The following is a 72,089-nucleotide window of genomic DNA, read 5'->3' as shown; positions in this document are numbered from 1 at the left end:
TGGTGGGATTTGACCACTCTACGGAATTATATCTCAAAAAAAATGATCCCTAGAGGTCTACGATTGAGGAAAATACCTACATATAATTACTCAGAAGAGTTCACAACAGATTGGAACAATCTATTATCCGTATGTTCTCTCAATCTCATGACACTTATTACGAAACAAGAAGAATTGAAACTCACGGAGCTCCAAGTGGACATTGACAAATTAAAGGGGGAAAACCATCTATCCTCCAGCTCACCCGATTTTTCCATGCTACAAGAGAGAACATCTCACCATATTGAACAACTGGAGAAAGGCATAGCGGAAACTAAAAAATCCAAATTTCTACGAGATACCCAGGACTATGCAAGGGGTGAAGTGTACAATTGGAACAAGAGATACAATAACCAATATAGGGCGAAATCAATCTTGAGAAACAAATCAAGACCGCACAGACGGAATTCGAGCCCATATAGAGTTAGCTTCAGTTCCACTGAACAGGAGACCACGGACGGAGCGGAGGAGGAGTCTGATATAGATTCTATAAGGAATACACACAAATCACGACATAATGACACAGAACTACGAGTTTTTCCAAAAAACGGGGGAAGAGGGGGGGCAGGAAACATCAAACCCATGGAGGTCATACAGCCCCGACGATTGAGAAATCAGAGACCATAAGCAACATGGATGTTATTAATTTATCATCGGTGTCCATGACACAGCAACAAATTAAGGTCTTCTCCCTGGGAATGAACTTTGTACCAAATCGCGATTTTGATGTTTTCTGTATCCTCTTGGACATCAATAAATTTGTTCGCAATTTAACTGTCAAGAGACATTTTCTGACAATGGATGATAATGAACCGACGACATCTTCGTATACTGATGGGACACCAACGACAAGTAACTTGTATAGACCACTAATGTTCCAAGAACAAATGGCCCTCTTATGTCTTGAGGATCTGGCCGGATTGGATGAGAATTGTACAACTAACAAGAGTACGAAATTTACAACTAAGAACTCGGAGTATTACCCATTACAATCAAGGACTGAATCTATGGACAAGTTCCAACAGGTTATAGAAAGAGAACTGCACAAAATTAAAGATCAGAGTTTAAAAAATTAAACAACACACAACCTTACTTAGGCAGAAAATGAAGCTGTGAGAGCCTTACGCGACAATAGAGATATTGTCATACGCATGGCAGATAAAGGGGGTAGTGTTACCGTTATGGATAAAGACATGTATGTAGATCAAATCATGAAGTTATTATCAGATGTTGACACATACATTAAACTAGATCACAATCCAACAACGATTTACCATCAAACTATCAAAAATCTTCTGGATAGGGGTCTCAATAACGGTACACTTACACAAAAACAACATGCCTACTTATTATTGGAACATCCGGTAGTCCCCATTTTACACGCTCTGCCAAAAACATATAAAGGGGTTATCCCACCACCTATGAGGCCGATAGTATCAGGAATTGGCTCTCTCACGGAGCGACCATCTGAATGGCTGGACTCATTGCTCCAACCTTTGGTTTTTAGAGTGCCAGGTCACCTTAGGGACACAAAAGATGTTCTCAGTATCTTTCACGATAAAGTCTGGGGTCACAACCATGTTTGGCTCAGTTGTGACGTAGTATCTCTGTACACCAGCATCCCACATCCAGTGGCGAAAAAAGCCCTAATTCACCATCTGTCCAAATACAGTAATTATGATGATACACTTCAAGAGTTTGCAGTAGATATTGCATTTTTTAATGAAGCACAATTATTTCTACTTTGAGGGAAAATATTATTTACAGAAAAGAGGAGTGTCCATGGGGGCCAAATTCTCACCATCCATGGCAAACCTGGTCATGGCTTGGTGGGAGGAAATTTTTGTATTTGCAACCGATAACCCCTTTATGGAATCCATACATTGGTATGGCAGATACATCGATGACCTTCTGTTCATCTGGGAGGGCGATGTGTCTGCCATATCAGATTTTCTCATATATCTCAACAGCAATCAGTTCAATCTTCAATTTACTTATCATCATGATTCCAATACTATCAATTTTCTGGACCTTAAATTGTCATCTACAGTGGGTGAGCACATACAGTGAAGGAAATAAGTATTTGATCCCTTGCTGATTTTGTAAGTTTGCCCATTGTCAAAGACATGAACACTCTAGAATTTTTAGACTAGGTTAATTTTACCAGTAAGAGATAGATTATATAAAAAAAATAAAAAAAAATCACATTGTCAAAATTATATATATTTATTTGCATAGTGCACAGAGAAATAAGTATTTGATCCCTTTGGCAAACCAGACTTAATACTTGGTGGCAAAACCCTTGTTGGCAAGCACAGCAGTCAGACATTTTCAGTAGTTGATGATGAGGTTTACACACATGTTAGATGGAATTTTGGCCCACTCCTCTTTGCAGATCATCTGTAAATCATTAAGATTTCGAGGCTGTCGCTTGGCAACTCGGATCTTCAGCTCCCTCCATAAGTTTTCGATGGGATTAAAGGCATGGTGTTGCCAGAAAAACATGTTTGTTTTTTTTAATTAAACATTTAGTGTGTGGGTGATTAAACATTGTTCAAATTTTTTTTATTTTTTTCACGAGTCAGGAAATATTATAAATTATTTCTAATTTATAATACTACCCATTTTTGGTCACTAGATGGAGCTATTTCCCAAAATTGCAGCATTGCAACATTGGGTTAAAAGCCCTCGCTCTAGTGAGCTCTCAGCATCCCCCCCTCCTTTATCCTGGCTAGTGCCGGGATAAACGAGGGGTTTGAACGGTGTAACCTCCTACACTGTGTGTCGCCATTTTTTGAGCTAACACACAGCGTAGTAGGTTTACATACAGTAGTAAACACACACAAACACGAACATACATTGAAATCTCTTACCTGCTCCTGCCGCCACGGCTCCCTCCAGCCCGTCCACTCCGTTTGCTGCCGCTGGTCCAAGTGCACAAATCCGGAAGCCGCGACCGGAAGTAGTAATATTACTGTCCGGCCGCGACTTCCGGTCCACAGGAAAATGGCGCCGGACGGCGCCAATTTCGAATTGGACTGTGTGGGAGCGGCGCATGCGCAGTTCCCACACAGACGCCGTACACTGAAGTCAATGGGACGGGAGCCGTTCGCAGTCCCTATGGGACTGTGGCTGCCGTATTCCATGTCTGTATGTGTCGTTAATCGACACAGACAGAAATGGAACAAAAAATGGCAGCCCCCATAGGGAAGAAAAAGTGTAAAAATAAGAAAAAGTAAAACACAAACACACAAATGAATATAAACGTTTTTAATAAAGCACTAACATCTTTAACATATAAAAAAATAATTTGTGATGACACTGTTCCTTTAAGGTCTGGAGACTGGCTAGGCCACTCCATGACCTTAATGTGCTTCTTTTTGAGCCACTCCTTTGTTGCCTTGGCTGTATGTTTCGGGTAAATGTCGTGCTGGAAGACCCAGCCACGAGCCATTTTTAATGTCCTGGTGGAGGGAGGAGGTTGTCACTCAGGATTTGATGGTACATGGCTCCATCCATTCTCCCATTGATGCGGTGAAGTAGTCCTGTGCCCTTAGCAGAGAAACACCCCCAAAACATAATGTTTCCACCTCCATGCTTGACAGTGGGGACGGTGTTCTTTGGGTCATAGGCAGCATTTCTCTTCCTCCAAAAACAGCGAGTTGAGTTAATGCCAAAGAGCTCAATTTTAGTCTGATCTGACCACAGCACCTTCTCCCAATCACTCTCAGAATCATCCAGATGTTCATTTGCAAACTTCAGACGGGCCTGTACATGTGCCTTCTTGAGCAGGGGGACCTTGCGGGCACTGCAGGATTTTAATCCATTACGGCGTAATGTGTTACCAATGGTTTTCTTGGTGACTGTGGTCCCAGCTGCCTTGAGATCATTAACAAGTTCCCCCCGTGCAGTTTTCGGCTGAGCTCTCACCTTCCTCAGGATCAAGGATACCCCACGAGGTGAGATTTTGCATGGAGCCCCAGATCGATGTCGATTGACAGTTATTTTGTATGTCTTCCATTTTCTTACTATTGCACCAACAGTTGTCTCCTTCTCACCCAGCGCCTTACTTATGGTTTTGTAGCCCATTCCAGCCTTGTGCAGGTCTATGATCTTGTCCCTGACATCCTTAGAAAGCTCTTTGGTCTTGCCCATGTTGTAGAGGTTAGAGTCAGACTGATTAATTGAGTCTGTGGACAGGAGTCTTTTATAAGGGTGACCATGTAAGACAGCTGTCTTTAATGCAGGCACCAAGTTGATTTGGAGCGTGTAACTGGTCTGGAGGAGGCTGAACTCTTAATGGTTGGTAGGGGATCAAATACTTATTTCTCTGTGCACAATGCAAATAAATATATATAATTTTGACAATGTGATTTTCTTTTTTTTTTTTTATATATAATCTATCTCTCACTGGTGAAATTAACCTAGCCTTAAAATTCTAGACTGTTCATGACTTTGACAGTGGGCAAACTTACAAAATCAGCAAGGGATCAAATACTTATTTCCTCCACTGTATGTACAGAGATTTATCAAAAGCCAATCTCGGGCAATACTATTCTTCACGCCACAAGTTGCCACCCCAAGCACACCATTTCTTCGATACCCGTGGGAGAATTCACACGGTCCAAAAGAAATTGTAGCCTGACAACAGGGTTTGACAAGGAAGAGTTAAAAATTCGCCATAGATTGACTGATCGGGGTTACAAGCAGTGGACACTGAATAGAGCCAGCACTATAGTGAAGTCCAAAAGCAGGGACTCTCTATTATCCACTGTCGAGAGAGATAAAAATATATGGACACATCAATCACCTCAAATTCACACATACCCACTCTTGTCTTACAATATAGTAACCAATTTAGGGCCATCAAAGATATGATTCAAAGGTATATCCCTTTATTGTATGAGGATGCCAAGTTGGAAAATGTCCTAAAGAATGGTTGTCGGGTGGTTTCAAGGAGGGCACCGACTCTAGGCAATATCCTCTCCCCCTCAATGATAACATCTAATAGTACCAGGCCCACCTGGTTGTCAAATAAGGGTTTTTTCAAATGTGATACCCATCCGTGCAAGACATGCACTTTTTCTAAGGTTCATAAATCATTCCAAGATGCTACTGGAGAAATTAATTTTCCTATCAAATCGTATATAAATTGCAACAGTGATTTTGTCATCTATATCATTGAGTGCACCTCCTGCAACTTAAAATACGTTGGATGCACCACCCGTATTTAAAACCCGTAAATTGGAACACTTGGGGTATATAAGAAACCCAAATATCACCAATATATCAAATGTGGCAAGACATTTTGTGTCTTGTCACAACAGGTGTATTAATTCCTTTAGCACATATGCCATATAGAAGATCAGGGGGTCCATTAGAGGGGGCAATCTAAAACACCTTTTGCTAACGCGAGAAGCATTTTGGATCTATAATTTAAGAACACGTTTCCCGTTGGGCTTAAACCTAAAAAAAGAACTCATGTTCCACTATTGATCCAGTACCGGTTCACATTAATGTAGAATATGATCCAAAAATTTACTATCTATTAAACTTTTTTCATAGTAACTTCACCATTTATAAGTAAATAATGTTATCTATATGATAACTGAGACTTTATGTCTTTTCAAACAAACTGACATTATTAGATCGCATGCACATTCCTAATGATTTAACTAACTTGGCATTATCCCACTAAAATGCAATATCACATATCTGTATGGATCAAATAAAGGGATATCATACTTACATATATTCGTAGAGTCGCTCATGTAGATATGGGATGTCGAGATATTTCGTTTGCTTCTCCTTTTCTTTTGTCCGTCGGGAGGATTCGTGACAGGTCGACCATGGAAATTACACTCCACTCATAACCACTCAATCAGAAAGTTTCCATCTATATATAAACATTAATATGTAATATGTAAAAAATAAAAACACAAATATTAATAATGACATGAATATATATTTAAATACATACAAGGAAAATCGTGATTAAATAATATATATTCATAGTAATTAATATATACATTTCTTCTTTTGATATCTTGTTTTACCACATTTATTTTACAAACCTGTAGTTTGTTTCGGAATTTTTGTCAGGATATTTCTATAGTTTCATACAGCTCCACAGTACTACCAGTACTTATTCTACATATTGATAACATTCATGTTGGGGATAACTGTTTGAATCATCATTGTTTTGTAACCTGACATTTCCGTATGTTTTCATGTATTAATTTTTATCCTGTTTTTTGTAACAAGAAATTCGTTTTGAGCCATGCATGTTTTTGCTTCGCTCATGTTCAGACAGTGCAGATATTAAATCGCATCAGATTTTGATGTTGGTTTTAAAATATTTACTTATCTTCCACTACTCACTCAAATATTTACAAATTGCTTTTTGCCATCGATATATATCAAGTAAGTTTCTGGGATGGTGGGTTTTGGGTATATTTTCCAATTAAATCAACTATATATACATCTATACCCTATCTATCCAGATTCCTTCCAGAACTGGGAGGGTTAAATCTTATCCACTGACTCCCATTTCAGCAAACAGCTGGAGTCACTTTCTGCCCTGATTGCCAGTTGTATATTTGGATGAAGCAAACATGCATGGCCACTTCATTTCTTGCCATGACTAAGAGCACAGTCGGTGCTTGAAACGCGTGATGTAGTTATGTGATGTATTGCTCTGCTGGTTATGTAGTTATGTGATGTATTGCTCTGCTGGTTATGTAGTTATGGAATGTATTGCGCTGCTGGTTATGTAGCTTTGTGATGTATTGCGCTGCTTGTTATGTGATGTATTGCGCTGCTGGTTATGTGATGCATTGCGCTGCTGGTTATGTGATGTATTGTGCTGCTGGTTATGTAGTTATGTGACTTATTGCGCTGCTGGTTATGTAGTTATGTGATGTATTGCGCTGCTGGTTATGTAGTTATGTGATGTATTGCGCTGCTGGTTATGTGATGTATTGCGCTGCTGGTTATGTGATGTATTACGCTGCTGGTTATGTGATGTATTGCGCTGCTGGTTATGTCGTTTTGTGACTTATTGCGCTGCTGGTTATGTAGTTATGTGATGTATTGCGCTGCTGGTTATGTAGTTTTGTGATGTATTGCGCTGCTGTTTATGTAGTTATGTGATGTATTGCGCTGCTGGTTATGTGATGTATTGCGCTGCTGGTTATGTCGTTTTGTGACTTATTGCGCTGCTGGTTATGTAGTTATGTGATGTATTGCGCTGCTGGTTATGTAGTTTTGTGATGTATTGCGCTGCTGTTTATGTAGTTATGTGATGTATTGCGCTGCTGGTTATGTGATGTATTGCGCTGCTGGTTATGTCGTTTTGTGACTTATTGCGCTGCTGGTTATGTAGTTATGTGATGTATTGCGCTGCTGGTTATGTAGTTTTGTGATGTATTGCGCTGCTGGTTATGTAGTTATGTGATGTGTTGCGCTGCTGGTTATGTAGTTTTGTGATGTATTGCGCTGCTGTTTATGTAGTTATGTGATCTATTGCGCTGCTGGTTTTTAAGGATCACAGGCTGTCCTAAGCGTGGGAGCAACTGACTGTGTGTCGGGTCCCCTTTAAAATCTCGTAAGGCTCCCTGAGGTGCGGTTTAATTTGAGTGGTCAGAAAGATCACATGGGAGGAGGGTTTAAGTTTATAAAAGGGAGATACTTCCTGGATATAGCCTCTTTCCCGCTTCATTGGCTGAGTGCAGGAATGTTATCTCTACAGTCTTACAGAGAGGAGTCGGCACGTTTATCATGGCGGAGCAAGCGCTGCTGGCGCTTCTGAAAGAGAAGTTAGAGAAGGAGGGTTCAGCGTGGCTTACCCCGCTCCTACGAGGTGGGTCGGAGCAGTTGGATGGCACGGTGTCAGAGCCGTTAGCCAGCGGAGGGCGGCCTGCAAGAAGGTGCCGTCCGCCTACGAGGCTGAGTCCCTCCCCCACTGGGCCCAAAAAACGGGGGAGGGCGCCTTCTTGTCACACGGCGCAGCAGCAGGTCGTGGTGAACGAGCAGAGTAGGGATGGAGTCATACCGCTGCCTTATGACAGGCGAGCCTTAGCTGGCCACCAGGCCCCCCTCCCCACGGGACAACAGGGTGGACAGCCAGTAATGGCAAGGCCACGCACGCCCCCGCGTGTAGCCGACGCGGCGGGAATCAGCTGTGGAAGTGGACAGGAGGTTGTGCAGAAGCAGGCCGATCCGAGACCACCTGGCAGGCTTGCTAGGTGCTTTGGCAGGAAACCTGCCAACGTTATTGTAAAAGATACAATAGAAGTTAGAGAGAACGAGGGGGAGGGTGGATTTACTCCGAGTGTAGCATGGGCTAGTCAGATGGTAGATGAGAGTGAGGATGACTTTTTTGAGTGTATACCCGGTACGCAGCAGGTTAGGGCCAGTGAGCAAGTGGATAGATGTGTTATTTCCGGCAGATCCCGCAGGTGCAGGACAAGGGGCCGTGGAACGGACACATGCTCAGAGTCGGATTCTGATAGCGCAGGGAGGAGAAAGCAGAGTAGGCATAGTTCTCACAGGCGCACCACCGATAGGGAGAGAAGGAGTAGGCATAGGCAGCGCTCTGGTAGTAGACGAGTTAGACATCGTTCCCGAGGCTCACGGAGGAGCCGGTGGGTGTATCGCACGTCTTCAGTGTTCACGGAGGATTCCATGGACAGGCGCAGTAGGAGGTCGCGCGTAAGCAGACAATGTGGGCGGAGAAGCAGATCCGTTGACCGAAGACGACACACGGCCAGTGCAACGGCGGAGTCAACAACGATTGTTTCTCCGCCGCCCACGACGCAGACTCCAGAAGTTCAACCGGGGGTTCAGCAGAGTGATGAGTTGTCATGTGTACAGGCATGGAACCAGAATGCTAACAATGGTAATGAAATTTTTGGTATGCTAAAAAATGTATTGGAGAAAATGGGTCGGACTGAGATCCCGGTTAAGGTCCCAGGAGAGGCGGAACCGCAGCCTGTGCAGGAATTGGATAATACGGGCATGTTGCTCAGAGATTCTTATTTCTGTGGGGTTGCTCCTCTAGGAACACACTTAACAAATGAAGAGAGAGAAAAAATATTAAAATGTGAATATGTTGATATATGGGCGTTAGTGTCACCAGAGCAGCTAACCGTGGATAAAGAGAGGAGATTTGAAAAAACCGATGATAAAAAGCCCAAAGTGGCAAAAACGTTTGGTAATTGGTTGCAGGCGTTCGCTGTGTTGGCTAGTATAACGAGTCAAGGTAAACAAGAAAAAACCTTTGAGCTATTCACGTATTTGGATACCATTTATTCAGCGCACAAGTTGCACGGGGGAACAGCTTGGTGGAGATATGATGAGGAATTCAGGCAGCGTTTGGCGATTCGGCCGGACATAGGTTGGTCGTCTAAAGCCACAGATGTATGAATACAGTTGATGATGACACAAAGACCGCAGAATTCCTTTCTTACCTCCTCCCCTGCGCCCACACAGTGGGCAGCTGCGGGTCGCAGATCAGGGGCATGTTGGCTCTTCAATGAAGGGCATTGTCGATTTTTCGCTTCATGTAAGTTCAAGCATGAATGCTCCATTTGTGGGGGTTCCCATTTGGCCTTGCGATGCTACAAGAGAGGTAAGATCCCCACGAGACCGGTTGCCGCAGGTAAGCCAGAGGACACCAGTGAACGTCCAAAAGATGCGTCCTTGGTTAGACAGGTACCCCAGGAGGCAGGAAGCAGAAATGCTCATTAGCGGTTTTACACATGGTTTCCATATACCGCATGTGTACCAAACAGCAGCTACGTTTGCGTCTAATTTAAAATCCGTGTTATTCCAACCAGAAATTGCTAAGGAAAAAATTGATAAAGAGGTGAGCTTGGGTCGCATGGCGGGCCCTTTTACTGAGCCGCCATTAGATAACCTCAGAATATCCCCTTTGGGGATCGTGCCCAAAAAAGAACCGGGAAAGTTTCGCCTCATACATCACTTGTCTTTCCCTCCAGGTGAATCAGTCAATGATGGAATATCGAAGGAAGAGTCTGCGGTATCGTACATCTCTTTTGACAGGGCCATACATTTAGTTTCAAAAGCAGGACCTTTGGCTTTGCTGGCCAAGTCGGACATTGAATCAGCCTTCCGCCTCCTTTCTGTTCACCCTGACTGTTTTCATCTGTTGGGATGTCAATTGAATGGTTTATATTACGTGGACATGTGTTTGCCGATGGGTTGCTCTATTTCCTGCCGCTACTTTGACATTTTCAGCTCGTTTTTAGAATGGGTGTTGCGTTTGGAGACGGGCAATACATCGATAATACATTATTTGGATGTTTTTTTGTTTATAGGTCCGCAAGGCGGGGCTTAATGTTTATACACTTTAAACTCATTCCGGTATCTAATGTCCATGTTTGGGGTGCCCCTGGCAGAGGGCAAAACGGAAGGCCCTATTTGTTGCCTTTCTTTTCTAGGGATAAAAATTGACACGAACAAGATGGTTCTTAGTCTCCCAGAAGATAAACTTTCAAAATTGTGCCAGGCCATCAACATATGTATTCGCGCAAAAAAGATCACGTTGCACGACTTACAGTCTTTGTTAGGTCAATTGGCTTTCGCATGTAGAATATTCCCTATGGGCAGAGTTTTCTCCAGGAGGTTGGCTATGGCAACGGCGGGTACAAAGCTGCCACATCATTTTATAAGACTACCAAAAGTATTGAAGGATGACATTAGGATGTGGCAATCTTTCCTGGAGTCATGTTCAGGTATATCGTGTCTCAGTGAAGAAGAGTTGGGCAATGCGGATTTACAGTTGTATACAGACGCGGCAGGGGCTCATGGGTATGGGGCAGTTTTCAAACATAAGTGGTCGGCTGGCGCATGGCCGGTTGATTGGTACCAAAAAGGTTTCACTAAAAATCTGACATTATTGGAATTGTTCCCCATAGTTGTGACGGTGGAGTTGTGGGGAGAAGAGATGGCGAACAAACGTATCCTTTTTTGGTCTGATAATGAAGGCACCGTATTGGTCATTAATAAACTAACCTCAAGTTCTCTCCCAGTTTTAGCTTTGATTAGGCGTTTGGTTTTAAAATGTTTATCGCTTAATGTAGTTTTCAGAGCGTGTCATGTGCCTGGGGTGGTTAACGATGTTGCTGATTCGTTGTCTCGTTTTCAGTGGCTTAGTTTCATTGCATCCTCGGGCGGAGCAGGAAGGATACACCTGCCCCCCGTTTCTTTGGGACCTGCCAGAGAACATTTGACACCGCTTCTCCAGAATTCGTTAGCAGTTACGACATGGAACTGCCATGGTAAGGCTTGGGCTGAATGGTTGACATATACCTGTGTAGATGATAAGATTTCTCCTCAGTCATGTTATGATATTACACTGAGATATTTAAGCGGTTTACGCCAAAAAAGCATGTCAGCGGCAGCGGTTCAAAAGCGTTTATCTGGGGTTGCGTTTGCTTTAAAAATCCTAGGGGTCGAGGACGTGACAAAACGTTTTGTTGTGTCGCAAATAGTAAAAGGTTGGAAAAAGGAAAAGCGGTCAACAGACGGCCGTCGCCCGGTGTCCTTTATTTTGCTTCGACGTCTGGTCGACGCCACGGCGGCGGTATGTTCGTCAGATTTTGAGTCGTGTTTGTTTTCTTGCGCTTTTGCGCTGGCTTTTTTTGCGGCTCTGCGAGTTAGTGAATTGGTATCTATTTCCCGTTCGTGTCCGTCGGTTCTTTTAGCAGACGACGTGGTAGCGCTTCCGGAGTCGATGAAAGTGCGGGTGCATCGGTCAAAAACGGATGTGTATGGGGAAGGGGTGTGGCTGTCTATTTTTTGATTGTCTCCCAGTTTTTGCCTGGTAAAAATAATAAAGAGATACATGTCTTTGCGTCCTCAAAGTCTCATCTTACTGTCACTCATAGACGGTTCCCTTCTATCCAAATTCCAATTTTCGTCTGTTCTCAAAAAATGCTTGATAGCTGTTGGTTTGCCCCGGTCGGAGTTTGGTACGCATTCTTTTCGCATAGGGGCTGCTACGATGGCAGACGCAGCGGGCATGACAGAAGCGGAAGTTAAAAATCTAGGCAGATGGAAGTCGGGTTGTTTTAAAAGATATATCCGTCCTCATTTGTTAACATGTTAATATCGCGTGTTCTTTCCCGCAGATGTTCGTAGGCCGGTGGTTTGGTTGATCGGGCATTCATATATCTATTGGGCGGCCCAGAGGGCGTCGTATCGCCCTGGAGGGCTGGATCTCGGATTCAAGCAAGCCGACGTGTACTGGAGGGGCATCAGGGGCTTAAAATGGTTACAAGTCCTTCCTGAGGTGGTGGCTGTGAGCAGAATGTCTCAATCTCCTACAGTTTTGGTGATACATGCCGGTGGTAACGACCTTTGTTCTACAAGGGTGGCTGAGCTAATCTCTATTATCCGGTCTGACTTTGATCGTTTTGCAGCATTCTTCTTGGATTTGTTGATTGTGTGGTCTGAAATAGTGCCACGGGTTTTGTGGAAAGGAGCAAGGAACAACGCTTCCCTGGAAAGGACTCGGCGCCTTTTGAATGTGAGGATGTCCAGACATGTCAGGGGAAAAGGGGGTGTAGTCATCCGGCATCGCCAGCTAGAGGGTGATAACAGAAATTTGATGCTGCAAGATGGGGTTCATTTGAACGACATTGGTCTGGACATTTTTCTTTCCGGCTTACAGGATGCCATAGAGGGGGCTTTGTTTTTGCTGAGGGGGGTGGGGAGGAGCGCGGTGTAGGAGGTACACCCGTCTCCTTTTGGCGTGTTCGGAGGCTCTTGTTCCGTTCTTTGAGGTTTAATTGTAACACGGGTCACCTGGCAAAACAACAAAGATATGCCCACCGCGGGGGCGGTGGCACGGCATGCGAGGTGATAGTCATCTAAAACATCAAGGTTGATTAACGAGCAATGAACGGACAAGGTTTCCCTTTTGAAGAAATTGTTAATAAAGCTGTGGCCACCCCCACTTGTTATCCACAAAAAAGATGGCTCATTGTTTTTATTATACAATAGTACGTTTAGTTTCACTCAGGAGCATGTTATAAGTACATACAGTCTGTAGTTATGTAATGTATTGCGCTGCTGGTTATATAGTTATGTGATGCATTGCGCTGCTGGTTATGTAGTTATGTGATGTATTGCGCTGCTGGTTATGTAGTTATGTGATGTATTGCGCTGCTGGTTTTGTAGTTATGTGATGTATTGCGCTGCTGGTTATGTAGTTATGTGACTTATTGTGCTGCTGGTTATGTAGTTATGTGATGTATTGCGCTGCTGGTTATGTAGTTATGTGATGTATTGCGCTGACGGTTATGTAGGTATGTGATGTATTGCGCTGCTGGTTATGTGATGTATTGCACTGCTGGTTATGTAGTTATGTGTTGTAATTACATTTTGAAATCTTGTCCCTTTTTACAGCTTGGATTCTGCTTACTTGAAGGACAGCAAATCACATATTTTATCTTCTTTTGAAGTTTACAAAAGAAAAAAAAAGGTCAGTACTCGTTTAAAAAAAACTTTGAGGCTACATTCCCAAATTGCAGAACGACTCAAACATTTTTTAATTGTCATTATATTACTTTTGTACACTAGGCAATCAATCTACATTATTAGGACGTATATTCGTTCATGTGCTGTGGACTTGGTAAGTATATTCAAACATTTTTTTAAGCCAATACTGAAACAGATAACATCGTACATGTCAACCACTCTACTTACAAAAAGGTAAAAACGTTTAACTTTTTTTTTTAACGTTGGTAAGTGTCTTTCTTACAACTAACCATTTTACTTACAGTATATACATATATAATACAGTGAAGGAAATAAGTATTTGATCCCTTGCTGATTTTGCAAGTTTGCCCACTGTCAAAGACATGAACAGTCTAGAATTTTTAGGCTAGGTTAATTTTACCAGTGAGAGATAGATTATATAAAAAAAAAAAAGAGAAAATCACATAGTCAAAATTATATAAATTTATTTACATTGTGCACAGAGAAATAAGTATTTGATCCCTTTGGCAAACAAGACTTAATACTTGGTGGCAAAACCCTTGTTGGCAAGCTCAGCAGTCAGACGTTTTTTGTAGTTGATTATGAGGTTTGCACACATGTTAGATGGAATTTTAGCCCACTCCTCTTTGCAGATCATCTGTAAATCATTAAGATTTCGAGGCTGTCGCTTGGCAACTCGGATATTCAGCTCCCTCCATAAGTTTTCGATGGGATTAAGGTCTGGAGACTGGCTAGGCAACTCCATGACCTTAATGTGCTTCTTTTTAAGCCACTCCTTTGTTGGCTTGGCTGTATGTTTCGGGTCATTGTCGTGCTGGAAGACCCAGCCACAAGCCATTTTTAATGTCCTGGTGGAGGGAAGGAGGTTGTCACTCAGGATTTGACTGTACATGGCTCCATCCATTCTCACATTGATGCGGTGAAGTAGTCCTGTGCCCTTAGCAGAGAAACACCCCCAAAACAAAATGTTTCCACCTCCATGCTTGACAGTGGGGACGGTGTTCTTTGGGTCATAGGCAGCATTTCTCTTCCTCCAAACACGGTGAGTTGAGTTAATGCCAAAGAGCTAAATTTTAGTCTCATCTGAACACAGCACCTTCTCCCAATCACTCTCAGAATCATCCAGATGTTCATTTGCAAACTTCAGACGGGCCTGTACATGTGCCTTCTTGAGCAGGGGGACCTTGCGGGCACTGCAGGATTTTAATCCATTACGGCGTAATGTGTTACCAATGGTTTTCGGACTCTAACCTCTGGTTTTCTTTGTGACTGTGGTCCCAGCTGCCTTGAGATCATTAACAAGTTCCCCCCGTGTAGTTTTCGGCCCAGCTCTCACCTTCCTCAGGATTAAGGATACCCCACGAGGTGAAATTTTGCATGGAGCCCCAGATCGATGTTGATTGACAGTCATTTTGTATGTCTTCCATTTTCTTACTATTGCACCAACAGTTGTCTCCTTCTCACCCAGCGTCTTACTTATGGTTTTGTAGCCCATTCCAGCCTTGTGCAGGTCTATGATCTTATCCCTGACATCTTTAGAAAGCTCTTTGGTCTTGCCCATGTTGTAGAGGTTAGAGTCAGACTGATTAATTGAGTCTGTGGACAGGAGTCTTTTATACGGGTGACCATGTAAGACAGCTGTCTTTAATGCAGGCACCAAGTTGATTTGGAGCGTGTAACTGGTCTGGAGGAGGCTGAGCTCTTAATGGTTGGTAGGGGATCAAATACTTATTTCTCTGTGCACAATGCAAATAAATATATATAATTTTGACTATGTGATTTTCAGTTTTTTTTTTATATAATCTATCTCTCACTGGTAAAATTAACCTAGCCTAAAAATTCTAGACTGTTCATGTCTTTGACAGTGGGCAAACTTACAAAATCAGCAAGGGATCAAATACTTATTTCCTTCACTGTATATATATATATATATTTTCTATATATTTAACAGTCAATTTTATTTGTTGACTACCAGTGAATACAATAACGGGGACCTGAGAGACCAATGTGAATGGCATGGCCTATGCTTGATTCACTTATATGGGACTGATGAGATGTGGATCCATTGCTCCCTTCACATAGACTAATCAGATGAAATATATGTTCCACCATACTAAATGGTACACGAAAACCGACGTATAAACACGGCGTAGGTCTCGTGGTTGAGTATGGAGTCAGCTCTATATAATGAGTGTGCCAATTGTATCTTACAGCAGGTAATACAGTGTAATGTGGGTGATTCAACTACTTTAACCCTTAAGATACTACCATCAAAACCAAACACTGCATCCGAATTTTTAGAAAAAGTGTATAGGCACACTGTAACATTGCATCGGACCACCCTTTATAATAGGGGGTGACTATGCTTGGCATGGCAGCCTGGGTGCCTGAAGAAGCCCATCAGGTCTGCCATGTGTGTACTACTATGAAGCCCTACTTCTGTCCCTTAACAATATTCTCTCAATATGACTGAAATTTTTTTTTTAAACAGTTTTTCCAATGTCAAAATATAAACACCTAATAAAACTATATGAATTGGTTATATACATAATCAAATTTATCCACACAATTAAAGTAACATGCAGTTTTTGAAATGCGGTGTATAAAGTAATCCCCCAAAAAATTTTTTAAAAATGGCTGCATTTCATCATATTACAACACAAAAATTTAATTTTTAACATTTAAAAGTACATTATATAACTGTAAACTTCCAGCATAAATGAAGCTCTCATTTGGCGATTTTCATGGAAAATAAAATAAAATATGGCTCTTGGAAACTGGTGAGGAAAAAAATAATACCTAAAATTGTTTCATTGCTAAGGTGTTAATTATTATTATTACTTTTTTTTTTTCGATCACAGATAACTACAATGCCTTCATGCGTTATTAGCAATTGCCTGAGTAAGACAGGCTGAAAGGATCAAAGCATAGCTATCCACTTGCATTCCTTTCCAAAGGATTCACAACAGATTAAATAATGGCTAAATCAAACGGGTCAGAGTTTCACAGACATCAACAAAATGATCCAAACAATAATTGAAGATAAGTGCCAAAAATTCTGCATGTGCTCACTACATTTTAGCCAAGAGTGTTACAAGGAAACCAAATATGGCCAAACACTCCGTCAAGATGCACTGCCTACCATTTTCCAACAAATTCCAGAGGGTCAGCGTTACATAGAAGAGACCCTGAAGAAGGACAGAAAAAATAAAAAAAATAAGACCATTTGATTCAACCGTTGCTGGTACCTCGACCTGTGAAGATCTTGCCTTGGAGGATCCAGGCAACGATAGTCCCTCTGAGTGTCATTCAAACCAGTGTTCAGTGTCAACTCAAACAGATTACACCCTATTAAATTCTATGATTATTTACATCTCAGGAACAGATACATCGAGAGAGATTTCAAGTAACCGTGATGTTCTTTCTCCCTCTCCAATAGATTTAATATCCAACTCAAATGTTCAAAAAAACAAGCACCCCTAAATCGTTAAGTAAGTCTTAGTCTGAATTTTCTTCTTACCAAAAAAAACTAAAAAAAGGCACTTCTACAGATTGATACAAAAGAGAATTGCGACTTTCAAGAAGACTGCATCAACTTTCAAGGCCTCATACCACTTTCTCCTATTGAAGAACCTTTTGGTATACTAGAAGAAAATATTGACACAGAAAATGATGAATATCTGGATAAAAATTATGGCCATAAAGATGAACACTATCTCCCCCAAGATACCAGTATGACAGATTCAGATTTATTAGATTCTGTTTCACTAATTTACCCGCACCATCCTCCTTCACCACCTAAAATGACACCTCTAACTCAGAGACAACAAGTTATTGACAGAAAGCTTCTTGTATTTCAATCATGTTTAGAAAATCTAATCATGAAAGTTAAATGCCAGTATATACCCGAATGTAACTACCTTGTAAAGAGCTTTAAAAAAAAAAAAAATGTGATGCGTCTGCATGTAAAATTTATGGCAAATGTTACCTAGGCCATCCATTTACAATTTTTGAGTCCCAACCAAAAATCTGAAGAATGTCCTCTGGAAACCTACTACTGTCTGCATCTATTTTGTTTAGTGGGTTGAACTTTCAGAAGGTCAATGAACTATTCAACATACTTGGCATGGTAAGTAGTTAAAAAAAGACTTCCTACCATCACCAGAGTAAGTTTCTTTTTCGATGGGCAGTGTGACAGCCCAGGTCACAATGCAAAATACTGCACATATACCATATTAGATAGCTTTTCAGACAAGATACTGTTCAGAAATCCGTGCTATTCATCCGTCGCAATGGAGGAGTTTGGATTTAAAATTTATCTTGACGGAATAATTACCTCTGGATTAAAAGTTTGAATATTTGCTTACGATCGACATGTCAGCATAAGAAAAACAATGAGGCTAGACTATCCATATATCCAACATCAGTTCGATGTTCGGCATTATGCCAAATCCAATCAAAATAAATTAACCCAAGCCAGTCACCAGAGATTTTGTAAAGAAATTACTCCCTGGATTGATAAAATCTGCCTGCATTTCTAGTGGTCTATACAAATTTGTGAAAACGAGGAAAATCTTAGAAGAAAGATGGCTGTCTCTGCTTCACCACTTGCAGGCGAACACGAATAGGATGGCAACCATTATACCCAATGTAGTTATGGATCCCTGGATGCTGTAGAACAAGAAGGTAAAGTATTGTGGCTCAATAAGGAGACTGCCCCATATCTCACAATTGAAAAAATTGTGAACAACCCACAACTAATCGCCAAACTGCCCCATTTAGTGAATAATTGTCATACCGGAAGTCTTGAGAATTTTCATAGTCCGGTCCTGAAATATAGAACCAAAAGGATACACTTCGGTATTGATGCAATGGAGGCAAGGACCAAATTAGCTGCCCTTACTCATAATAAAAATGTGGGAAGAGAGCAGGCCACCATGACACCACAAAAAAAAAACACTCAGGAAAAGGGCACAAAGAGAACCAGATTAATTGTCCCAAAAGGAAAATCAAGATGCATAGTAAAAAATGTATATGACAAAATAAGCGTTGAATATTTGGAAGACCAGGCCTTTAATGTACTAAAGATTGCCAATGGAGAAGTTACGTCAGCATGGAGTTCCACAGCACCAAGCCTACGACCTAATTTAGCGAATTTAGAAAGGCCAAATAAAGAAGAAATAAAAGAACAAAAAATAGCACACTTCCGTACCTCCTGCCACATTGATGCTAAATAGTTTCTTCTATTTCTTTCTTTTAATTATTTTTTTATAAATTGAAAACAAATTCATCTATCACTACATTAGTAATTCACAATCTCAGAGTTAATGTTATACCTGATGTCACACTGATAATACTATTGAAAATAGTGTCTCTAAAAATTTATTATTAAAAGTTAAGATGTTTTTTTCAAAATAGAGCAATGTGTGACGACAACAGCTATTCTCTTGAGGCGGAGATACTACACAGCGTCTGACGCTGTCCTATCATAATGAAGCAGCTTCACATACAAGGCTACTGATCCCACTGGGAGAGACTGAGATCGGAGTGAAGGGTGCCAATTAAAAAAAACAAAACAACATATCTTGTGCTGTGTCACTACCTAAGATATAACCATTTGAAGAAACAATTTGCAATTTAAGAACTACCATATTTTTCGGACTATAAGACGCACCTGACCATAAGACGCACCAAGGTTTTAGACAACCGAAAATAGGGAAAAAAATATTTGTTAAAAAATAATTAATTCTGTTTCACCACATTCTGACAACCAACAATTTTTTTAAATATTTTTTCATCGATTGAGCGGTGTGAGGGCTTATTTTTTTGCGGGACGAGCTGTAGTTTTATTGGCACCATTTTTTGGTACATACGATTTTTTTTTATAACTTTTTTTTCTATTTCATATTTTAACCCCTTAACGCTCAGTGACGTACTATTCCGTCATGGAAACCGCCCCGTTCGCGCTCCATGACGGAATAGTACGTCACGGGAGTAACAGCCATTTTAGCTGTTCTCCCGACACATACAGGAGCTGTGACAGCTGCTGTCTCGTACAGCAGTTGCCGCAGCTCCTACAGCTGGGACCGATCGCTGTGTCCCCGCTGATTAACCCCTTATAAGCCGCGTTCAGTAGTGATCGCGGCTTTTTAGGGGTTAAGCTACCATCGCCGGCCTGCTACACGATAGCGGCCGGCGATAGTGACTATGGCAACCGGACACCTAACAATGGAGGCCGCCTATGCCTTCGACGGAAGCCTAGTAGGTCTTGACAAAGTCCGGACCCACTATGCTTGCTGTCAGTGAGTAGCTGACAGTTCTAATACACTGCACTACGCATGTAGTGCAGTGTATTAGAATAGCGATCAGGGACTCCTGCCCTCAAGTTCCCTAGTGGGACAAAGTAATAAAGTTAAAAAAAAGTTACAAAAAGATGTGTAAAAATAAGAAAATAAAAGTTTTAAAAGCGATCAAAGTAAAAATCCCCCTTTTTCCCTTATCAGTGCTTTATTATTAATAAAATATATATACAAACAAATAAACTATACATAATTGGTATCGCCACGTCCGTAATGGCCTGAACTACAAAATGATTTCGTTATTTTTCCCGCGTGGTGAACGCCGTAAAAGAAAATAATAATAAACCGTACCAGAATCACAATTGTTTGGTCACTTCACTTACCAAAAAATAGAATAAAAAGAGATAAAAAAGTCGCATGTACCTAAAAATGGTACTAATCAAAACTACAGTTCGTTACGCAAAAAATAAGTCCTCGCACAGCTTTATTGATAGAAAAATAAAAAAAGTTCTGCTCTTAGAATATGGTAAGACAAAAAGTAAATGATTTTTTACAAAATGTATTTTATTGTGCAAACGCCATAAGACGTAAAAAAAAACTATAAACATATGGTATCGCCGTAATCTTATTGCCCCGCAGAATAAAGTGAATATGTCATTTATAGCACACGGTGAACGCTGTAAAAAAAATGTAATAATAAAACAATAGTAGAATTGCTGTTTTTTAGTCACCACGCCACTTAAAAATAGAATGAAAACTGATCAAAAGGTCGCATGCACCCCATGAAAACTGCAATGAATTCCTCAAGGGGTCTAGTTTCCAAAATGGGATCACTTTTTGGGGGTTTCCACTGTTTTGGCACCACAAGGCCTCTTGAAACCAGACAGGGTGCCTAAAAAAAAGGAGGCCTCAAAATCCACTAGGTGCTACTTTGCCGGTGTTTCAGTCCATTACAGCACTAGGGCCACATGTGGGATAATTCTCAAAACTGCAGAATCTGGGCAATAAATATTGAGTTGCATTTCTCTGGTAAAACTTTTTGTGTTATAGAAAAAAATGGCATAAAAAGGATTTTCTGACAAAAAAAAATAAATGTAAATTTCACCTCTATTCTGCTCTAAATTCCTGTGAAACACCTAAAGGGTTCATAAACTTTCTAAATGCTGTTGTGAATACTTGGAGGGGTCTAGTTTCCAAAATGGGGTGTTTCATAGGGGTGTCTAATATATAGGCCCCTCAAAGCAACTTCAGAACTCAACTGGAACCTAAAAAATAATAATTAGGCAATACTTCGCTTCTTACATTATACTGATAATGAGCAGTGCCCACCCCAAGATGACCCCAGTTTTGACCGTTTGTATAAACGGAGACCCCTATTAGACCGTTTCAGTGCCCAGTCTTCCCAAGCATACACCCCCGAGAAGTGTATTTCTATTGATGAGTCCTTGTTAGATTTTAAAGGGAGGCTTCAATTCCGCCAGTACCTGCCGAGTAAGAGGGCAAGGTATGGCGTGAAGATGTATAAGCTGTGCGAGAGTGCATCAGGGTATACCTACAAATTTAGGATATATGAAGGGAAGGACAGCAGTATTCAGCCCCCAGAATGCCCCCCCTTACTGGGAGTTAATGCAAAAATTGTGTGGGATTTGGTGCACCCACTGCTGGACCAGGGTTACCACCTCTACCTGGATAATTTTTATACCAGCGTCCCACTCTTCAAATGCCTCGCTTCCAGAAGTATTGCGGCATGCGGCACTGCTAGAAGAAATCTGAGAGGCCTCCCTAAGACTCTGCTTGGGCAAACACTCAGAAGGGGTGAGAGCAGGGCACATTCTAGAAGCAACATATTGTGTGTCAAGTACAAGACAAGAGAGATGTCCTTGTATTGACAACAATACATGGCCACACCAGTACACATGTACCTGTACGACGTACCAGTACAGAGACCCCCAAACCAGACTGCATCCTTTACTACAATAGGTACATGGGAGGGGTGGACTTGTCATATCAAGTCCTGAAGCCCTACAGCACCATGCGGTGTCGTATAAGAAGCTGGCCATGCACTTCATTATCAAGAAACTAATCTTTAGGGACCAAGAAGGGGGCACCCAGTACTTCTGGAAGCGAGGCCACAGGAATCGTACCAGGGCAACACTTTCCAGAAGAAGTTCCCCAAACTGGCAAGAAGGGAAAAAGTCAAAAGAGGTGCAAAGTCTGCTATAAGAGGGGGATAAAGGAGGACACAATTAGAGATGAGCGAACTTATGAAAAGTTCGGTTCGGCTGGTTCGCCGAATTTCACGAAAAAGTTCGATTCGGACCGAACTAGTTTTGACCGAACCTGTCATTTCCGTGCGCCGGAAAGGGTGTCACAGGCTGTAGTGGCGGTCACGCACGTCAGGATGACGTCAGAAGGACGGCCTCCAGGGATGACGCTTCATCCCACGTGACCGCCTCTGCAGCCAATAACAGGCTGCAGCGGCCTCTGCAGCCAATCACAGGCTGTAGTGGCGGTCACGCATGTCAGGATGACGTCAGAAGGCCGGCCTCCAGGGATGACGCTTCATCCCACGTGACCGCCTCTGCAGCCACTCACAGGCTGCCGCGTCAGGAAAGAAGGTCGGACTGGAGGAAGAAGAGGGACTCGTCACAGAAACAACGACCAGGTACGTATGCTTTTTATTTTATTTTTAATCAGCAGCCTCTTTTCTCTATCAGTGATTGATAGAGACAAGTGGCTGCCGATTAGTATAATATTTTTGTAATGTTTTTTCTGCCCGCCCGGGTTCGGTCAAAACGTGTTCGTCCGAACCCGGTGAAGTTCGGATTCGCGGCGAACCAAACTTTTCACGATGTTCGGACCGAAACCGGGTTCGGATGTCCCGGTTCGCTCATCTCTAGACACAATATATCAATGTGACACGTGTCCCGAAAAACCAGGGCTCTGTATGAAAGTGTTTTACAATTTATCATAGATCCCTTAGATTTTTCATCTACCCTGACACACTCCGCACAGCTTAACCCCTCATCTTTCCTTTCTGAGCCCTGCTGTGTGCCCAGGCAGCAAATAACAGCCACATGTAGGGTAATGCCGTACCCAGGAGATCCCACATTATAGTTTATGGGGTGTATATCTCCGGTGGCACAGGCTGGGCATAATATATTGGACACTGAAATGGCATAGATATATAGAAAATCGCAAATCTCACTCTGCACCATCTGCTGCGCATTATCTTTTACACAATACCTGTGGGATCAAAATGCTCACTACACCACTAGATGAATGTCTTAAGGGGTGTAGTTTTTAAAATGGAGTCACTTCTCGGGGGTTTCAACTGTTCTGGTACGTCAGGGGCTTCTGCATACATGACTTAGCACCAGAAAAGCTCCAGTAGGCCAAATGGTGGTCCTTTCCTTCTGAGCCCTCCAATGGGCCCAAACTGCAGTTTATCACCACAAATGCGGTATTACTGCACTCAGGAGAAATTGGGCAACAAAATGGGGTATTTTGTTCCCTGTGAAAATAAGAAATTTTGATAAAAAATTACATCTTATTGGAAAAAATGAATTTTTTTAAATTTCACAGCCCAATTCAAATATGTGCTGTGAAAAAACTGTACGGTGAAAATGGTAACCACAACCATAAATGACTTCCTTGATGGGTGTAGTTTCCAAAATGGGGTCACTTCTTGTGGGTTTCCATTGCTTTGATACCTCTGGGGGTCTGCAAACACGACATGGCACTCGGAAACCAATCCAGCAAAATATGGACTCCAACAAACACATAGCACTCCTTTGCCGTTTGGGCCCATGGGAGGGCTCAGAAGGAGTTTATCACCACAAATGGGATATTGCTGTACTCAGGACAAATTTGGGAACAAAATGGGGTATTGTATTTCTTGTGAAAATAAGAAATTTTATCAAAAATGACATCTTATTGGAAAACATTTAATTTTTTAAATTTCACAGCCCAATTCAAATACGTGCTGTGAAAAAACTGTGTGGTCAAAATGGTAACAACCATACATGAATTACTTGAGGGGTGTAGTTTCCAAAATGGGGTCACTTTTGGGGGATTCCTACTGTTTTGGCACCTCAAAACCTCTTCAAACCCGGCATGCTGCCTATAATATATTCTAATAAAAAAGAGGCCCCAAAATGCACTAGGTGCTTCTTTGCTTCTGAAGCTTGCGTTTTAGTCCACGAGTACACTAGAGCCACATCTAGGACATTTCTAAAAACTGCATAATCTGTACAATACATATTTAGTAGTGTTTCTCTGGAAAAACCTTCTGTGTTACAAAAAAAAATGCAATAAAATTGAAATTCAGCAAGAAAAATGACATTTGCAAATTTCACTTTCACTTTGCTTTAATTCCTGTGAAATTCCTAAAGGGTTAAAAAAAAACTTTCTAAATGCTGTTTTGAATACTTTGAGGGGGCTAGTTATTAAAATGGGGTGTTTTATGGGGGTTTCTAATACATAGGCCCCTCAAAGACACTTCAGAACTGAACAGGTACCTTAAAAAAAAGGCTTTTGAAATTTCCTTAAAAATATGAGATATTGCTGGTTATGTTCTAAGTCTTGTAACGTCCAAGAAAAATAAAAAAATGTTCAAAAAAACGATGCCAATCTAAAGTAGACATATGTGAAATGTGAACTAGTAACTATTTTGGGGGGTATAAACATCTGTTTTACAAGCAGATGCATTTAAATACAGAAAAATTAAATTTTTTCCAAATTTTCTCTAAATTTTGCAATTTTTCACAAATAAAAACTGATATCGACCAAATTTTACCACTAACATGAAGCCCAATGTCTCACGAGAAAACAGTCTCATAATCGCTTGGATAGGTTTAAGCATTCCGACGTTATTACCACATAAAATGAAATATGTCAGATTTGAAAAATGGGCTCTGAGCCTTAAGGCCAAAACAAGGCTGCGTCCTTAAAGGCATGGTGTTGCCCTAAAAACATGTTTTTTTTTTAAAAATTAAACATTTAGTGTGTGGGTGATTAAACATTGTTCAAATTTTTTTTTTTTTTTTGGCACGAGCCATGTAATATTATAAATTATTTCTAATTTATAATACTACCCATTTTTGGCCACTAGATGGGGCTGTTCCCAAAATTGCAGCATTGCAACATTGGGTTAAAAGCCCTCGCTCTAGTGAGCTCTCAGCATCCCCCCCTCCTTTATCCTGGCTAGTGCCGGGATAAACGAGGGGTTTGAAAGGTTTAACCTGCTACACTGCGTGTCGCCATTTTTTGAGGTAACCCACAGTGTAGTAGGTTTACATACAGTAGTAAACACACACAAACACTAACATACATTGAAATCTCTTACCTGCTCCTGCCGCCGCGGCTCCCTCTGGCCCGTCCGCTCCGTTTGCTGCCGCTGTTCCATGTGCACAAGTCCGGAAGCCGCGACCGGAAGTAGTAATATTACTGTCCGGCCGCGACTTCCGGTCCACAGGAAAATGGCGCCGGACGGCGCCAATTTCGAATAGGACTGTGTGGGAGCGGCGCATGCGCAGTTCCCACACAGACGCCGTACACGGACGTGAATGGGACGGGAGCCGTTCACAGTCCCTATGGGACTGTGGCTGCCGTGTTCCATGTCTGTGTGTGTCGTTAATCGGCACACACAGAAATGGAACAAAAAATGGCAGCCCCCATAGGGAAGAAAAAGTGTAAAAATAAGAAACAGTAAAACACAGTGTAGTAGGTTTACATACAGTAGTAAACACACACAAACACTAACATACATTGAAATCTCTTACCTGCTCCTGCCGCCGCGGCTCCCTCTGGCCCGTCCGCTCCGTTTGCTGCCGCTGTTCCATGTGCACAAGTCCGGAAGCCGCGACCGGAAGTAGTAATATTACTGTCCGGCCGCGACTTCCGGTCCACAGGAAAATGGCGCCGGACGGCGCCAATTTCGAATAGGACTGTGTGGGAGCGGCGCATGCGCAGTTCCCACACAGACGCCGTACACGGACGTGAATGGGACGGGAGCCGTTCACAGTCCCTATGGGACTGTGGCTGCCGTGTTCCATGTCTGTGTGTGTCGTTAATCGGCACACACAGAAATGGAACAAAAAATGGCAGCCCCCATAGGGAAGAAAAAGTGTAAAAATAAGAAACAGTAAAACACAAACACACAAATGAATATAAACGTTTTTATTACAGCACTAACATCTTTAACATATAAAAAAATTATTTGCCATGACACTGTTCCTTTAAGGGGTTAAGCACTAAGGTGACCAAAAAAACTTTTGATGTTTTACATTTTTAAACTCACCGTGTGAGTTAAATAATGGTATATTGTAATAGATCGGACTTTTACGGACACAGCGATACCAAATTATTTTATTTTTGACATTGTGCTTGGGGAAAAATGGGAAAAGGGTTTGTTTTTTTGAACTTTTTATATATATATTTTTTTACACTCCTAAAAATGTATCTAACATTTTTTTTACACATTTTATTAGTTCCCCTAGGGGACTTGAACCAACGGCCACTTGGTTACATGTGAAAGTAGTGAATGGCAGTTACTGAAGCAGCATAGCATGCGAGCTACGTTGTTTCCGTAACTAGTGTTCAGTTCTATGGGAGTTACGGAAACAGCGTAGCTCAGCGAGTTACGCTGTTTCAGTAACTCCACATATAATCAAGTGGCCAGGAGAGCACAGATAGCCTAGAGATAGGTACGGGTCCCAGAGGTGGGACCTGCATCTATCTGACATTAATGACATAACCTGTGGATATGTCATAAATGTCCTTCATAGAAAAACTTGGTAACTTTCGGCCCCCGTTCTCCTTATCGATCACACATGTATCCCCTATCCTGTGGATAGGAGATACATGTGTTTTATGGCACAAGCACCTTAAACTGCCAGGAACAGCGAAATTGCTGTTCCTGGCCGTTAGAGCAGTGTGTCAGAAGCTGACACCTGCAGTGTATGGAGCGGGCTCAATGCGTGAGCCCGCTCCATACATCACCCCCCCCCTTTTCCATGATGTGCCGGCACGTCATGGGTTGAGAAGGGGTTAAGTAATGACGCGAAGAACTGGGAGACGAAAGAGCCGACGGATCAAATCCAGAAAGTTATCTGCGTCATCTCAGCTAGTATTAGGGTTAGTTAGTGTCAGGGAACCGTCAAAAAGCGTAGTTAGGTATAGCGTTAGGGCATTTAGTGTCAGGCACCTGTCACCGTAGTAAGGTTTAGTGTTAGGGATCCATCACAGTAGTTAGGTTTAGATTCAGGGAAGCTCGCAATAATCTAGTTAGGTTTAGTGTCAGGCACCCGTCACCATAGTTAGGTTTAGCGTCAGGGAAACTTAGAATATAGTTAGGGTTAGCGTCAGGGAATCGTCGCCGTAGTTAGGTTTAGTGTCAGTGAATGTCAAATAAAATCTAGTTAGGTTTAGTGTTAGGAACCCTCATCCTAGTTAGGTTTAGTGTCAGGGAAGTCCACTCGTTCTATAAAAAAAAAAAATTTAAAAATTGCCTAGTTTATGTCCCAACGGAAATTAACTGTCGAAGAGGCATATTCATTTCTTGCCTACGACACAGACTCGACGGATGGTGAGACTGTTTTATTGATCAACTTCTTCATCAAGTGATGAAGAGGAGGGACCCCCTAGGACCACCACCACAGTTGAAAGCCAGAGAAGTGACCCCGCCACAGTTTAAATCCCAGAGCGAAGGGACCCCATTTGGACCCCCACACCAGACAATTATGAGCCTTAAATTCCCAAGTACACGAGCAGCCAAGGGATCAAATTTTACACAGCAGACCTCAGTGAGTTGAAAGTTTTCAAGTTCTTTTTCACAGATGAATTTATAGAGCTTATGGTGTCCCAGACAAATTTATATGCCCAACAGTATATTACCAAGAACCCCACATCATTTAATGCCCAATCCCACAGGTGGAATCCTGTAGAGGCAGCAGAGTTGGGCAAGTTCCAGGGACTGCTCTTGAACATGGGGCTTCTGAAGAAGCCATCCATTAGGGCCTACTGGACCACAGACATCTTATACCACACACCGATGTACTATATGGCCATGTCCAGGATGCGTTATGAGGCAATACTTCACTTCTTACATTATGCTGATAATGAGCAGTGCCCACTGAAGTGATGAATGAGTAAAACGTATACATTTTATTTCATAACTCTCTAAAAACAGGGGTATAGTCACCACTGTGAAAAGCCCCACCGTGTGCATTAAAAACATATTAAACACATACTCCAATTCCTGGTTCGTTTGTGAACCCTCTCTGACTGGGTATACTTGAAAGATACAAAAATGGGATCAGCGATTCAACATTGGTGTAACAGTGGATTAGACCCTAAAACACACCAGAGCCTGCAGTTACTGCTCCTAAAGCTCCATAATGAGCAGTGCCCACCCTAGTTTTGACTGTTTGTTTAAACTGAGACCCCTATTAGATCATTTCAGTGCTCGGTTTGCACAAGCATACACCCCCGAGAAATGTATTTCCATTGAGGAGTCCCTGGTACATTTTAAAGAGAGGCTTCAATTCTGCCAGTACCTGCAGAATAAGAGGGCAAGGTATGGTGTGAAGATGTATAAGCTGTGCGAGAGTGCATCAGGGTATACTTGCAAAATTAGGGTATATGAAGGGTAGGACACCAGTATTCAGCCCCTGGAATGCCAGCCCCCCCCTACTGAGAGTTAACACAAAAGATGTGGAATTTGGTGCACCCACCTCGCCCAGGGTTACCACCTCTACATGGATTAATTTTTATACCAGCATCCCACTCAAGAGCCTTGCTTTCTGAAATACTGTGGCATGTGGCACTGCTAGAAAAAAAATTTGAGAGGCCTCCCCAAGATACTGCTTGGGCAAACACTCAGAAGGGGTGAGAGCAGGGAACAGTCCAGCAGCAACATATTGTGTGTAAAGTACAATAGATATGTCCTTGCATTGACAATACATGGCCCCACCAGTACAAGACCTCCAAACCAAACAGCATCCTGGACTAAAATAGGTACATGGGAGGGGTGGACTTGTCAGATCAAGTCCTGAAGACCTACAGTGCCATACAGAAATCAAGGGTGTGGTATAAGAAGCTCATCATACAGATGGCAATGTACAATGCGTACTTGATACACTGATGTGCAGGTCAGTGAGGAACTTTCCTAGAATTTCAAGAGGCGGTTATCAAGAACCTAATCTTTAGGGACCAGGAAGGGGGGCACCCAGTACTTCTGGCAGCGAGGCCATACGCATAGTACCAGGGCAACACTTTCCAGGAGAAGTTCCCCAAACTGGTGAGGAAAAGAGGTGCAAATCCTGCTATAACATGGGGATAAGGAAGGCCACAATATATCACTGTGACACGTGTCCCAAAAAAAACAGGGCTCTGTATGAAAGTGTTTTAAAATTTATCATACATCACTTGATTTTTAATTTACCCCAGTTTTACTTACCCTGATGCACTCCGCACAGCTTATCCCGTTCATCTTTCCCTTCTGAGCCCTGCCATTACAATTTATGGGGTGTCTGTCTCTGGTGGCACATGCTGGGCACAATATATCGGACACTGAAATGGCATATATGTATAGAAAATTGCAAACCTCACTCTGCACCATCTGCTGCGCATTACCTTTTACACAATACTTGCGGGGTCAAAACGCTCACTATACCTCTAGATGAATGCCTTGTGTGTTTTTAAAATGGGGTCAATTCTCGGGGGTTTCAACACTACTGGTACCTGTGCAAATGCAACATAGCACCCGCAAAGCAATCCAGCAGAATCTGGACCCCAAAGAACACATAGCGCTCCTTCGCTTCTGAGCCCTCCCATGGCCCCAAACGGTAGTTTATCAACACGATTGGGGTATTTCCGCATTCAGGAGAAATTGCGCAGCAAAATAGGGTATTCTATTCCTTGTGAAAATAAGAAATTTTCAGCAAAAACGACATATTATTGAAAAATAAAATCTTTTTTTTTTTAAACTTCACAGCCCAGTTCAAATAAGTTCTGTAAAAAAAACTGTGGGGTCAATGAATTCCTTGAGGGGTGTAGTTTCCAAAATGTTTTTTTTTGGGGTTGTTTTCTTCAAACCTGGCATGGTGCCTAAAATATAGCCTAATAAAAGAAGAGGCCCCAAAATCCACTAGGTGCTCATTCGCTTCTGAGGCCTGTGTCTCAGTCCAGTAGTGCACTAGTGCCACATGTGGGACATTTCTACAAACTACAGCATTTGGGAAATTAATATTTAGTTGTATTTCGAAGGTGAAACCTTTTGTCTTGCAGAAAAAAAAAAAATGAATTTCTCCAAGAAAAATTAAATTTGCAAATTTTACCTCCACTTTGCTTTAATTCCTGTGAAACGCCTAAAGGATTAAGAAACTTTCCAAATGCGGTTTTGAATACTTTGAGGGGTCTAGTTTTTTTTAAAATGTGGTGTTTTATGGGGGTTTCTAATATATAGGCCCCTCAAAGCCACTTCGGAACTGAACTGGTACTTTAAAAAAAACGCTTTTCAAATTTTCTTATAGGAGAAATTGCTGTTTATGGTCTAAGCCTTGTAACTTCTTAGAGAAATAAAAGAATGTTCAAAAAACGATGCCAACATATAGTAGACATATGGGAAATGTTAATTAGTAACTACTTTGTGTGGTATAACCATCTGCCTTACAAGCAGATACATTTAAATTCAGAAAAATTCTAATTTTTCTAAATTTTCTCTACATTTTGCTATTTTTCACAAATAAACACAATGTATTAACAACATTTTACCACTAACATAATGTACAATGTGTCAAGAGAAAATAATTTCAGATTAATATAGGCATTCCAAAGATATTACCACATAAAGTGTCATGTCAGATTTGAAAAATCGGTTGAGCCTTAAGACACAAACTAAGCTGTGTCATTAAGGGGTTAAAGAGGTTCCATTGTATTGTGAGTGAAATGAAATGTAAAACTATATATCTATAAGGTCAGTTGAGAAGATTGATATTCAGTTCGCAGTAAGGGAAGGGTGTGGAGACTTATTTTATCTTGCTTTTTTTTTATCTTCCTACTCTCTTTTGGACGGGGATATATGAAAAAAATAATTGAATTGCTTCAACATCAAATGACTAACACTCATGAGTGGAGCCATTAAGCAGAATGCCTACACCCACTGTCCTATGAATTACATAGCAATACAAAATAATCGATAACTGATTGAAATCCACTGTTCAATTCTGTCTAGTGAGGGAAAAGAATACCGTCAAAAGAGGCTGCATTTCATGATTAATGCTATAGTAGAGTGCAACCATGGTATACAGTGCATTCGAAAAGTCTTCAGGCCCTTTCACGTTTTGTAACGTTAGACCTCATGCTAAAATAAAAAGTTTTTCCCCAGCATTCTGCCCTCAATACTACATAATGACAAAGTGGAACAGAATTTTAGCATTTTTTGCTTATTTATTAAAAATTAAAAGCTCTTAACTGTATTTTCCTTTTTAAAATTAGTTCCCCTAGGGAACTTGAATCAGCAGTTCGATCGCTTGCAGGATATACAGCAATACTAGTATATAAGTGTTAGCTGCAACAAACAGCCGACAAGCTCCACTTATGAAGCGGGCTCAGTCTGAGTCAGCTTCAAACTCTCCCTACCGGCCTATATATACTGCGGATGTCGGGAAAGGGTTAAAGCGAATTGGTCAGCATTTTTTTCCCCATTAGATTCAACGTTAAAGAGGTTATCTGTGCATGTTCCAGACCTCCCACACTAAAAATCAAAATCCTGCCCAAGTAGCAGACCACATGCGAAGTGATATCGGGTTTGGTAAATAACCTGAAAAAGTGTAATGCCTGTAAATGATATACAACAATGAGCAAAGGTTTTAAAATGTATTTTTAGGATTTTTTCTTTTTTTGGGGGGAGGGCAATGGACGTCCCCTTTAAATTATTTTTTTTACTTTGTTTTAGTGATCTGTTTTGTAGTTTTTCAGAAAATTTTAAATCGGTATGAATGAGCAAGAGCTTAGTAAATTACTTTTTCGTAAGAAGACATTTTGATTTAAAAAGGGGTCGTCCAGTTTAAGCAAATTCATGATATTTTTTGGAACAGTAGGAACATTCATTGCTTACTTCACGTGGACAAAATTCCGTCCATGGTCACGTGATCAGTGTGGACTTAAATAAATAGGAAAAAAGAAAAATTGATCCAGCGCTGTTTGAAGATTAAAAGGGATACAATGTTCCCACTTTTATTGACACGGAAAATGTTTAAAAATGGAAGGAGATGCAGTATCAAGGTGGTTTCATGCGGACGGGTGCCCGAGCCTACGCGTTTCGAACACTGACAGTGTTCTTATTCATGGCAGAAATACCTTAAGACTTAAGTAAGCCTGCAAAATATACTATAATGCTCTTAATTAACCCCTTCCCGCACCTTGACGTAACTGCACGTCAAGCTGTAAAGTAAGTTCATGCACATTGACGTGCAGTTACGTCGGCACTTTAAAAGTTAACCGCCGCGTGGCGCTACACCGCAGCGGCGGTTAACTGTGTAGTCCTTCTGCCCTGGTGTCCATTCAGAGTACAAGGGACCAATCAAAGCGGTCCCTTGTTAGAGAGGCTCCGATTGGTTAGTCTGTACAGACTAATCAATTGGAGCTTAGCACGTTAGAGCTCAACGTCACAGGCTCTGATCTCCTCTGTTGGAGTCAGGAAGTGGAGGAGATCAGAGCCTGCAGCCGTCGTGTGCAACGAGTGTTGAACAAAAAAACACTTAAAACCCCCATTAACCCCTTGAACGCAGTCCCAAACTGTGATCACCCCCTCCGCTCCTAGTCTATAAGGGAGCTTTTCTTTTGTAATTTTATTTTTTTTAAATTTAAAAAAAAACAAAAAAAAAAACCCTTTAGTTAGTTTAGTCAGATCTAGTCAGCGTTAGTTTAGTCAGATCTAGTCAGCGTTAGTTTAGTCAGATCTAGTCAGCGTCAATTTAGCCAGTGTTCATTTAGTCAGATCTAGTCAGCGTCAGACCGCCTATCAGCGTCAGATTGCCCGTTAGCGTCAGATCGCCCGTTCGCGTCACAGTTAGTTTAGTCAGATCTAGTCAGCGTCAATTTAGTCAGTGTGAGTCAGCATCACTAGTCAGTGTTAGCGCCAATTTAGTCAGTGTGAGTCAGCGTCACTAGTCCGTGTTAGTGTCAATTTAGTCAGTGTTAGTCAGCGTCAATTTAGTCAGTGTTAGTCAGCGTCAATTTAGTCAGTGTTAGTCAGCGTCAATTTAGTCAGCGTCAGACCGCCTATCAGCGTTAGATCGCCTGTTCGCGTCAGATCGTCCGTTAGTCATCGTTAGACCGCCTGTTCGTCAGCGTCAGTTAATCTCAGTCAGTTAGCGTCCTTCAGTTAGCGTCAGTCAGTGTGTGATTGTCAGTTAGTCATCGTCTTTTTGCAAGTGTAGTTTAGTGTTAGTCAGTTATAGTGTCATAAAATAAAAAATATATATTAGTGTACGTTAGTGTTAGTATTTAGAGTTTTATGTAAAAAAAGTTATATTCTACATTTTTCTGTATACACTTTCTACAGTATACAAGTGTACATAAACCTTTACTGTACACAAAAATAAAAAATGGCCCGCAAAACATTTTCTGCAGAGGAGGCGTATGAGATGCTGTCATCGGACACAGATACTGCGAGTGATGCTGGGTCCGCTTTTGTGCTGTCCTCTTCCTCAAGTGACACCGAGGAACCTCCTCGCAGCCGCAGGAGGGTTAGTGTTCAGGTTACACCTGAACCTAATTGGTTGCCCCCAACCTCCTACACCCCCCCAAGTACCGGACTTTACTGCTGCTGCAGGTGTCCAAGTCCAGACAGCAGGGCTGTCTGAAATGGAGTTTTTTCAGCTCTTTTTTTCATACAGCATTGTGGACAAAATTGTTGAGCAAACGAATCTTTGTGCTCAACAATTTATTGCTGTCAACCCCGGTAGTTTTTATGCCAGGCCATACAGGTGGCATCCCACCGACAAAGCAGAAATGCTGCAGTACTGGGGATTGGTCCTAAATATGGGCCTAACAAAGAAGCCATCGGTGAGGGCCTATTGGTCCACTGATATTCTTTACCACTGCCCCTTATACCGCACTACAATGCTCGTTTTGAGGCAATATGGAAGTTTTTGCATTTCAATGATAATTCCCAGTGCCCCCCCCCCCAGGATGACCCCAATTTCTATCGACTCTATAAAATTAGACCCCTTATTTCCCATTTGGCCCAAAAGTTTTCCATGTCATATACCCCTAGAAGAGAAATTGCCATTGACGAGTACCTGGTGCATTTCAAGGGAAGGGTGAAGTTCAGGCAGTATTTGCCCAACAAACGTGCCAGGTATGGCATCAAGATCTACAAGTTGTGTGAGTCGGAGTCGGTCTACACACATACTTTTAAAATATACGAGGCAAAAGACAGTCAGATTGAACCCCCAAACTGTCCACCCGTCCTGACCACAACTGGGAGGATTGTCTGGGACCTCCTGCACCCACTGTTGAATCAGGGGCACCACTTGTATATTGACAACTGGTACACAAGTGTACCCCTGTTCAAATGCCTGGCGGAACAAAAAACGGTGGCGTGTGGGACGGTCCGCAAAAACCAGAGACAGCACCCAAATCCCTTCTCGGCCAACCCCTGCAGCGTGGGGAGAGCAGGGCGCTCCAAAGCGAAGGGGTCCTATTTTTGAAATTCAGGGACAAGAAGGATGTGTTGATGCCAACATCCATTCATGATGCCACCTGCTCTCTTGTCCCTGTGCGTGGTGCAACACCCACCACCACGTCACAGCCTGTCTGCATCCAGGCATATAACAAATTTATGAGGGGAGTGGACCTTTCTGACCAGATGCTCAAGCCGTAAAATGCCATGCGGAAATCAAAAATTTGGTATAAAAAACTTGCGGTGTACTTTATCCAAATGGCATTGTACAACTCCTTTGTAATATACAGGAGCACTGGTCATGAGGGGACATACCTGGAGTACCAGGAGAAGGTGATCAAATCCCTTCTCTTTGGGAATGTGGCAGAGGTAGGAGAAAGTTCTGCCTCTGCAAGTGCGGATGTCCCCAGGATAGTTCCAGGGCAGCACTTTCCTGGTGAAGTGCCGCCCACCGCAAAAAAAATCCACCCCCAGAAGAGGTGTCGGGTCTGTGCCAAAAGAGGCATAAGAAAAGACACGACATGCCAGTGTAACACTTGTCCCACCCACCGTGGACTGTGTATGAAGGAGTGCTTCCGGATATACCACACCTCTCTGGATTTCTAAATTTTATTTTCATCTGTCCCTTTCATTTATAATTTTCGGCCCTTTCATTTACAATTACCGTCCCTCCCATTTACCATAACCATTTCACCATTTAAAATGTGAACATCCCCATAACAAAACAAAAAATTCCCATTATACCCCTAGATGAATATCTAGGATTTGTAATATGGTGTAATATCTGCACAATTTTTTAGGCCTATGCAAACATAACATGTGCCCAAAAATCATCCAAGTAAAATAAGGCCTCAAAATCCTTGTGATGTTCCAATACTTTCTGGCCCTGCCATATGTCCAGCAACAGAGAATTAGGGCCAATTTATTTCTAAACTCAGAAGAAATATCCTGCTAAATGTTGAGGTGCTTTTCTTCACTTGCATGCTCTGTGTCTGAAAAATCTGTCCTATAAATGAAGCATTTGTCATATGTTCTTTTTCACGCTAGATATCCACAAGATTCTGCAAAAAAACTATGGGGTTAAAAAAGTGATCACACCCCTAGAAAAGATTTTCATCTTCACACACGAATTCAAATAAATTTTGCAAAACAACTGTGGGGTCATAATGCTAACTATACCTAGAAAAAATTCCTTGAGGGGCGTAGTTTTCAAAATGGGGTCACTTTTGGGGGTTTCCACTGTTTTGGTCCCCCCAGTGCATTGCAAACCCGACATGGCACTAAAAACTATTCTAGCAAAATCCGCGCTCCAAAATCCAAATGACGCTCCTTCTATTCTGAGCCCTGCTGTGGGTCCAAACAGCAGTGTATTACCACATATGTGGTATTGCCGTAATCGGGAGAAATTGCTTTACAAATGTAGTGGTGCTTTTTCTCCTTTATTCCTTGTAAAAATCTAACATTTCTATGTTTTTTCAGAAAAAAAGTAGATTTTCATCTTCACACATGAATTCAAATATATTTCGCAAAACAACTGTGGGGTCAAAATGCTAACTATACCCCTAGAAAGATTCATTGAGGGGTGCAGTTTCCAAAATGGGGTCACTTTTGTGGTGTTTCCACTGTTTTGGTCCCTCCAGGGCATTGAAAACTATTCCAGCAAAATCCGTGCTCCAAAATCCAAATGACGCTCCTTCTCTTCTCAGCCCTCCTGTGGGTCCAAACAGCAGTGTATTACCACATATGTGGTATTGCCATAATCGGGAGAAATTGCTTTACAAATGTTGTGCTTTTTCTCCTTTATTCATTGTAAAAATTTCTATGTTTTTTCAGAAAAAAAGTAGATTTTCATCTTCACACACGAATTCAAATAAATTTCGCAAAACAACTGTGGGGTCAAAATGCTAACTATACCACTAGAAAGATTCCTTGAGGGGTGCAGTTTCCAAAATGGGGTCACTTTTTCTCTGTATCGGCAGCACAAGAACTCTTCAAACCTGACATGGTGCCTAAAATATATTCTAAAAAAAGGAGGCCCCAAAATCCCCTAGGTGCCTCTTTGCTTCTGAGGCCTGCGCTACAGTCCGTTAGCACACTAGGGCCACATGTGGGATATTTCTAAAAACTGCAGTATCTGGGCAATAACTATTCAGTTGCATTTCTTGGGAAAAACCTTCTGTGTTACAGAAAAAAAATGGATTACATATGAATTTTGGAAAAAAATATGAAATTTGTAAATTTCACCTGTAGTTTGCTTTAATTCCTCTGAAATGCATAAAGGGTTAAAACACTTTCTGAATGCTGTTTTGAATACTCTGAGGGGTGCAGTTTTCAAAATGGGTTAATTTATGGGGACTTTCTAATATATAAGGCCCCTAAACTAACTTCAGAACTGAACTGGTCCCTGAAAAAATAGCCTTTTGAAATTGCTGCTAAAGTTCTAAGCCTTGTAACGTCCTAGAAAAATAAAAGAATGTTCCAAAAACTATGCAAATATAAAGTAGACATATAGGAAATATAAACTAGTAAGTATTTTGTGTGGTAATACTATCTGTCTTCCAAGCAGATAAGATAACAATTTCGGAAAAATTTAAATTTTTGCAAATTTTCTCTAAATTTTGATGTTTTTCACAATTAAATATTACATTTATTGAAGAAATTTTTTTCACTAACATAAAGTACAATATGTCACGAGAAAACAATCTCAGAATCGCTCTGATAGGTAAAAGCATTCCAGAGTTATTACCACATAAAGTGACATGTCAGATTTAAAAAATCGGCTTCGTCCTGAAGGCCAAAACAGGCTCAGTCCTAAAGGGGTTAATGTGCACAAACAAATAAATAAATCATTTTTATAAGGGTGCGTTCACATATTAGTTGCATCAGCAACAGTTTTTTTTGGTCTCTCAAGTGATTACAAATTATACAAAAACTGATGCAAAAATGTATCAGTTGCCATCAGGCTTCTTTCAATTTTTACTAAAAAACCATCAGTTGTCATTAGTTCTCGTTAGCTGTTACCAGTTTTTACCACAATGGTCCACCAAAAAGGTAGTCTAGGGTCTGAAAATGTGCCAATTTTATCAGTGGTGCACAGTTTGGAAACATGATAGATTAGATACATGTTGTGTACCATGTCAGGGCTCTCCTCTGCGCTACACTGTAGTCTGGCACACACATTGTAATCTCACGTGTGTCATAAAGTGCAGCGCCAAGAGAGATCCCAGAAGGCAGTTGAGGTCCACTAACCTTACCTCAGAACTTCGAAGCAGCTCTGTGAGCCTGCAAAGACGCCAAACACTAGCCCTAACTTCAGGCTGTAGCTAGTTTTTGGCGTCTTTATAGCTACGGGATCTGTTAGAAAGCTATGGGATCCATTCTAGCATCAGTTTCCCTCTGGCTTTTCTGCAACACGCCTGAGGGAAACTGAAAGGGACAACGGATATATATGAACGGCCCTTAAGTAGCGCAATTTAATATGGACGACACATGTAATAAGTCAATATAAATAATACTAATAACATAAAATTTTTATTAGTCTCATGATTTAAAGTGGATCTGGCAACATAGTTCGAAGACAGGTCCACTGCACTATTAGCTAAAAAAATAATAGTATTGTGCAGTTTGGCAACTGGCAGCTAGCCAAGAATAGTTATATAGTTAGGAGTCCGATGTTTTCATGAGGGGAGCATTCCCTGCCCCTCTGAGCAATGATTGGCCATATATAAAGCTAGATACATTGTGTATACAGTCTGTCATTAGTGAGGTGTGTGTGGAGGGGGGGGGGGGGGGATCGCATCCTCATGAACTAGGAGTCCGTTGTAATCTTTGCCAGCTGTTATTAGCAAAACGGCACAATATTTTTTTGAGCCCATTTGGCTATTAGTGCAGTGGAACTTTCCCCACACTATGCTGCCAGTATACAGGGTGCATAGTATGAAGACAGGTCCTCTTAAAGCACTATTTTTATTTTTTAAACACAGTACAAATATTTTTCAGTTCTGAGTTAGGTTTAAAGACTAAGCTGAGAAGCATTCTCTGAAGCCCATCATGGTAAACTTTAAGAGTATAGATGTTAAACAGTTTACTCTCTTTAATGAATGTCTCAAAAAGATGAACACCCCCTCCGACTCCAAAGTAATGGGACTTACTAGCTAGGTAAACAATTCCATCTTTGGCCAATAAATGCTGGAAGACATCATGCAACGCACTGTAGTAAGTAGTATTATATATGGTCTCTGATGTTAAAATAATATCATATTTTATACTAGGCACTTGATTTTGCATTAGTTGAGTAAATTGAGACCATTCCCCAGAAAAGAAGCGACACTTGGATAACAGTCCCGTCTTCACATCTGATTTTTGTATTTTTTTCCCACAAGGTTCCTCATTAATACTTTTGGTCAAATCGATGCCATCAAAGTTCACCAATGCATTGGGTATGGTTATTTCTTCAATTACAGTGCTGTTGTAGTCTTGAAAATGAACTACTTTGGCTTTTTGTTTCAAAGAGAATATTCCTAACAAGCCAGCTCCACAGCCAAGATCCAAGACACTTTTATTTTCGAAGTTAACAGCCTTATCTTCAAAATATCGAACTAGATCAAAAGTACACTCCCAAATTTTCATTCCTCCTTCATATACACCAGAAATAAGATCAGAGTTAGATGTAATACATTTGTTCACTACGTCTTCCCTATGCACATCTGAATTGGACAATGTCATTTCTACGACAGAAACATTTACAAATTGTAGGCCCAAGCTGCTCTCAACAATTTTATTTTCTAAAACGCTGCAAACATCTTTAGGAATTTGGTGCTCTGTAGCTGGTTTGAAGAATAATGTTTCATCACTAGATACACAATCGGCTCTGTGGTCTCCACATTCACTGCTTTTGACGGATGGCGTTTTATGTCTTGATCCCTGGATGTCATTGAAATCCTCTGGTTGCAAGTCTTCATCTTCTATTAGTGTGCGCTTCGACAGGCTTATTTTGCATTCATCGGGACTGCTTTCTGTCCCTTCAATATTGAAATTAAATTGAAATGACATTGTACTGTGTAGGATGAGGTCTCCAATTGGAATGAACAATTTATTCTACTAAAGCCCAGCGTCTACTGTCCTGCAACAATGGAAAAGTATACATTAAACACGAAATAAAGAATATCAATAGCAAGACATTTACAAAACAGTCTTAACGCCTTAAAGAGGCTCTGTCACCAGATTATCAAATCCCTATCTCCTATTGCATGTGATCGGCGCTGCAATGTAGATAACAGTAACGTTTTGTTTTTTTAAAAACTTTCATTTTTGGCCAAGTTATGAGCTATTTTATATATATGCAAATGAGCTTTGAAATGGACAACTGGGCGTGTATTGTGTTTTTAACTGAGCGTGTTTACTTGTTTTACTAACTGGGCGTTGTGGATAGAAGTGTATGATGCTGACGAGTCAGTGACCAATCAGCATCATGCACTCCTCTGGGCGTTGGACATACGAATAAAAACACGCCCAGTTGTCCATTTCAAAGCTCATTTGCATATATATATATAAAATAGCTCAAAACTTGGCCAAAAATGAACGTTTTTCAAAAAAAACAAAACGTTACTGTTATCTACATTGCAGCGCCGATCACATGCAATAGGAGATAGGGATTTGAGAATCTGGTGACAGAGCCTCTTTAACCAGTTGCGGACCGCCTATAGACTATCAAATTCCAGGAGTTCAGCTATTAAAAGGGGTTTTCCTACAACTAAAAACTGATGGGCCTATCCTCAATAGTTGATGGTTCAGGGTCAGACTCCCCAGACCCCCGCCGATCAGCAGGGGCCGCATCGCTCGTATGAGTGCTGCTTCCCCTTCATTTCTTTTTGCTCACTGAATCGTCGACACGAATTTAGGATAGGCCGTCACTTTTTAGTGGCTGGAAAACCCCTTTAACTCTGCAAGGATGTTTCAGCAGGTCCTGCAGATTTATCCTGTTTGCATCAGCTGTCTCTAAACAGCTGATATCACGGAGATTTACCCGGAAACCACTCAGTGTCATCTCCGGGCATGTGATCGTTGCGACAGCATGTCACAACATGCACAGAAAAGTTTGTTAGTAAATAAACTTTTATATTGGTTGTGTCTATTCCCTGTCAGAGAGGGGGAAAACTAAGTAACATACTTTTTTTTTTTTTTTTAACAATTAATATATTTATATCTATGTTAACAATAATAAAGATATCATAATAATCTATATGCAGATTTTTGGGTCATATAAAAAAATAAATCTATATCTATCTCATTTGTATTAAAATAAAGTATAGTTTTAGGCTGGGGGTACCTGACGTCTTTTGCCGCGACACAGGTTGCACGGCCAAAGATTGTTAACCACTGAGCCACCGTGCTGCCCAGCACTAGTTGGAGGTTGCCCAGACAGCAAAACGAAACACCCAAAGTATTTATCCAGGGTGACAACGTGTGGATGATTACACACCTGCTATTCCTGCATTCATGGACCAAGCTTGTGTAAATGTGCAAACAGAACAAATTGCTCCATTGATTTTATCAATAATTTTAAACAGAGCAACTTCTGGACGAAATAGTACAGCAAACTAATCTGTATGCCCAGCAGTTTCTGGCAAATAATCATCATACACCAAACACGGATACTGAAAACCCACTGATGTGCCGGAAATGAATTTTTTTTTTAGCCCTGACATTTAATATGGGAATCACAAAAATGTTTTAATTGAGGTCATACTGGTCTACCAAAACAGAAACAGTTAATTTGTATCTAGCTCACCAACCAAGTAGATGCGCGGAGGGTGCAGGACTGCACCAAATTGTAGCAAAAAAGGCGATAAGGTTCCAGCATCAATATCTTGAACAAAATGCGGCTTTTATTGAGGTTCCATAAAATCAGGGACAACACATAGAACAGAAGCTGACCGGTTTTAGGCCCAAGTGGCCCTTAGTCAAGATATTGATGCTGGAACCTTCTTGCCTTTTTTGCATACTGGTCTACCAATCCAATTCAGCATATGCCCATGTTTTCTGCTGTGATGGCTCGGTCACGCTATGAGGTTTTTAATGAGGTTCCTACATTTTAGTGATAACACCCTATATCTCACACAAGAAAATAAAAGATAAACTATATAAATTGAGGCATCATTAACCACTTCTCTAAAATTTTTGCAGAAACATACACGCCTCAAAAACACATAGCAGTTGATGAATCCCTGATTAATTTTACAGGCCGTCTCGCGTTCAGTCAGTACATCCCGAGCAAGATATGGAGTAAAGCTCTATAAATTGTGAGCAAGTGGCACATGCCACACTTATGCCTTCCGAGTCTATGAGGGAAAATACAGTTACCTGGGTCCCCCTGGTTTTCCAACCTACATGGGTATCAATGGGAAGGTTGTGTAGGATCTAATAAACCCACTTCCACATCAGGGCTACAATTTATACATAAACAACTAGAATACAAGTATCCCACTTTTTAAACCCCTCCCGCAAATGCGCGTTACTGTACGTCCGTTTTAGCAGTGCGTTCCCGCAAATGGGCATACAGTAATGCCCTGAGGATGAAGCGGACACAGGAGCTGTGCCCACTTCATCTTCAGCGTGTGTGGGATGTCATACACAGCTGACATCCCACTGCAACGGCAGCGATCACAGTTATCTGTACTACATAAGTAGTGCAGTGTATTGTACTGGGGATCAGAAGATCAGATCTTCAAGTCCCCTAGTAGGTGTAAAAAAAAAGTGAAAAAAATGTCTTAGATAAATAAATAAAAGTTTTATGTAATAAAAACAATAATCGCCCTGTTTCCCTGATCAGGCCCTTTATAATAAGAAAAAAAAACAAAAAAAAAAACAATATATAACAGGTATCACCGCGTTCGTATCAGACGGAACCTATAAAAATATCATATTATTTATTCTGCACGTTGAACACCGTAAAAAAATGTGCTTTTTATGGTCACGTTTCCAAAAAAATGGAATAAAAAGTGATCAAAAAGTCGCACGTACCCCAACATGGTACCAATAAAAACTACAGTTTGTCACGCAAAAAACAAGCCCTCACACTGCTCCGTCAACAAAAAAATAAAAAAGTTACGGCTCTCAGGATATGGTGACACTACACATTATTTTATTTAGACAAAAGTGTTTTCATTGTGTAAAAGTAGTAAAACCTATAAAAACTATATAAATTTGGTATTGCCATAATCGTATCGAACCGCAGAATAAAGTAAACATGTTGTTTATACTGCACAGAGGACGCCGTTAAAAATGTATAAAAAAAACAGTGAGAGAATTTCTGTTTTTTGGTCTCCTCACCTCCCTACAGCTCGTCCCATGAAAATCAAGCACTCACACAGCTGAACGGAAAAATAAAAAGTTATGACTCTCGGAACGCAATAATGCAAAACGACGGCCCAGACTAATTTATATGTGCAGTAGTTATTCACCTAAAACCCCACGTCATCATTTGCTAGCCCTCACTGGTGGACCTGGTAAATGCAGCGGAAACGATGACATTTTGGGGTCTATGCTACATATGGGACTAGTGAAGAAGTCAAAGATTAGGCAATGGAATGCGGATATTTTGTACAATACCTCAGACATCCTTTATAAGTGCCACTCCTGCATCCAAAAAGCTAGCCTGTGCATAAAGGATTGGTTCAAAGCGTACGTCACTATCCATGGATAATTTTTTTTCTTAATTTACCCCATTATTACATTATCCTATTATACCCTGACGTACTCCGCACAGCTTACATATACTCTAAGGTACTACGCACAGCTTACATATACCCTGATGCACTCCGCACAGCTTACATATACCCTGATGTACTCCGCACATATTACATATACCCTGATGTACTCCGCCCAGCTTACATATACCCTGACGTACTCCGCACAGCTTACATATACCCTGATGCACTCCGCACAGCTTACATATACCCTGATGCACTCCGCACAGCTTACATATACCCTGATGTACTCCGCCCAGCTTACATATACCCTGATGCACTCCGCACAGCTTACATATACCCTGATGTACTCCGCCCAGCTTACATATACCCTGATGTACTCCGCACATATTACATATACCCTGATGTACTCCGCCCAGCTTACATATACCCTGATGTACTCCGCACATATTACATATACCCTGATGTACTCCGCACAGTTTACATATACCCTGATGTACTCCGCACAGCTTACATATACTCTAAGGTACTACGCACAGCTTACATATACCCTGATGCACTCCGCCCAGCTTACATATACCCTGATGTACTCCGCACATATTACATATACCCTGATGTACTCCGCACATATTACATATACCCTGATGTACTCCGCACAGCTTACATATACTCTAAGGTACTACGCACAGCTTACATATACCCTGATGCACTCCGCCCAGCTTACATATACCCTGATGTACTCCGAACAGTTTACATATACCCTGATGTACTCCGCAGTTTACGTATACCCTGATGTACTCCGCCCAGCTTACATATACCCTGATGTACTCCGCACAGCTTACATATACCATGATACACACCGCACAGCTTACATATACCCTGATGTGCTCCGCCCAGCTTACATATACCCTGATGTACTCCGCCCAGCTTACATATACCCTGATGTACTCCGCCCAGTTTACATATACCCTGATGTACTCTGCCCAGCTTACATATACCCTGATGTACTCCGCCCAGCTTACATATACCCTGATGTGCTCTGCACAGCTTACATATACCCTGATGTACTCCGCACAGCTTACATATGCCCCCACATTATAAACTGAAACACCAGTAAAACACTAAACAAAACTACTACCAAGCAAAATCTGTGCTCCCAAAGCGAAATGGCGCTCCTTCTGGGCCTGGCAGTGTTTCCAAACAGGAGTTTATGACCACATATGGGGTATTACTATACTCTATAGAGAACCGCTTAATAATTTATGGGGTGTGTGTCTCCAGTGTTACAAGCTGGGCACAACACATTCGACATTGAAATAGCATATCTGTCGAAAATGGCAATTTTCAATCAGCAACATCTACTGTGCACTAATTTCTGCAAAACCTTTGGAGTCAAAATGCTCACTACACTTCTAGATTAATTCCTTGAGGGGTGTAGTTTCCTAAATGGGGTCAATTCTCGGGGGTTTTCACTGTACTGGTACCTCAGTGAAATGCAACATGGCACCAAAAATCTATTTAGTAAAATCTGCAATCCAAATTGTGCTTTTTCCTTTTAGACCCTTGCCGTGTGTCCAAATAGCCGTTTACAACCACATATGGGGTATTTCCCTACTCAGGAGAAATTGTGTAACACATTTTGGGGTGCCTTTTCTCCTGTATTCCTTGTGGAATGAAAAATTATGAGCTAAATCTACATGTTATTGGAAAACCAATATTTTCATTTTCACAGCCCAAGTCTAATAAAATCTATAAAACACCTGAGGGATCAAAATGTTCACTACACCTCTAATTTAATTATTTGAGGGGTATAGTCTCCAAAATGGAATCACATCTGGGGAATTTCTACTGTACTGGTACTTCAGGGGCTCTGCAAATGCGACATGGCCCCAAGAAACCAATTCAGCAAAATCTGAGCTGCAAAATGCAGATGGCACTGCTTGCCCTCTGAGCCCTGCCGTGGGTCCAAACAGCAGTTTATTACCACATATGGGGTACTGCCGTAATCAGGAGAAATTGCTTTACAAATGTTAAGGGTGCTTTTTCTCCTTTATTCCTTATAAAAATTAGACAATTCTATGTTTTTTCAGAAAAAAGTAGATTTTCATCTTCACAGACGAATTCCAATAAATTCAGCAAAAACACTGTGGTGTCAAAATGCTAACTATACCACTAGAAGTAGTTTTCAAAATGGGGCCATTTTTGGGGGGTTTCCACTGTGTTGGTCCCTCCAGCGCGTTGCAAACGCGACACGGCACTGAAAACCATTCCAGTAAAATCAGCGCTCTCCTTCCCTTCTGAGCGCTGCCGTGGGTCCAAACAGCAGTTTATTACCACATATGGGGTATTTCCGTAATCAGGAGAAATTGCTTAACAAATGGTGCGTTGCTTTATCTCCTTTATTCTTTGCAAAAATTTGAAAATTCTAGGGTTTTCCAGGAAAAAAAAGCAGATTTTCATTTTCACAGACTAATTCGAATAAATTTAGCAAAAACCCGTGGGGTCAAAATGCTAACTATACCCCTAGATAAATTCCATGAGGGGTGTAGTTTCAAAAATTGGGTCACTTTTGGGAGGTTTCCACTGTTTTGGCACCATAAGACCTCTTCAAACCTGACATGGTGCCTAAAATATATTCTAATAAAAGGGAGGCCCCAAAATCGACTGGTTGCTTCTGAGGCCGGTGCTTCAGTTCATTAGCACAATAGGGCCACATGTGGGATATTTCTAAAAACTCCAGAAACTGGGCAATAAATACTGAGATGCATTTCTCGGGTAAAACCTTCTGTGTTACAGAAAAAAAATGTATGACAAATAAATTTTGGCAATTGTAAAATGACATTTGTAAATTTCACCTCTAGTTTGCTTCAATTCCTGTAAATCGTCTAAATGGTTAAAATACTTTCTGAATGCTGTTTTGAATACTTTGGGGGGTTTCTAATATATAGGGCCCTCAAAACCTCTTCAGAACTAAACTTGTCCCTGAAACTTTTTTCACCAATAATTGACATGCACTGGAACGAAAATTATGCACCGCAAGTGAATATTTGGACTTAATTTTTCCGCAGCGTGTGGAGTTAATTTGTTTTTTTTTGCATAAATTAAGTAATGAATAGTAATAATGAATGGATTAATAATTAATTTAATGTGCAACATAGCAGAGCAATCCTTTTAACCTCTCAAATAATGTGGTGGGAGAAATGGCAGAGGTCTTGCGGGAGGAGAGACGTATTTTATTCCATATTTATCAAACGGAGGTATTAAAAAAACATTAAAATACAAATTTTAGTCACAAATCTACGGCTAATCATAGCAAGTATATAAAAAAAAAATCTGAACAGTCAGACATTTACAAATCTGCTAGTGCTCTTTTTAATATATGAGGTGTAATTCTTGTCACTTATGCCATTAATAGATTTGGCCCAACTTGCTTCATTTTATGCCGCCTCATAACTAAAATACATGTACGCCAATGTATTTCACCTAATACTGGTATATTTGCCACATGAAGATCTACTTCACACACAGAAATTTTTCTGGCAAATTTGACTGCATCAAAAAATGTTATTAAAATATAACATGCATTTTCTATGGCGTTTTTAATTTGGTGTCATTTTAAAGATGATTTTTGTTTGGAGATTTTCTAGTCCTATAGCGAAGCCTATGGGGAAAGTGCCTGAAAAAACATAATACGCAGAGCATGCTACGTTTGGGAAAAAAAACAAAACGCCACTGACAACAAAATTCTCTCAAAAACACCACAAACCAAAATGCAGCGAGTGAGTAGTGCATTTATTACATCTGGCCGAAGTAAAACAAAAACACGAAAAACACGGAGTAAATCCAGCCCGGCAATTCAAAGTTATAAAATTATTAAACTGTAAGGGTATGTTCACACGGCCTATTATTGGGCCGTAAATGCCCGAAAAATCGGAAGCAGAACGCCTCCAAACATCTGCCCATTGATTTCAATGGGAAAAACAGCGTTCTGGTACGATGGCCGTTTTGAAAAACGGCCGCGAAAAACAAGTACAGGTCACTTCTTGGGACGTTTTTGGAGCTGTTTTTCATAGACCCTACTGAAAAAGCTCCAAAAACTGCCGTAAAAAATGCAGCGAAAAACACGAGTGGCTTAAAAAACTTCTGAAAATCAGGAGCTGTTTTCCCTTGAAAACAGCTCCGTATTTTCAGACGTTTTTGAGTTTGTGTGTTAACCTCCCCTAAGTTCACACAGAGTTTTTTACGTTTTTTGACGCAGAAACCGCGTCTGAAAACACGCCAAAAAACGTCTGAAAATGCCTCCCATTCATTTCAATAAGAGGCAGAGGCGTTTTATTTCCCGCGAGCAGAAAAACCGTCTCGCGGGAAAAAGAAGCAACATGCCCTACCTTCGGGCGTTTACGTCTCTGACCTCCCATTGCCATCAATGGGAGGCAGAGAAAGCGTATTTCGGTGCGTTTTTGCCCACGGCGCTCAATGCCCGCGAACTAAAAATTACACGAAAAACGTGGCAAACGGTGTGCAGGCAGATCAAAATCTGTCTCAAAATTCAAATTTTCTGCCTGCAAAAACTCTGTGTGAACATACCCTAGCACATTAACGTCCGTAATGGACGGACGTATTTCGGCCGGAAGTCCCGGACCGAACTCAGTGCAGGGAGCCGGGCTCCTAGCATCATAGTTATATACGATGCTAGGAGTCCCTGCCTCTCTGCAGGACAACTGTCCCGTACTGTCACACACACGCTTTTGATGCAGTTTTTATTGTCGTTTTTTTTTTTATACATTTTTCCTTCCTTTTGATTCCACTACAGACTATGACTAAGAAAAACTGGACGTGCGATCCTGGTTTTTCCCTTCTGACTTTTTTGGGCATATCCACAGGATAGATGACCTCCAATGTGTTGGCGCAGAATTTCCCCTACAGGCTAGCAGGCCTGTTGTCCTCATGAACAATTACATCCTGGAACTTGTAGTTCCACAATGACTGAGAATTTTACAAGAGTTTCAGCATGTCTGGTCATCCACCTTTCCACTTTGAACCCATTAGGGTATGTTCACACTGGCTATTTCCGGCCGTTTTTCTTGCCGTATACGGCCGAAAAAACGGCTGAGTGATCGGAAGCAGAACGCCCCAAACATCTGCCCATTGATTTCAATGGGAAAAACGGCGTTCCGCTCCCACAGGGCATTTTCTATGCGGCCGCTTTTATAAACAGCTGCGTAAAACAAAGCCTCGTAAAAAGAGGTGCATGTCACTTCAGCCGTTTTTATTGACTCAATGAAAAAACAGCTCCAAAAATGGCCGTAAAAAACGGCAGTTGCTTATAAAACGGCTGAAAATCAGGAGCTGTTTTGAAGGGAAAAAGTTTTTCGCTGCGTTTTTGGAGCTGTTTTTCTGGAGTCAATTAAAAACGGCTCCAAAAACGGCCCAAATGCACTTCTTTTTCACGGGCGTCTTTTTAAGTGACGCTTTTGGAAAACGGCCCCGTGTGAACGGAACGCCGTTTTTCCCATTGTAATCAATGGGCAGATTTTTGTAGGTTTCCTGCTTCCATTTCTTCAGGCGTTTTTTGAGGTGTAAACGCTCCGTACTACGCCTGAAAACAGTCTGTGTGAACATACCCTTACTGAAATGTATATTTTACAGAACGGTTATGACTTTCTCCCATTACTAGTTATATAACGCGGCCTGCCAGCAGCATGTAATAAGCATGGCTATGTATAGCATTCTCTGCACTGCTTTCGTAGAAGACACACATTAAAAAGAAAGCATTCATACAGCTACCAGAGTGCGGATGCAGCCTCCCCCCGTGAACACACTGCAGCCTGCTAACGAGCTCAGCACATGGTACGATTCCCCACAACACATAACCCCGCCCACTATGCCTTCCAGCAAATCATCATTCAGTAAAAACTCACCATTAGCAGCGTGCTTCTCATATGATTTCACCAAGTATCAGCATATTACGACAAGTGTGATTGGCTGTCTGCTGGAAAGCAGGTTATATAATAGACCCGGAAGCAGTTAAAGAAAATCGTGTTGGGTTGAAACTCTACAGAACAAGCTGTACTAAATGAAAACGTTTTTATTTTCAGAGCCTGTGCAAACTGTACAGACAGGGAAATATAACTGGAATGTGCAGTTTGTGTATGCAAAAGTGGTCGGGCTTAGCAAACCATCTAGTATCTGCTGTGACCTGACCACGCCATTTCATGCCCCATACAGAGCATGTGCAAAAATGGTGGATGTGCGTGTGAAAAAACAACTTCACTCTACTTTTTCCTTCCCTCATGAATTATATTAAGAGTTGCCTGGTGGCAGAGACCGCTATAGGGGAGAAAAAGAACATGCATTCTTGTTTGTGACTGAAAGTACATCACCTCCAGCTTTCTCTGAATTAATTTTTTTGTTGCAAAATAATGCCCTAAACTTCCCAATTTTCAAACAAATATCTTCAGCATCTGGGTAATTTTACTTTGCGGTTGGGCATTTAGTTTTCAATGGATTATTTTAGGTTAGGTTTATACGTCGCAACATAACGATTGCAGACGTGGCGACTAATGACCGTGAAAGTGGTCGCGCAGTAATCCAGCAAGTTAAGATTTGCTGTTGCAGCAATTTATGGGTCTGTTTTACTGAATTGCCGACAGAAACTATGCAATAGCAGCAACGTAGGTGAGGTTTACCAAATCTCGTCCACACGCTGTGTAAAATCTCCGAGCAGAAATTCACCTGCGCTGCATATTTTTGCGGAATTGCTGCAGAAATTTTCTGCAGCGATTCCGTTACGTGTGGACAGGTCCTTACAGTCTCTACGATTACGTGCAATTTTCTGCCCGGAGAGTACATCGCTGCCGATAAAGTTTTGACCCCCCTAAACCGCTATAAAGGGGGTAGAGACTTTTCTGAACATACTCATACGTGCCTGCAATAATAAAAACATACCTTAGGGCTCATTCACACTTGCCTATGATGCGGATCAAATACGAATCAAACTGGATCGTTTTTGTTTCTGTAATATATTTGTTTTTGCTCGATATGTCCTGAATTGCTTGTTTTTTACCGTGTGTATTTAGTTTTTTGTAAAAGGATTTACTATTTTTATGCTGTATCGTGATATTTCTGAAATACAGATCTAAAAAAACTGGTTTTAAAATGAAACTTGACTTCTATTCGCTAAAAACAGTACAATACGGATCCGTTAAAACATGCAGTGTATTGAAATAAACAAGATGCATATAAAAAAAAGCGCACGTATAAAAATCGTAAATGTTAATTAAACCATTTTAAAATGCATTAGCACTGTTTTTTCAATGCAGGAAGAACGAAATTGATACAGTTCAGAAATACGGAAGTGTGAATGAGCCCTTCATACACACCATATAATATCGCTTTAGAAATGTCTGCTTTGCGATTCTGCAGCAGGAATTTGTACTGCGATCTCAGCAGCAACCCCGCCGATCCAGACTTTCTTGATGTCTTCGCAGGGTACAGTGGATGACGCAGGAGACTAATACCATGATCTGTATATCCCAGCATTTCTCTGTTTGCAGATAGGAAAGATCATCACTCTTATAATAATCCTAATGGATACCCATTGGAAAGATAATTATATCCACCTAATAAGTTACTCACTGTTGTCAAATGCTGAAAAATGTAATCGTGCACTTTCAAACTAAATTATTAATTTCAATGTAGATATAGCAATGCTTTTTTTTTTTTTTTTTGACGTTTCGGTCCCCCCAGGACTTATTCATCCATATTGCAGACATAGAGTAAACCCTAGAAATTTTTACTAAAATTGACCCTACTTGCTCCCCTACATGCTGGAGATGTAAAGACAGAGGCTCTATGCTACATATTTGGATCGATTGTTTAGCAATCTGCTAGTTTTGTCAAACTGTCCAATCAATCGTATGAAAATTTTTAGGGAAGGATATTATCCTAATGCCAGGGCTGATCTTACTTAATTAAGTCACTATCTACCAGTATATTAATCCCAATTCCATAGTATCACACCTTATAAATGCAGCGACAATTTTGATAGCGAGAAACTGGAAAGATGAAGATCCTCTTACAATTCTTAAATGATTAAAAGAAACTGACCTTATCCAATCATACGGAAAAAACTAAATGGATCCTGAACCAACGATTTGATACGTTTCAGCAGATATGGAACAACTGGTCAACAGTCTACAATTCTAGAGAATTAAATGCTATGTACACCTTTGAAAACTTTTTTTGTAAATAATTTTACTTTTTGAGAAACAGCTGCTTTGTATCCTGTATACAGAGCAGCTGTATATAGTGCTGAAACGTGAATCCATGATGTCAGTGGCACTGACGCGTTCAGTGTCAGCGGGTCCTGTTTGTCTCTGAAATGCAGGATCGAGCTGTTACTGATGACGTCTAAGTTCATAACATTCTCCCTCCAGAGACTCCATGAATATATTAGCATATGTGGGTACCGATAAATGGTCTGTAGACCACGAGTATGTTTGATGGAGGTACATAAGCTTGTTACATCAAACAATACAAGTATACAGTCATTTGTCAGTGTGACTTCATGTAATTTATTAAGGAAGTCAGCTGTGTCACGTATTATGATGTTGAAGATGTCCCTTACACCATCAAGAGCCTAGCCAAATAAAATGGCCAAATAAAGACCCTGGCGGGTCAGTCAAAGATTGATGTGTCTTGGGCAGATAATATAGGATTGGTGTTAAAAAATAGTCAATTATAAGGTAGTCCCTCGGATCTTTCTCGATAATCTATGCCAACCAAGTCTCATTAACAAATGAGTTAATTTGGTGCTTATTTCTAAACTTTGGTAAAAGGCAACCGCCTCATATACATCTCCATATTTTTAGGTTTAATAGTCAAGGACTCCTAAGACACCTTTCAAAACATAGGAGCATCAATTGGTATACACAGCTTTAGGGTACTGCTGAGATATAAGTTCTGCAACACTTTTCGGAATAGGCTGATGGGACAACACAACCAGCTAGAGACATCATAAGGGAATTTATCATAAAGTGCCATACAGGTAGAATATATAAATGATTGCTTTAACCCCTTCCCTCTTAGCCACTTATGACCTTCCTGACAGCCTAATTTTTCAAATCTGACATGTTTCACTTTATGTGGAAATAACTTCGGAATGCTTTAACCTATCCAAGCGATTCTGAGATTGTTTTCTCGTGACACATTGGACTTTGTTACTGGCAAAATTTGCTCGATACATTCAGTATTTAAATGTGAAAAACACCAAAATTTAGCGAAAAATTGCAAAAATTTGCATTTTTCCAAATTTAAATGTATCTGCTTGTAAGACAGGCAGTTATACCACACAAAATAGTCGCTAAATAACATCCCCCACATGTCTACATTAGATTGACATCGTTTCTTGAACATCCTTTTTTTTTCTAGGACGTTACAAGGCTTAGAACTTTAGCAGCAATTTCTCACATTTTCAAGAAAATGTCAAAAGGCTATTTTTACAGGGGCCAGTTCAGTTGTGAAGTGGCTTTTAGGGCCTTATATATTAGAAACCTACAAAAAGTCACCCGATTTTAAAAACTTCACCCCTCAAAGTATTCAAAACAGCATTTAGAAAGTTTCTTAACCCTTTAGAAGTTTCACAGCAATTAAACCAATGTAGAGGTGAAATTTACAAATTTCATTTTCAGTTGTTGCAGAAATTCCTTTTTAATCAATTTTTTTTTTGTAAAACAAAGTTCTACCAGAGAAACGCAACTCAATATCTATTGTCCAGGTTCTGCAGTTTTAGGAAATATCCCACATGTGGCTCTAGTATGATAATGGACTGAAGCACCGGCCTCAGAAGCAAAGGAGCTCCTAGAGGATTTTGGGCCTCCTTTTTATTAGAATATATTTTAAGCACCATGTCGGGTTTGAAGGGCTCTTGCGGTGCCAAAACAGTGGAAATCTCCGAAAAGTGACCCCATTTGGGAAACTACACCCCTTAAGGAAATTATCTAGGGGTACAGTGAGCATTTTGACCCTACAGGTTTATTACAGAAATTATTGAAAGTAGGCTGTGAAAATGGAAATCTACATTATTTAAAAAAAAAATGTAGATTTAGCTAATTTTTTCTCATTTCCACAAGGACAAAAGGAAAAAAAGCAATTTCTCCTGAGTAAAACAATTACCCCATATGTGGTAATAAACTGCTGTTTGGACACACGGCTGGGCTTAGAAGGGAAAGAGCGCCATTTGGCTTTTGGAGCTCAAATTTAGCAGGAATGGTTTGCGAAGGCCTTGTCGCATTTACAAAGCCCCTGAGGGGACAAAACAGTGGAAGCCCCCCACGAGTGGCCCCATTTTGGAAACCACCACTTGAGGAAATTATCTAGGGGTATAGTTAGCATTTTGACGCTGCATTTTTTTTGCAGAAATTATTGGAAGTAGGCCGTGAAAATTAAAATCGACATTCTTTCAAAGAAAATGTAGGTTTAGCTAATTTTTTCTCATTTCCACAAGGACTAAAGGAGAAAAAGCACCACAAAAATTGTAAAGCAATTTCTCCCGAGTAAAACCATATCCCACATGTGGTAATAAATGGCTGTTTGGACATGCGGCAGGGCTTAGAAGGGAAAGAGCGCCATTTGGCTTTTGGAGCTCAAATTTAGCAGGAATGGTTTGCGGCAGCCATGTCGCATTTGCAAAGCACCTTAGGGACCAAAACAGTGAAAACGCCCAAAAAGTGACGCCATTTAGAAAACTACACCCCTTGAGGAATTCATCTATGGGTGTAGTGATCATTTTGACCCCACAGGTGTTTCATAGAATTTATTAGAATTGAGCAGTGAAAATAAAAACAATCCTTTTTCTTCAATAAGACATAGCTTTAGTTCAAAATGTTTCATTTTCTCAGGAAAAAAAGAACCCCAACATTTGTAAAGCATCTTCTCTGGAGTACGGCAATACCCCATATGTGGTCAGTAACTGCTGTTTGGGCACATGGCAAGGATCAGAAGAGAAGGAGCGGCATTTGGCTTTTGGAGCACAGATTTTGCTGGATTGGCTTCTTGACACCATGTTGCTTTTGCAAAGCCCCTAAGGTACCAGTATAGTGGAAACTACCCAAAAGGGACTCCATTTGTGATACCACACCCCTTGAGGAATTAATCTAGGGGCGTAGTGAGCATTTAACCCCACAGGTGTTTCATAGATTTTATTTGAATTGTGCAGTGAAAATAAAAAATTTTTTTTCCAATAAGACGTAGCTTTAGCGCAAAATGTATCATTTTCTCAAAAAATAAAGCAGAAAAAGAATCACAACATTTGTTAAGCAATTTCTCCCGAGTATGGCAATACCCCATATGTGGTTATAAATTCATTTTTGGGCACACAGCAGGGCTCAGAATGGAAGGAGAGCCATTTGGCTTTCGGAGTACAGATTTTGCTGGATTGGTTTATGGTCGTTATGTAGCATTTGCAAAACTCCTGTGGGACCAAACAGTAGAAACCCCCCAAAAGTGACCCCATTTTGGAAACTACATCCCTCAAGGTATTCACCTAGGGGTGTAGTGAGCATGTTGACCCCACAGGTGTTTTGCAAAAATTAGTGTGCACTCGGTATTGCAGAGTGAAAATGGGATTTTTCAGTAGATATGCCAATATGTGGTGCCCAGCTTGTGCCAACATAACAAGACAGCCCTCTAATTATTATGCTGTTTCCCGGTTTTAGAATCACCCTTAATGAGGCCCTAATCTTTTGCCTGGACATTCGACCACGCTCAGGAGTGAGAGAGTACCATGCGAAATTGAAGCCTAATTTGGCGATTTACACAGAATTGGTTCACAATTGCAGAGGCTCAGATGGGAAATAATAAAAGAAACCCCCCAGAAGTGTCCCCATTTTAGAAACTACACCCCTCAAGGCATTTATTAAGGGGTGTAGTGAGCATTTTCACCCCACAGGTCTTTTCTGTAAATGGTTGGTGCAAAGTAAAAATTTTCCCCCAGATATGCCAATTCAGTGGCAAGAATGTCGTGACCAGCTTATTCCACTGTAGACACTTACCACAAAAATGGTTAAAAGGGTTCTCCCGGGTATGGCGGTGCCATATATGTGGAAGTATACTGCTGTTTAGGCACACTGTAGGGCTCAGATGGGTGAGAGCGCAATTTGGCTTTTGAAGCGTAGATTTTGCTTGATAGTAGTTTTGTTTGAGTATTGCTGGTGTTTCCGTTTATAATGTGGGGGCATATGTAAGCTGGGCAGAGTATATCAGGGGCATAGTCAGGTGGTATAATAATGGGGTAAACAATAAAATAATCCATAGATGTGTGTTACGCTGTAAAGCAATCATTTCTGCACAGGCCGTTGTCGCACTTATAAACGGTGTTTTTACTTGGAGTATTGCTAGGAAGTGTTATCCTGGTATAATACGGGCACCCTCGCTTCTAGCAGATATGTTTGGGCTCTCCCCTTCCTGGTTCCCCAATTTTAGGACCCCGATAAATCGCCTCTTGAAACAGACGAAATGTTCCCCTCTGATCTGCACAACTGCATATTTTTTATTTCCTGACTTATGGAAGCCTTAACAAATTATTTTTTTTCATAGACGAAGTGGTATAAGGGCGGTTTTTTTTTTTGCGGGGTGAGCTGTAATTATTATTGGTACCATTTTGGGGTACATGTGACTTTTTGATCACTTTTTATCCTTTTTTGAGAGGCAAGGTGACCAAAAAACAGCAATTCTGGCATAGTTTTTTAGGAGTTTTTTTTATACAGCGTTCACCATGCGTTATAAATTACATGTTAACTTTATTCTGCGGGTCAGTACGATTCCGGCGATACCTAATTAATAGCACTTTTTTATGTTTTACAACTTTTTGCACAATAAAATAACTTTTGTAAAAATTTATTTTTTCTGTCACCATGTTGTGAGAACCATAACTTTTTAATTCTTTCGTCGATGGAGCTGTATGAGGGCTTGTTTTTTGCGAGACGAGCTATAGTTTTATAGGTACCATTTTTGGATGCATGCGACTTTTTGATCACTTTTTATTTCAATTTTTGTAGGGCAAAGTGACCAAAAAACTGAAATTCTGGCATTATTTTTTATGTTTTTTTTACGCCGTTCACCGCGTGGACTAAACATATTTTTTTTATAGTTTAGGCCATTACGGTCGTGGCGATACCAAATATGTATGGTTCATTTATTTTTTTCAATAATAAAGGACTTGATAAGGGAAAAAGGCCGATTGTGTTCTATTTTATTACTTAAAACTTTTATTATATTTTTTACAACTTTTTTTTTTTTTCACTTTTTTTTACACTTTACGTTAGTCCCACTAGCGGACTTGAAGGTCCAACTTTCAGATTTTTTTTCTAATACATTGCACTACCCATGTAGTGCAATGTACACCGCATTCCAAATTATTATGCAAATGTTATTTCTCGCTGATTTTCCTAAATAGTCCATGCAAATGACAGTCAGTATAATCTTCAAGCCATCAACCATTTGCAGCATCAGGAGGTCATATTTACAGAAATCAAAAGCTCTTTCAATCAAAAACAACTTAACAGGCCAAGTTACATGTTACACTACAGTGAAAAAATGATCAACTTAGGCACATAGCAATGTAGAGATGAAAATATATAAATTTTATTGAATAAAAACATTAACCTGTGCTAGACCAAGTATGAATAATTTGCCAACAAATATAAGCTGGTAACAGACATGATATTCAGCAACAACAAATAAGGTAAGTCGAACAGAATGTCAAAGACATATGAGTTTGCTGAATAAAAGAATGGCGATTTGGTAAAGGTGTAATAGGATGAGAAATACTGATCATATATAATACGCCACAGAAAAAAAGGACTAGTGTGGAAATGCTGAAGACCAAGCTAATTACAGTCAGGAATGCCAAAGTGAGGTTACTGACTAATGGAAAGAAAGTATATGGCTTACATACCAGTGGACATCGTAACACACAGAGGAGACGCCTGAACCCGACGCGCGTTTCGGCAACTGCCTTCGTCTGGGGGTGGCATCAACCTGGTCATACCCACTCTTATGTACTGTCTGCCCCATTTGTTTTAAATTGCGGAGGCTGAGTGAAACGGCCGGAAGGAGGAAGTCATCGTCTGATGAGAGGTACAAAGATAAAACCTGCCCCACTTCCGGTACTGCGTCATCAGAGAGGATGTGGGACGGCGATGACTGACAGCGCCTCCCACACCTGCCCTGATTAGAGACAGCGGACGGAAGGAGCCTGGACCACTTCCCCCCCTCCCACCGCAGGTGTACAGCCAAACGGTAGAGAGAAAAGAATAATGTATGTATCAATAGCCACAGCGTGAAGATACACATATATCTAATGTGTAGTGACAGGAATGGGATCATAATGACTAATGCGTATGAGTGGACATAATAAAAAGTAGTGTTGTATATAAATGATGGAAGCAAAAGTATAAATTGTCCCTTGACAGCCAGTGATATACATATTTTGAATAAAACATTCATGGTAAAAAAGTGTAATATAAATGTATACTGTGCACTTGTGTGCAGATAATGAAGAAAGGGGAAAATAAAAATGAAGACGGTCCGGAGCAAATAATAAAAATATACAAATAATTAACCCCTTCCCGCACCTTGGCGTAACTGTACGTCCAGGTGAGCAGTAACTTTGCGCACCCGGGCGTGCAATTACGTCCGTGCTTTAAAAGTTAACCGCCGCGCGGCGCTACACCGCAGCGGCGGTTAACTTCTCAGGCAGTCTGCCCTGATGTCCGGGCACACAACAAGGGACCAATTGCAGCTGTCCCTTGTTGTAGATCGCTCTGATTGGTAAGTCTGTGCAGACTTACCAATCGGAGCTCACTTCTGAGAAGGAAATACGTCACAGGCTCTGATCTCCTCTGTTGGAGTCAGGAAGTCGAGGAAATCAGAGCCTGTAGCGTCGTCGTCGTGTGAAGAGCAAAGTTACAATCAGAAAACCCCATAATATCCCGATTAACCCCTTGATCACAGTCTATAAGGGAGCTTTTTTTTGTGCTTTTTAAAAAAAAAAAATCATAAAACTCTAAAAAAAAAAAAAGTCCATTTAGACAGCGTCCGTGTTAGTCAGCGTCAGTCAGCGTTAGTCAGCGTCAGCGTTAGTCAGTGTTAGTCAGCGTTAGTCAGTGTTAGTCAGTGTTAGTCAGCGTTAGTCAGTGTTTGTCAGCGTTAGTGTTAGTGAGCGTCAGTGTTAGTGAGCGTCAGTGTTAGTGAGCGTCAGTGTTAGTCAGCGTTAGTCAGTGTTTGTCAGCGTCAGTGTTAGTGAGCGTCAGTGTTAGTGAGCGTCAGTGTTAGTGAGCGTCAGTGTTAGTCAGCGTTAGTCAGTGTTAGCGTCTGTCCATTTAGTCAGCGTTAGCGTCAATTTATTCAGTGTCAATCAGCGTCAGCGTCACTTCGTTTCAGACCATCTGTTAGCGTCAGGTCGTTCCATTTGTCAATCAGTCAGCGTCCGTCATCGTCTTTTTGTCACTGTAGTTTAGTCAGTGTTAGTTTTAGTGTCATAAAATAAAAATAAAAAATAAAAAAAATAGTGTACGTTAGTGTTAGGTCAGTCCGTCAGTTAGTCAGTGTCAGACCGTCTGTTTATAAAATCAGTCAGCGTCAGTTAGTCATCGTCTTTTTGTCAGTGTAGTTTAGTCAGCGTCAACTTAGTCTGCGTCAATTTATTTAGTGTCAGTCAGCGTCAGACCGTCAGCGTCAATCAGTGTGTGATTGTCAGTTAGTTATTGTTTTTTTTGTCAGTATAGTTTAGTCAGTGTTAGGCCTGATTTACACGAGCGTGTGCGTTTTGCGCTCGCAAAAAACGCTGCGTTTTGCGCGCGTTGGTATTGTGTATGCACTGCGTATATGCAGCGTTGTTGCGTTTAAAACGCGCGCACGACTAGCGTTTTCAACGCGCGTAAAAAACGCAGAGGGGATTACTGGGACGCCTGCCTACAAATAGGCCAGCTGGCCCAACCCCTGCTTGCTGGGAGAAGGCTGTTTAGAACCTCATTTCCGCCTCTGCAGAAACCACAGTGTGTGTTTCTCCCTTCACGTTTGAATCGCCTTGACACCCCAGAATTATGCCTTCTCCATCGCTGGCACGTGTGCTTCTTGTCTGGATGATCTCACGTCGGTTTGGGGAGCGCCGACACATGCTGCAGCACCAGACGCCTGTAAGATGTCGCATTTGGGTTCATCCACTTGTGGCCCAACGTACGATATAAGGCCATTTCCATACCCTGTATGAGGACTTACGCCGGCATCCAGAAAAATTTAGAGCCTTCTGCCGCATGTCTGTGGCCACATTTGACCTTCTGCTTGAGCAAACTCGCTCTGGTCTCACCTACAAGAATACCAACATGAGACGCAGCATTTCGCCTGAGGAACGTCTGCTTGTGACCTTGAGGTATGTGTGCAGCTGCTATTACTTAGTCCATCACGCTGTCTGATTCACCAGCCCCCCCTAACATGTGTTGTGGCTTTCTTTTTCTTTCTCGTTGTTTTCTAGATTTCTGGCCACAGGCAATAGTTATCATTCGTTACATTTTGAATTTCTTTTGGGAGTGACCACCATTTCGTTCATTGTCCCATCCACCTGTGTCGTGTTGTGGCAGAGGTTAAAGAGCACGGTCATGCCTCAGCCCACGACAGAAAAGTGGCTAAGTATTTCAGAGGGATTTCTTAGAGCAAGTGAATTCCCAAATTGCATTGGTGCCCTAGACGGCAAACACATTCATGTGAGAAAGCCCCCCCCGCAGTGGCTCTCAATACTATAACTACAAGCAGTATTTTTCAATGGTATTGTTAGCCTTGGCGGACACTAATTATTGTTTCACTATTCTTGACATTGGCTCGTATGGAAGCTCGGCAGATGCACGCATATTCCGTTCATCAAGAATGGGGAAGCGACTCCTGAATAATCGACTGGCGGTGCCGGAACCTTCCATCCTCCCGGGCTCCAGCGGCCCCCCAATCCCGTATGTCATCGTGGCGGATGAGGGGTTTGCACTCACAAGGCAAGTCATGCGTCCTTTTGCAAGAAGGGGCTTGGATGACCGTCGGCGCATGTTCAATCTCCGCCTTGGCCGAGCTCGCCGATGTGTGGAATGTGCCTTTGGCATTATGTCGAACAGGTGGCGTGTCTTTCTGACGACAATGCAAGTGTCCATGCCGAATGTCACACGTGTTATACAAGCGTGTGTCGTTCTGCATAACTTCTGCCGCATTAATGATGCTACCTTTGATGCAGAATATATCCTAACACATGCAGGCACCAGTCACATTGGCCCGGTGATTCCTCTCGGCCGATCTCTTTCTTCCGGCCTTCGAGTGCGGGATACTTTGGCAGCATATTTTGAGTGCCCATCTGGAACCGCACCGTGGGGGGTGATGACCTTTGAAGGGGTGTCTGTTGTTTGGCGGCTTCACTACACACGTCACATGTGACCAGTTATTTTGTGGGGTTTTTTGGGGTTGGTGTTGGGTTAGGGACTCACAAAACATGAGGACCCTTGACGCGGGTTGCGAGCTTACATCTGTCGGGGTTTGAGCAGGACTTTCGACAGTTGCCAACTTACTTTCCGGAAAGTAAAGTTCGGAAAGTCCAATTGCAAGTGTACTCAGTGTGCTTCGGGGCCCATGCCAGCACCTAAACGTTGTCACCGCTTGCAATCCATGTCAAACCCCGAGAGATAAACTAAAACCTCATATCACGTGTGTATGCATTGGACCAAAAGGCCAGAAGTGTGTGAGAGTGTAGGCAAAGGAAATGTGTGCCAAACCGTGTGTTGTGTGGTATCAATGAATAACAACACGAAATTCAACGATTAACCATGAATTTTTTTAATGCTGTGTTTGGCCACTACACAAACGTTTTGCATCAAAAGAAAAACACCAACATGGTGTATAATAATACACATCCAACAAAGGATAACGAAAGAAACGTTGGCAGGCCTGCACCACACACAACTGTGGCGTCCTAAAAACTTGCCACCAACACACTCATAGGTGTTGGTATTGTTGGCCCGGGGAGGCATAGGCCTGCATTTCAGCACCACTATGCTGGACCTGGAGCTGGGTAGGTTGTTCCTTGCCAGCATAGTGGTGCTGATGTTGGGGGTGGAATGTTGGCCCAGGGAAGAGGGGAGCCATAGGGCGCATGCATGGATGCGGCCGTGCCATCTGGGGGACAGGGTGGAATGGCCCAGGCACCTGGGGCGTGGTGGCCGGCATGGCTGAACTACGCCATTGTTCGATGGCCGTGAAGCAGATGTTAGGATTGTGGGGCGGTCTGCAAGCGTCGATCAATGTTACTATCGACGCCTGCATACGGTCCATGGGCACCAGCCGTAGGAGGGGAACTATGCTTCGGCCAAACGCGTCATTCCCGTCCTCTTCTGCGGCTCGCCTAAGATACTCCAGGACACGAGTATCTACCTGGGCAGCTGTGGAGCACGGGCATGGCGAGTGCGGGCACGCACGGGGCGCTCCTCAGCTGGAGAGGCGACGGCCCCTGCAGACTGGCCAGGTGCGGGCTCCTGGGGTGTCGGCTCTGGGCTGGGCGGCAGGACATTGGGAGCAGGAGGTTCTTGCTGAGACTCGCCGACGTCAGTCTCCTCTGCTGTGTCCTCCAAATTGTCGGTGGTTCTAGAAGGAGAAAAAAACGTAAGATTAGAATATTGAACAATGCCCACACCAACACGTTGGCAAACAGGACATGGGCAAACACACATTAGACACATGCAAAGGCATAAACACTTACGTGCGCATCTCCATGATGTCCTTCAAGAACATCAGCTGCTTTGTATAGATATAGGGTCGCTTCCGAGATGCGCCATCCCCGCTGCGTCCCCTTTCACCCATCTCTCGGCTAAATTGGTCACGGCAGCTCCGCCACCGTGTTTTTATATCTTGGACTGTTGGATTTAACAAACACATAACACGCCATCAGAACTATCACCTCTCACTTCTAAATAAAGGGCCCTGCAGTGCCAATGACGTGTGACACGGTGATGCGCCTGCTCCACCAAAGTTCCTCGTGCTAATGCGAGGAATACACATACAGGGCCCCAGGTCTTCTATAGGGATGACAGGCATTGACAGAAAATGCGTGGTACTCACCCAACCGACTGCGGTCCCGTGTTCGGCCACTCTCCCACTCCTGCTCAAAAAGGCTCTGGACGACCACCTCCCAGGCGTCCTCCTTCACCGTCCTGTTGTGGTACTCCTCTGATCGCGTGTCCCAGATTGCAGGATGTTCCTGGACAAAAAGGATGAGGCGCTCTACGTCCATCCCGCGCGGCATGGCAGAAGATTATTTGAGACACAGCAAGCAAACTTGATACAGTCTCCAGGCACTGACTAGGCTTGCCCCCTCGCAGTGCAAACGCAGATACTTCCTGGTTTGGATTTGCTTGGGCCAGCTTTATAGACTCTTTTGCATGTACATAACAGCTCTTTTCGCGCATGCAACGCAGGAGCGTCCGTGTGTCATGCGTTGTTTTCACGCACCCATTGACTTCAATGGGTGCGTGATGCGCGAAAAACGCACGATTATAGAACATGTCGTGAGTTTTACGCAACGCACTCACGCTGCGCAAAAATCACGCATCGCCTGCACTGCCCCATAGAGTAATATAGGTGCGTACGACACGCGTGAAAAGCACGCGCGTCGCACGCGCGTATATTACGCTTGTGTAAATCCGGCCTAAGTGTCATAAAATAAAAAATAAAAAAACATTAGTGTACGTTAGTATTTAGTGTTTTACGTAAAAAAAAAAAAAAAAGAACAAAAAAAATATTTTTTGTATACATATACATTCTATAAAAATGGCCCGCAAAACCTTCACTGCAGAGGAGGCATATGAGATGCTCGCCTCGGACACCGATACTGCGAGTGATGCTGGGTCCGCATTTGCTCTGTCCTCCTCAAGCGACACAGAGGAACCCCCTCGCAGTCGCAGGAGGGTTAGTATTCAGGTAACACCTGCACCTGAACCCAATTGGTTGCCCCCAACCTCCTACACCCCCCAAGTACCGGACTTTACTGCTGCTGCAGGGGTCCAAGTCCAGACAGCAGGGCTGTCCGAGATTGAGTTTTTCCAGCTCTTTTTTTCGGACAGCCTTGTGGAAAATTTTGTTGAGCAAACTAATCTATGTGCTCAACAATTTATTGCTGTCAACCCCGAAAGTTTTTATGCCAGGCCATACAGGTGGCATCCCACTGACAAAGCAGAAATGCTGCAGTACTGGGGATTGATACTAAATATGGGCCTAACAAAAAAGCCATCGGTGAGGTCTTATTGGTCCACCGATATTTTGTACCACTGTCCCTTGTACCGCACCACAATGCCCAGGGCTCGTTTTGAGGCAATAAAGAAATTTTTACATTTCAATGACAATTCCCAGTGCCCCCCCCCCCCCAGGATGACCCCAATTTTGATAGACTCTACAAAATTAGACCCCTTATTTCCCATTTGGCCCAAAAATTTTCAGCATCTTATACCCCTGGCAGAGAAATTTCCATTGACGAGTCCCTGGTGCATTTCAAGGGAAGGGTGAAGTTCAGGCAGTATTTGCCCAACAAACGTGCCAGGTATGGCATAAAAATTTACAAGTTGTGTGAGTCGGAGTCGGGCTACACTCACACGTTTAAAATATACGAGGGAAGGGACAGTCAAATTGAGCCCCCAAAATGTCCACCCGTCCTGACCACAACTGGGAAGATTGTCTGGGACCTCCTGCACCCACTGTTTAATAAGGGGTACCACTTGTATATAGACAACTGGTATACAAGTGTACCCCTGTTCAAATGCCTGGCGGAGCAAAAAACTGTGGCATGTGGGACGGTCCGCAAAAACCAGAGACAGCTCCCAAAAACCCTTCTCGGCCAACCCCTGCAGCGTGGGGAGAGCAGGGCACTCCTTAGCGAAGGGGTCCTCTTTTTGAAGTTCAGGGACAAGAAGGTTGTCCTAATGCTGACATCAATCCATGATGCCACCTGCTCTCTTGTCCCTGTGCGTGGTGCAACACCCACCACCACGTCACGGCCTGTCTGCATCCAGGCCTATAATAAGTTCATGGGGGGAGTGGACCTTTCTGACCAGATGCTTAAGCCGTACAATGCCATACGGAAATCAAAAATTTGGTATAAAAAAACTTGCGGTGCACTTGGCCTTGTACAACTCCTTTGTCATCTACAGGAGCACTGGTCAGGAGGGGACATACCTGGAGTACCAGGAGAAGGTGATCAAATCCCTTCTCTTTGGGAATGTGGCAGAGGTAGGGGAAAGTTCTGCCTCAGCAAGCACGGATGTCCCCAGGATAGTTCCAGGCCAGCACTTTCCTGGTGAAGTGCCGCCCACATAAAAAAAAGGCACCCCCAGAAAAAGTGTCGTGTCTGTGCCAGAAGAGGCATAAGAAAAGACACGACATATCAGTGTAACACCTGTCCCACCCACCCTGGACTGTGTATGAAGGAGTGCTTCCAAATATATCACACCTCTCTGGAGTTCTAAATTTTATTTTCACCCGTCCCTTTCATTTATAATTATAGTCCCTTCCATTTACAATTACCGTCCCTTTGATTTACCATAACCATTTCACCATTTAAAAATTGAAGATCCCCCATAACAAAACTAAAAATTCCCATTATACCCCTAGATGAATACCTAGGATTTGTAATACCGTGTAGTATCTGCACAATTTTTTAGGCCTTTGCAAACATGACATGTGCCCAAAAATCATCCAAGTAAAATAAGGCCTCAAAATCCTTGTGGTGTTCCAATACTTTCTGGCCCTGCCATACGTCCAGCAACAGCAGATTAGAGCCAATTTGAGGGTATTTCTAAACTCAGAAGAAATGGGCCAATAAGTGTTGAGGTGCTTTTTTTCACTTGCATAATCAGTGTCTGAAAAATCGGTCCTATAAATGAAGCATTTGTGAAAAAATTTCAAAATGTCCTTTTTCACTCCACATTTCCACAAGATTCTGCAAAGAAACTGTGCCGTCAAAAAAGTGATGACACCCCTAGATAAATTCCTTGAGTGGTGTAGTATTCAAAATGGGGTAATTTCTGGGTGTTTTCCATCGTTATGGGGGCTCAGAGTCTCTTCAAAGATCAAATGGGGCTGTTGAACCAATCATGCAAAACTTGGGCCCTGAAAATCTAAGGCTGCTCCTTCACTTCCAGGCACTGCCATGTGTCCACACAACATATTTGGATCACTTTGGGGGTATCTCCAAACTCGGTACAAATGAGCCAATAAATGTTGAGGTGTTTTTCTTCACTTGCATGCTCGGAACAATCTGTCTTATAAATGAAACATTGGTGAAAAAATTGAAAATAGCTTTTTTCACGCCAGATTTCGACAAGATTCTGCAAAAAAAATGTGTGGTCAAAAATGTGATCGCACACCGAGAAAAATTCTTAGAGGGGTGTAGTTATCAAAATGGGGCGATTTCTGAGGGTTTCCCATCATTATGGGGGCCCAGAGTCTCATGCAAAACTTGAGTCTTGAAAACCTAAGGCTTCTCCTTCACTTCCATGCACTGCCATGTGTCCACACAACATATTTGGACCACTTTGGGGGTATCTCTGAACTCGGTACAAATGGGCCAATAATGCTTTTCTTCACTTGCATGCTCTGTGTCTGAAAAATCTGTCCTATGAATGAAGCAGTTGTGAAAAAATTTAAAATGTTCTTTTTCACGCCAGATATCCACAAGATTCTGCAAAAAAATTATGGGGTTAAAAAAATTGATCACACCCCTACAAAAAAAATCCTTGAGGGGTCCAGTTTCCAAAATGGGGTCACTTTTGGGGGGTTTCCACTGTTTTGGTCCCTCCAGGGCATTGCAAACGCGACATGGCACTGAAAACTATTCCAGCAAAATCTGTTCTCCAAAATCCAAATGACGCTCCTTCTCTTCTGAGCCCTGCTGTGGGTCCAAACAGCAGTGTATTACCACATATGTGGTATTGCCGTAATCGGGAGAAATTGCTTCACAAATGTAGTGGTGCTTTTTCTCCTTTATTCCTTGTAAAAATTTAAAATTTCTATGTTTTTTCAGAAAAAAAGTAGATTTTCATCTTCACACACAAATTCAAATAGATTTCGCAAAACAACTGTGGGGTCAAAATGCTAAACATACCCCTAGAAAGATTCCTTGAGGCGTGTAGATTCTAAAATGGAGTCACTTTTTTTCTGTTTTTACTGTATCGGCAGCACAAGAACTCTTCAAACCTGACATGGTGCCTAAAATATAGGCCCCAAAATCCCCTAGGTGTTCCTTTGCTTCTGAGGCCTGTTCTTCAGTCCGTTAGCACACTACGGCCACATGTGGGATATTTCTAAAAAGTGCAGAATCTGGGCAATAAATATTCAGTTGCATTTCTTGGAAAAACTTTCTGTGTTACAGAAAAAAATGGATTACATATGAATTTTGGCAAAAAAAATGAAATTTGTAAATTTCACCTGTAGTTTGCTTTAATTCCTCTGAAATGCCTAAAGGGTTAAAACACTTTCTGAATGCTGTTTTGAATACTCTGAGGGGTGCAGTTTTCAAAATGGCTTGATTTATGGGGACTTTCTAATATATAAGGCCCACAAACTAACTTCAGAACTGACCTGGTCTCTGAAAAAATGGCCTTTTGAAATTTTCTTGAAAATATGAGAAATTGCTGCTAAAGTTCTAAGCCTTGTAACATCCTAGAAAAATAAAAGAATGTTCCAAAAATGATGCAAATATAAAGTAGACATATGGGAAATATAAACTAGTAAGTATTTTGTGTGGTAATACTATCTGTCTTCCAAGCAGATAGATTTAAATTTTGAAAAATTGTAATTTTTGCAAATTTTCTCTAAATTTTGATGTTTTTCAATAAATATTGAATTTATCGACCAAATTTTTTCACTAACATAAAGTACAATATGTCACGAGAAAACAATCTCAGAATCGCTTGGATAGGTAAAAGCATTCCGGAGTTATTACCACATAAAGTGACACATCTCAGATTTGAAATAGGCTTCGTCCTGAAGGCCAAAACAGGCTCAGTCCTGAAGGGGTTAAGGGACCGATGTCGTAGATGCAGAATAGAAGTGAATGGAGAATAAATGCGCACGATTTTATATGAGGTGAAAAAAAAGGGGGGGGGGGAGAGTGTGGAAGTGACGATAAATAAACACATATAAGAATAGATAGAGTGCCCGTGAAAGTGAATAAGCACATTAAAATGGTATGAAGGGAACAATCATAATAATTGATAAATAAAAGTGGATACAAGAAATGATGAGAATGAAAATGTGATGTGATGGTGAGAACATCATAAACATTACACAGTTGATAGATTAAGCACCATTAAGGATATCAAAAATATATTATAATGCAACAAAGTTGCATAATCATGAAACACATCTGTAAGTGCAGAAATCATTTATGAATTCTTCTTTCCTCCTTCCTATGAAGTCCACTTGATAGCCTCCTCGAAAGATATAGAAAGGCAATTTATAGCTCTGTATGGAGGGGAAAAAAATGCATAGACGAGAGGGTAGTCAGTACAATAAAATGACAAAACATACGACGATTAAAAAACCAGGACCCACTGCGGAGTCAATGGTTAAAGAATCGAAGCCTAACTCAAGGATTCATTTAAGCCGTGTGGAAACATTGTCCCAAGGGTCCATATCCAATGGGTCTCACATTGTGCGAGTTTTTGCCTAGTAGCACCTCCTCTCATGCCAGATATAATGTGGTCAATTCCCCTCACCTTCAATTTTGAGGAATCACAGGAATGGTTCACCTTAAAATGTCGGGCCACTGGTTTAAGATTTTCCAGATTATCCACCCCTGATGCTCGCTTGATGTCGGCCATATGCTCTCTTACTAGAATATTAAGTTCTCTAGATGTGAGACCAACATAGATTTTAGAGCAAGGGCATACTGCATAGTATATTACAGCTTTTGTAGTGCAAGTTATTGAGTGAATGATATTAGTTCCAGAGGCATTGGTAAATGTTGTTGCCTTTTCTATGTTGGGGCATGCGATGCACTGTCCACAGGGGTTGCATCCCCATTTAGGACCCTTGGTCCCAAAGGGGTATTTTGTTTTTATTGGGTCATAATCGCTCTTTACCAGATGGTCCTTTAACCCCTTGCGTAACTTCTCCGTAATAGTACGTCGCTGGCCTCTTATTGCAGCGTACCTTCGCCGTACTATTGCGGAGAAGGAATAAACTGTCACTATGTGAAATCACATAGTGATATAACAGCGGCGGCAGCTGTCATTGACAGCTAACCGTCTCTGCTACCGGCCTGGGGACCAATTAGCAGTCCCCAATGCCGGCGATTGCTGTGATTGGTCAGTCTCTGAAGACTGACCAATCACAGTCGTCTGCAGGAGAAAGCTCCTGTCACTTTCTCTGAACTCCTCATTTCTGTGAGATCCGTGAGGAGATCAGAGAAAGCGGTGTAAAAAAAACAAAACACTATTTTTATTAACCCCTTCCCGAAAATGGGCGTATAGTAACGCCCTGAGGATGAAGCGGGCACAGGAGCTGTGCTCGCTCCATCTTCATCGGATGTCGGCTGTAATATACAGCCGACATCTCACTGCAACTACAGCGATCACTGTCCTCTCCGATCGCTGTAGTTTAACCCCTTAAATGCCGCTGTCAATAGCGACAGCGGCATTTAAGTGATTGATACAGAGGCTCCCTCTGCACCCCATTGCCCCCCCCCCCCCGTGAAAAATTGCGGGGTTCTGATGGTTGCAATGGCAACCAGGAAGCCTAGCAACGGCTTCCTGGTTGCCAGGTACGGGAGCCTATTAGGTCCTGCCCAAGGCAGGACGTAATAGACTCAACTGTCAGTTGTAAAGTGACAGTTACAATACACTGCACTACACAAGTATATACAGAAGTAGTGCAGTGTATTGTACAGGGGATCAGAAGATAAGATCTTCCAGTCCCCTAGTATGTGTAAAATAAAAAGTGAAAATAAGTAAAAAAAAAGTTTTAGATAAATAAATAAATAAAAGTTTTACGTAATAAAAACAATAATCGCCTTGTTTCCCTGATCAAGCCCTTTATAATTAGAAAAAAATTCAAAAACTAGACATAATAAGTATCGCCGCGTTCGTATTGGCCTGAACTAAAAAAAATATCATATTATTTATCCCGCACGGTGAACACCGTAAAAAAAATACCATAAAAAACAATGGCAGAATTTCCTTTTTTGGTCACGTTGTTTCCAAAAAAATGGAATAAAAAGTGATCAAAAAGTCGCGCGTAGCCAAACATGGTACCAATAAAAACTACAGTGTGTCACGCAAAAAACAAGCCCTCACAAAGCTCCGTCGACAAAATAATAAAAAAGTTATGGCTCTCAGGACATGGTGACACTAAAACATTTTATTTAGAAAAAAGTGTTTTTATTTTGTAAAAGTAGTAAAACATATAAAAACAATATAAATTTGGTATTTCCATAATCGTATCAATCCGCAGAATAAAGCAAACATGTTGTTTATACTGCACAGAGAACGCCGGTAAAAAATTATAAAAAAAATAGTGAAAGAATTTGTTTTTTGGTCTCCTCACCTCACAAAAAATAGAATAAATACTGATCAAATTATCGCATGTACCCCAAAATGATACTAATAAAAACGACAGCTCGTCCCATGAAAATCAAGCACTCACATAGCTCGTCCATGGAAAAATAAAAAGTTATGACTCTTGGAACGCAATAATGCAAAACGACGGCCCAGACTCATTTATATGTGCAGTTCTTCACCTAAAACCCCACGTCATCATTTGCAGCCCCCACTGGTAGACCCTGTAAATGCAGCGGAAACTATGACATTTTGGGGTCTGTGCTACATGTGGGGCTAGTGAAGAAGTCAAAGATTTGGCAATACTGGATTGCGGATGTTTTGTACAACACCACAGACACCCTTTAGAAGTGCGACTCCTGCACCCAATAATCCAGCCTGTGCATAAAGGATTGGTTCAAAGCGTACATCACTATCCATGGATCATTTTATTATTCATTTTCCCCATTATTACATCATCCTATTATGACCTGTTGCACTCCGCCCAGCTTACATATACCCTGATGTACTCCGCACATTTTACATATACCCTGATACACTCCGCCCAGCTTACATATACCCTGATGTACTCCGCACAGCTTACATATACCCTGATGTACTCCGCACAGCTTACATATGCCCCCACATTATAAACTGAAACACCAGTAAAACACTAAACAAAACTACTACCAAGCAAAATCTGCGCTCCAAAAGCCAAATGGCGCTCCTTCTGGGCCTGGCAGTGTGCCCAAACAGCAGTTTATGACCACATATGGGGTATTACCGTACTCTGGAGAACCGCTTAACAATTTATGGGGCGTATGTCTCCAGTGGTACAAGCTGGGCCCAACACATTGGGCATTGAAATAGCATATCTGTGGAAAATGTCAATTTTCAATCTGCAACATCCACTGTGCACTAATTTCTGCAAAACCTTTGGGGGTCAAAATGCTCACTACACTTCTAGATGAATTCCTTGAGGGGTGTAGTTTCCTAAATGGGGTCACTTCTCGGGAGTTTTCACAAATTTTGTAAAATATCCACTCCAAAAACGAAATTGCACTTTTTCCGTTTAGACCCTTGCCGTATGTCCAAATAGCCGTTTACAACCACATATGGGGTATTTCCGTACTCAGGAGAAATTGTGTAACACATTTTGGGGTGTCTTTTCTCCTGTATTCCTTGTGGAAATGAAAAATTCTGAGCTAAATCTACAGGTTATTGGAAAAAATATTTTTTTTCATTTTCACGGACCAATTCTAATAAAATCTATAAAACACCTGAGGGCTCAAAATGCTCACTACACCTCTAATTTAATTCTTTCACGGGTATAGTCTCCAAATTGCGATCACATCTGGGGAATTTCTACTGTACTGGTACTTCAGGGACTCTGCAAATGCGACATGGCCCCCAGAAACCAATTCAGCAAAATCTGAGCTGCAAAATCCAAATGGTGCTCCGTCCCTTCTGAGCCCTGCCGTGGGTCCAAACAGCAGTTTATTATCACATATGGGGTATTACCGTAATCAGGAGAAATTGCTTTACAAATGTTGATGTGCTTTTTCTCCTTTATTCCTTATAAAAATTAGGAAATTCTGTTTTTTTTCCAAAAAAAAGTCTCTTTTCATCTTTACAGACTAAGGCCTCATGCACACGACCGTATTTTTTCCCACCCGTAAATACTGGCGTAAATACGGGTCCGGTGTCACACGTATTCCACCCGTTTTGCACCAGTATTTACGAACCCGTGCTCGTAAATATGGGTCCGGTGTCACACGTATTCCACCCGTATTTACGAGCACGTTTTTGGCGGCAAAATAGCACTGCACTAATCGGCAGCCCCTTCTCTCTATCAGTGCAGGATAGAGAGAAGGGACAGCCCTTTCTGTAATAAAAGTTAAAGAAATTCATACTTACCCGGCCGTTGTCTTGGTGACGCGTCCCTCTCTTCACATCCAGCCCGACATCCCTGGATGACGCGGCAGTCCATGTGACCGCTGCAGCCTGTGATTGACCTGTGATTGGCTGCAGCGGTCACATGGCCTGAAACGTCATCCAGGACGTCGGGCCGGATGTCGAGAGAGACGCGTCACCAAGGCAACGGCCGGGAGACCGGACTGGAGGAAGCAGGAAGTTCTCGGTAAGTATGAACGTCTTTTATTTTTATTTTTTACAGGTTTATACTGATCGGTAGTCACTGTCCAGGGTGCTG

The 72,089-nt window shown here is 41.7% G+C and overlaps 1 protein-coding gene across 3 annotated transcripts; it reads right to left on the bottom strand.

Moving 5' to 3' along the window:
* Positions 1–37,920: 37,920 nt before the first annotated feature.
* Positions 37,921–49,127, bottom strand: LOC142739670 (histidine protein methyltransferase 1 homolog). 3 transcript variants are annotated; one of them, XM_075849828.1, is made up of 2 exons: positions 49,053–49,127; positions 37,921–39,679 (listed from the first exon to the last, which is right to left on the bottom strand). In XM_075849828.1, the coding sequence occupies exon 2, from the start codon at positions 39,607–39,609 to the stop codon at positions 38,524–38,526; it is 1,086 nt and encodes a 361-aa protein (XP_075705943.1). In that variant the 5' UTR covers positions 39,610–39,679; positions 49,053–49,127; the 3' UTR covers positions 37,921–38,523. The 3 variants fall into 3 exon arrangements, with proteins under 3 accessions (XP_075705943.1, XP_075705944.1, XP_075705946.1); XM_075849829.1 differs by having other exon boundaries at positions 49,047–49,121; XM_075849831.1 differs by having other exon boundaries at positions 37,921–39,674; positions 49,053–49,120.
* Between the last annotated feature and the right edge of the window lie 22,962 nt (positions 49,128–72,089).

Source organism: Rhinoderma darwinii, chromosome 1 (assembly GCF_050947455.1).
Source record: "Rhinoderma darwinii isolate aRhiDar2 chromosome 1, aRhiDar2.hap1, whole genome shotgun sequence".
Classification (NCBI taxonomy): domain Eukaryota; kingdom Metazoa; phylum Chordata; class Amphibia; order Anura; family Rhinodermatidae; genus Rhinoderma; species Rhinoderma darwinii.
The sequence above is the reverse complement of the archived record's forward strand: the minus strand, read 5'-3'. Positions and strand labels throughout refer to the sequence as shown.

Bases quoted from the DNA above. Each gene is read 5' to 3' on its own strand.
- LOC142739670 (XM_075849828.1), bottom strand. From the start codon at position 39,609: ATGTCATTTCAATTTAATTTCAATATTGAAGGGACAGAAAGCAGTCCC.